Below are 72,089 nucleotides of genomic sequence, written 5' to 3' on the forward strand. Positions count from 1 at the left end.
GAATGAAATTCTATACCCTGAATGGTAACCTGTTTTTGGAAATCTTAATGGCGACACTATTTATAAATCTGGTGGTATACTTTCCGTAATTTCAATTTGCGTTGGTAAATCTCGGAATTCTGGTTGCGGCTGTAAACGCCTTGGCGTTTTGCTGACCTTGCTTTTCACTGAAATGTCCCCCGTCTCATTCAACTCAGGTATCATATTCAAAGGATACGGGGTTGAGAGTGCTATTGGTCTGGGTGCGACTATAGGTATTGGTAATGCCGATTTCTGCGAAGGTCGACTAACTACTGACTCATTCAAATTATTTTGATTGGTATTAGTCTGTCCAGCCTCGCTATTGTCTCCTTGATTTCTCTTAACTTTTTCTAAAAATCTCTCAATTTTGTTATTCAGTTCGTCGTCATCCGTCTCGTCTTTTTCGTCGAGTACCTCACGTATGGTTTTGTCTAATTCTTCACCCTCTGATATATGGCCTGGTAATTCTATTTCATCTGCATCCGAGTTACGGGAGTTGTCTAGAAGACTCCTCTCATGTAAGGTCTTGTCAAAGAGTTCAAATGAATCTTGCAACTCCTTCGGATTCGGATTACTTCTTTCGCGCAAAGATTTATTAAAGAGGTCAAATGATTTCCTTAGTTCTTTAGGATCTATAGATAATTTAGCTTTACGACTCGCTTCTGTTTGCAAAAATACATCATCATCCGAATCGCTATCTCTATCACGCGGTGATTTTAATTTTACTGTTATATTTTCAGGCTCAGAATCAGATTCAACGTCGTCGTCGTCAGTCTGAATGTCTGTTTGTTCAGGTTGTTGTGTTCCCTGGGATGTAGTAGGTTGTTCAAGACCTAGATTCGGTAATACACTTCTTTGCCTCCGGTAGGCCGGCGGTTCGGAAGATTCATCGTCGAATGAGTCTTCAGAAACAGCTTGCCTACTTCCTGCTGTTGTCCTAGATCTCGATCGAGTTCTTGTTGAGATCGCGTTCTCGTCAGGCTCTATGGTAGTCTTTGTTTTTGGACAGAATGTTTCGTCAGCTGATTTTTTTCTTGGGACTGAGTCTGATTTAGCTAATGGCCGCTTTAGTTTTGGAGCAGGTAATTTTGAAATTTTCGAATCGATGGGTAATATCTTCCATTGGTTCGGTTTACTCTTGACCTTCAAGTTTGACCAAGGGTTCATAATAGCAAATATCGTTTGGAGTTTTTGATTTTCTATTAATTTTAAATTTGTACAAGCAAAAATGTTGATTCCCGTTCCTCCAAAAATGAATCGTAACATGGTTCTTACCTTATTCCATGCTAGTTTATCTAGACCGCATCCCATTCTAGGTATTCTAACTGTTTTAACGGAGACATCCTCTAAAATTTTCCGAAAATTGATCAGACTGAGGTACATGTCTTCATATTCTGGTTTGTCCCAAAAGTTTAATTTTGTCGTAATGTAATAAATTTTCTGATCTGGCAGTTCTAATTTAGCTACTGAATGCATATCGGCTTGACTGCGAAGGTGTTCCGGTACCCCATATTTTTTCCTAAAATCGCTTGCTATACCGGAACTCATTTCAAGATCTACAGAAACGGTATGCGCATAATTGTCAAGTTTATCGAAAACGCTTTCATGTACTTCAATAATGTTTGGATTTTCAATATCAGCTGTTCCAATTATTTTCAAATAGTCTGAATACTTTGGAAATGAATCTACAGATTTAATTATTAGGTTGTCACTATCGTTTCCGCTATCAGATGACTCCGACGATTGGTTAATGCCGTCGGTAACAGGGACTGGGTTGCGCGACAATGCATCTGCGTTACTGTTAAGTCGTCCAGCCTTGTGTTTGAATTCATACTCGTAATCTCGTAACTTGAGTCTCCATCGTATTAGTCGCTGCCCGGGATCTTTAGTCGAGTCGATCCAGCGTAATGGCTCATGATCACTAACCAGTGTGAATTTTCGGCCATAAAGGTAAGGTCGAAAATGTAGTACGGCATATAGGGCTGCTAAACACTCTTTTTCAGTTGTAAAATAATTTTGTTCCGCTTTGCTCAGAGCACGAGACACGTAGGCGACGGGCATGTCATAACCGTCCACTTCCTGGCTCAAAACGGCTCCGATTGCATAGTCGGATGCGTCGGTGGTTAACGTGAATTGCTTCTTAAAATTTGGGTACTGCAAAATAGGATATTGGCATAGATATTTCCTTAAAATTTTGAAACTTTTCTTTTGATCTTTTCCCCAAATAAATGGTGATTCCTTCTTTAATAAGTCTGTAAGAGGCCTAGCCTTCCCAGCAAAATCTTTAATAAAACGCCTGTAGTAACCGGCCAGTCCCAGAAATTGTCTAATGTTCTTAGGATTTTTAGGTTGTGGAAAATGTCGAACCGCGGTAATTTTCTTCGGGTCCGGTCTAACTCCTGATCTGCCAATAATATGGCCTAAATAAGCCACTTCTGTTTTTAGGAATTCACATTTATCTGGTTGTAACGTTAATTTAGCGTCCTTTAATTTGTTAAATAACCGGCGGATTTTCTTCCCGTGTTCTTCTAAATTCTTTGCATAAACTACGATGTCGTCTAAATAAACGAAAACTTCGACACCTTGTAGTCCGCGTAATGTTTGATCCATTAATCTTTGAAATGTAGCGGGCGCGTTTTTAAGCCCTTCAGGCATTCTGAGATATTCGTAATGACCGTTTGGTGTTGTGAATGCGGTTTTTGCTCTATCTTGTGGGTCCATTTCAATTTGTTGGAAACCGCTGGCAAGATCGAAAGTTGAAAAATATCGCGCTTCACCGAGATGATCAAGAATGTCTGTAATGTTAGGTAATGGATACGCGTCCCCAAGTGTCTTTTCATTCAATTTCCGAAAATCAATTACCTTGCGCCATCGTTTTCTACCCGCAGAATCTGGTTTTTTGGGTACAATCCACACGGGTGAATTATACGGTGAATTTGAAGGAACTATTATTCCATTGTCAATCTTAATTTTGATTTGGTTTTCAATCTCGGTTTTGTGGATTGGAGGGAACCGGTATTGTCGCGTATTAATCGGTATATCATCCTCGGTTGGTATACGATGCTGAATTCCGGGTGTAGATTTTAATTTATCTCCAGGTAAATGAAACAATTCTGGAAATTCCTCAATGATATCTAATACGTGGTCGCGTTCCTCTATATTTAAATGATCTGAATGCAATTTTGATTGAATTTCTGTAAATCGATCAGTCACTACAGGTTCTAAATTTAAGTCCTCTGAACTTGAATCGTGATATTCATGCTCCTCCGGAAAGTTGTGATATTCAAAAGGTATCACTTCCTGTGGTGGAATCTCTATCTCAATATCTCTATCCAAGGTATTAATTGCAAGAACATGGCATACGCCATCTTGTACCGAGACTGCAGCCTCACCAATGTATACGCCGTCTATGGTTTCTACGCGTGGCAAATATGCTTCTTTTGTGCCACAACTGATTACGTCGATGCCAATGGCTTGCTTTGTGCGCGCACGAATTTTAAACAAACGTTTTTGCGGTTTTGTTTCGGTATAGGAATGTTCTTCGTATCCGATAAATCATATCGGTCTAATCGGGTCAGTTTTCGTTTCCAAGGTGTTATGTGTAAAAGAGATCTCAGCCTTACGCTCGCGCAAATAGTCTTTACCTAATATACCGTAGCAATTTAGCAAAAAGGTTGATCGTACGACGTGAAATTTACTCGGTTCGTTTTGTAAAGTTAAATTTGTTATTCCCAAAGTTTTTACTTTATCGGTTGTTATTCCCGTAATCGTAGAAATTTCGTCTACACTGATTAAAACGTCAGGATGTAAAACATTTGCTTTAATGAGACTGATATCTGCGCCGGTGTCTATTAGAAAAATAGCTGAATGTTCTTTTAATTCAGGAGCTGTCATCCTGATCAGTGGCGATTCTCGATCTGGTCCGCGCGTATCGATCCACCGGCCGGCGGTTCCGCGAAACGGACCGTCGGTTGACGCTCGGGCGTCGCGTACCTCGCCGTTGCGTCCGGACGACGAGTCGCGTTCAAGTTTAAAGATTCAGCTGTTTCGGACGTTCTACGCGGAGATGGTGACCGTGTTCTGACGTTCGAATTATCAAACCTCGCTTGATTAAAACCGGACTGCTGATTCGGGTCGTATGAACGGATGTTTGAATTTGGCGGATTTGATCTGCTCGTATTCAAATTTGCTCCCGGCGATCCCGATCTCTGTGGAATCGATGCAGGATTTATTGTGGGCAGATATCCATAAGGTGGTAAATACGGATATGTCATCGGCGGATAATAATACGGGTGTTGTGGAAAATAAGGCGGATATTGATAACCACGCGGTTGCTGGTACTGAAACTGTGAGTGAGCAGGCATGCCGTATGGGTAATAACCCCTCGGCTCGGGTGATCGTCGATCGGTGACGTTTGCCGTCGGGTGTCTGTACATGGCCGCGTTCGGCGACGGGCTTCTCGCGCGTGTCTCCGCTCCGTCTGAGATGCCATAATTCGAATACAATCGCGGCGTATTATTTTGGTTATGGATCATTGGAGAGTTCGGTCGCGGCATTTGTACTCTCTGCGTTTCTCCGGAAGATATTATTCCCTGGCGCATTCGATTTTCTGTTGTTCGCGCTAACTTAAACGCTTCTTCCAATGTCTTTACACGTCCTTCAACATATCTTTCGATAGCTTCAGGTAGTCCTCGAATATAAGCATCCAACGCGTTCACTTGTAGAACTTTCATTACCGCGTCGACTTCGGTTTTTCCGTACTCGTCTTCTAAAGCTACGCGAGCTGCACTGACCAAGATTTTTAATCGATCGTGGAAATCGCTCACGTTTTCATTACGTTTCATCCGTATATTCGCGATCTCTTGTTGATAATACGGATAAGTCTTTTCAGCTGCAAATCGACTTTTCAGATGTTTTATCAATTCGTTGACCGTATTGAAAGTCTCGCCATATGTACTATCGCGAGCTGCTCCTTGCAATTTTCCTAGAACGCACTTTACATATGCGCCTTCCGAATTCGGCGGAATATACACTGAACCGTTTTGCACGTCTTGTAAGAAATCTTTCAAACGAATGTTTTTCCCGTCAAAATATGGAATATTTAATGTACTATGCTGCAGCGCGAAGCATTCCGCCATTGACGTCATCATCGCATTACTCGCGTCTAGAGCGGATACATTGGTTCGGTCCGCGCTCTGGTTTCCCGTTTCGTTAGGCATTTCAAAATCGAAAAAGGTTGTTCATGCACACAAAATAATTCAGGCCAATTTTCAGGCAAATATTGGGAACACAGCTAATACACAAATGACCAGTGGAAAATTCGGCAATATACGATATCAGGATATTGTAATACATACATACAAACATACCAGTAATAATTCGCACAGTTTCATGCACAATTTGTCGTTAATTATATAATTATTATCTAGAAAGAAAGATACTTGTTTTTTTCATGCGTTTGTTACGGGGTAGATTGCGTAGGCTCCGATGAGCGGTAATCGGAGCTTACTCCACGCCCAGCCAAGGTGTTATTTGGCTATTGTAGGGTCCGTTCACGTCGACTATGCACTCGCGTGCTACTACTCCCAATGCAGGAAAGGAATGGAATAGAAAGAGATCGGTATTAAGGGAAGGTAAACGATTTAAAGTATATGATTGTTTATTAGTGGTCAATGCAACGGAGTCGGTCAAGGGAAAAAGGGTATGGTCTTGGTTTAGAGGGATAGGTGTCTTGCTTGAGTGCTGGGATGGATCTGCCTGCTTCTGCCGGATGTAGCAGGCGAGCTAGCCGCGAGTTACAGGAGAACCTGCTGACTCGCGAACGATAAGGGTAGACTACAGAGCGTAAGGTAACTAAGAGCGTGGGAAAGGAATATGAAGTCTGGAGGACGTAACACGCCCCCCCTTGGGGAAGAACATTCGGTGAGGGTACGAAATCGGATGTTTGGAAGGAAGCGGAATGCCATGAAACGTAGTGACTCACTCACAGAATATTACAAAGAAAGGTCTTAAAATCTAGCGCCTAGATGTTAGTGCGCGTTTAAGTGGGTTAGTGTACATTTGAATAAAAAAAAATTTTATAAATGACATCTTATCGTACGAATCACTTACAGAATATTACAAAGAGGAGCCTTAAAATATAGCGCCTAGATGTTAGTGCGCGTTTAAGTGGGTTAGTATACATTTGAATAAAAAAAATTTATAAATGACATCTTATAAATGTGGTGGTATATATGATAGATATTGTATATATGATAGATATTGTGTATGTTATAAACGAAACTTATGCAACGTGCTGATGATTATATTATGGCTGCAGATTATTATGGGCAGAATAAGGCAATGAAAGAATATAATTGCTAATAGCGGAGGGCTTAGCGCCAAACTTCGAGTGGTTCGGAGCTATCGTTAAGGCTTTGCTCGGGGAGCAATTTACGCGGCTTAAGTATGCCTAGTTCCGTCATTTCAATTTCCGATTGGGTCCGGAGCAGCGACGAAGAGCGAGTAGGCAGGTCATCGGGAAATGGTATTATTTCCAGGTGCGGGTGGTGGATGGCATGGCGCGTAGGAATTTGGGGTTTTGTACGACGCGGGTGAGGGATATGTTTAAGGCTGGAAATAATTTGTTCTGGTGATAGAATTTTAGGCTGGACGATACCTTTTTGGGCTAAGGGGATAGCGTCTACCAAACTGGACAGGTCAAGTTCGTATTCGTTCAAGCGTCGGTCCACGTCAATTAGTCGGTTAAGTGTGCCGATTTCAATTTATTGAAATGGACGATTTTAGTTTTTCGGGGGGTGATCCAAATTTCAGCGTTAATATTGTCAATTATACGTTTAATCGTATACACTCCTTTATAGTGGTCGTCGTATTTGGATCGGGTTTCGTTCAGTAGATAGAACTTTTGACCTGCTTCGAAATTTTGGCTGTTGACGTTACGGTCGTAATACGTCTTGGAACGATGCTTTGCTTGTTGTAGGTTGGACGCGGCGTGTTTTCGTATGCTGGATAGATTAGCGATTAAGTCTAGAAGGAAGGAATCGTAGGAACGAGTATACGCACTGGCAGGGTTCGCGTCTGTTGGGAGTCTGGCTTGAGAGCCAAAAATTAGTTGGTGGGGGATGAAGTTAGTACCTTCGTGCTTCGCGGTGTTATAACAAAAAATTGCAAAGCGGATGTAATCGTTCCAGTCTTTACCAGCATCCGTGTAGTGTTTGATGTGCTCAGTGAGAACAAGGTGACTGCGTTCTAGCGATCCGTTAGACTGTGGGCGGTAAGCTGTGGTTCGTATTTGCTTAATGTTGAAAAGTTTACAACGATGTTTGATGACTGTGCTCATAAAATTCTGTCCTTGGTCTGTGAGTATTGCTCGAGGAGCACCGTAACGTGTAATGTATTCTCTTGCGAATGCTGCGCCTATAGTTTTGGCGGTGGCATCGGGTAAAGGGATGGCGTCCAGGAATTTTGTCAAATTGCATTGTATCGTCAAAAGATATTTGTTGTTCGATTTAGTAAGGGGTAGAGGTCCAACAATATCTAATGCCACTTTGTCGAATGCATCGGCAGGCGTGTCCGTTATCATCATTGGCAATTTGGTTTTTACTCTGACCAATTTTTTTTCTTTGGCAACTCTCGCAAGTTCTTATGGAATCTTGGATTTGTTCTTTCATACGGGGCCAGAAATACTTTTGTCTAATGCGGTTATATATTTTAGTGACACCTTGATGACCTCCGATCAACGATTCGTGGCATTCTCTGATTATTTCTTTTCGTAAACATTCGTCTGGGATGACAGTCGTGTTTCGACAAAGGGTGATTTGAATTTCTAAGTCTGCGAAAATATAGGATAGAAGTTTTCGGATAACGCGAGGGTCGAGAGCGTCTAAACTGTCATCGGTTATCGGGAGGGCAAGAGACTTTATGTTTGAATCGGCTAAAGCCGTTTTCAGTTTGGACAATAGCTTGAAGATATCGTATAGATTGCTTTTATCTGAGCCTTTTGTTTTTAATACTAGGGTGAAAATACGTCGACTATTGTGCTTAGATTCAATGATATCAAATTTTCGCGGACGAGGCCTCATTACTATTTTTGGGTCAACCATATTCTCGCCGGCAAGTTGGGCTGGTATACCTTTGATCCAAGCGCAGTCTGTCGATATGAAGTGCGCATAGTTGGTTTTGAGCATCAAAAGTCCATCATTGGTATCTTTGACATTGTCCGATACTGGTATGTCGTCCAAGTTGTCAATAAAATATGCGAAACCGTAAGGGTCATTAATTTGATCATCGTTAGTGTTGAGAGCACTGTCATTGTTATGGTCAGTAATTTCCATATGGGAGTCAAATTGTAGAGTGCACGTATAGTATTCAGCGTCCGTGAGCAAGTCGGAACTGTCGTCGTTATCAGAGGTGGCCGGGAGCGGCGAGGGGGGAGGGGAACAGGGGTGTAAGGAAGGGTTCGTCGGCCTGGAAGTAGCGGGGGGGGTATCTCCTAGCAGGACGCGGATGCCCGACAGGGGGGGGCTTGATGACGTCAGTGGGTGGGGGTGGAGGTGGAATCGGACGAGGTGCTGCAGGTTTAGCCGGACGTTCCGATTCTTTTCGGAGATGGCGGCGGGGGGGTAATCCAGATGTGGAAGGGACAGGGTCAGGGAGGTTAGTATAAACGGATGGGGGTGTAATGCAGGGGCGCGCGGTGGCAGGAAGCGGAGAGTCGAGGCGGCAAACGGTGATTCTTATTTTCGAATTTTTAAAAACGTAATGGATCATTCTGCGTACCGCGCTCCATTCTAATTTGTCGAGTCCGCAACCTATCAATGGTATCGAGACGGATGTTACGCCATCTTCTTGCAAGGTTTTCCTAAAGTTAACCAAGGTGTCAAAAAAAACGTGGGGCAAAGGTTTGTCGCTGTATTTGGACTTTGTAACTAGGTTATAGATTTTCCGGTTTCCATGTACCACAGAAATAACGTCAGTCACAGTCGGGTCGAATTCTCTAAGTTGTTTGCGGTTCATGAATTTACGTTCTGTCAGTTCTGAAGCGATTCCTTTTGACATTTGGCAGTCAGCCGATCTGCAATGAGCCAAGTTATCCATTTGCTGTAATAGGTCAGCTTTTATTTCTTTGATACGTCTATCACGCATGAGAGGAAAAGTTTCGCTTTCTATGAGGAAATCGCTATAAGAAGGGCCCGGTAAATCGGTGGTTGGACAAAGGTCATCGGTTCCTGATTCAGTTTCTGGGGTCTGTAAGTCATCCGAGCTAAGGGAAGAATCTGAAAAATAGCTCAGGTATGGTCTTTTATGAGGCCCAGGATTTGTTGAAAAATTTGTTTCGCGATGGCGTTTAGGTTGGTGATGTACTGGGATCGGTGCCGGGGTAACGAGGGGGGTTTTGAGCAACGGAGTTTCTTTATCGCTGAACTCATCGTCGAAGAGATCAGAGGAATCAGAGGCATCAGAGGAGTATTTCATCTTACAGGGTTGTGAGATTTTAGGGTGTTTCAGTGGAGCTCGGTTGGTGGACTCGTCTGTGGTCTGTCGAGGGCGTCTGGGGTACTGATGAGTCTTTTTAGTGCGTTTTTTCGGTTTATCGCTAGAGGCTTCAGTCGTTGGACGGGGGCGTTTTGCATCTATGGGAAGAATTTGAGCGGTGTCGGGCGGTGCGTTCCTGGACAGAGCATCAGCGTTGGTATTAGATTTTCCGGACTTGTATTTCGTATCGAAGTCGTACTCTGCTAGTTCTAAGCTCCATCGTAATAAACGGGAATTAGGCTGCTTGACGCTTTTTACCCATTTGAGTGGCTCGTGGTCTGTTATTAAAGTGAACTTCTGACCATAGATGTAGGGGCGGAAGTGATTCATACTCCAGTAGGCGGCTAAGAATTCTTTATCAGGTATCGAGTAGTTTAATTCAGCGGGCTTGAGGGCTCGGGATGCGTATGCTACCGGTAGGTCGGCACCGTCTTTATCTTGACTGAGAACTGCACCTATCGCGAATTTTGACGCGTCTGTAGTGAGCGTGAATGGTTTGTTGAAGTCCGGGTGTTGTAGAATTGGTTCTTTGCATAAACAATCGCGTAAGGTTTCAAAGGCAGACTGGTGTTCGGACGTCCAGATGAAAGGGGTATCCTTCTTCGTTAAATTGTCAAGGCATTTAGCAATTTTTCCAAAATTTGGAACAAATCTTCGGTAATAACCTAAAAGGCCAAGGAACTGTCTAACGTTTTTGGGACTTTTGGGGACAGGATACTCTTTTACAGCTATTAATTTACCAGGGTCAGGTTTTACTCCTGACTCAGTTATGAGGTGTCCGAGGTAAACGACTTCCTTGCGCAAGAATTCGCACTTGTCTGGCTGTAGAGTTAAACCAGCAGCGGTTAGTCGCTTCATTAATTTCCGAAATTTAATTTTAAGTTCTTGCAAGTTTCGAGCGTAAATAATTATGTCATCCGATTATACGAACATCTCGTTGCCTTGTAGGCCTAGAAGGACTTAGTCCATGAGCCTTTGAAACGTGGCGGGGGCGTTCTTTAGTCCGAAGGGCATACGAGAAAATTCATAATGGCCTCTAGGTGTCGAAAATGCAGTTTTCGTGCTGTAATCCGGATGCATGGGAATTTGGTGGAACCCGGAAGCAAGGTCGAATGTGGAAAAGTATTTAGCTGAGCTAAGCTGGTCAAGGGTTTCCGTGATATCGGGCGTGGGGTATGCGTCGCCGACTGTTTTTTCGTTAAGTTTTCTGCAGTCGATTACCATACGCCATCGTTTATTGCCGTCACTATCCGGTTTTTTTGGAACGATCCACACCGGGGAATTATACGGAGATGAGGAATGTTTAATAAGATTTTGTTTGAGTAGTTTATCAACTTGGGATTCGATTTCGTCTTTGTGAATTTTGGGGAAACGGTATTGTTTGGTATGAATAGGCGTATTGTCCATCGTGGGGATAGTGTGATGAGATAAATTGGTGTGGCCTAATTCATCACCTGGGAGGTAAAAGAGATGGTTGAATTCTGTAACGAGGTTAAATATAGATTGTTTTTCGGTCTCATTCAAATGATCAAGATGTAAGCTGTTCTTTATGACGTCCAATCTTTCTGACCTACTGTCAGTCAAGAGCACTGTTGCGGCACCGGGACAGGGTGTACTGTCGTCAGGGATAGGAGGATCGGATTGCAGTTGCGCGAGGTCAGTGGACTGGATGGGGCAGGAGGGGGGATTATTAGTCGGTCGCGATGTACGCTTGGCGGCAGAAGCAATTAATGAGTTGCTGAGGAGAGGGCCTGAGTGCGAAACGAGGGTTTTGGCGCGGGCATCGCTGTGGTAGTTACTCGATGCAGTGGGCGTAGCGTTGGGCATGACTGTACTCAGTGGCTCGTCGATCTCGTCTAGGGTTACTGTTGGGGGTCTTATCTCTACGGCAGATTCGTTACAATTGAACGCGTACGAGTAAGCGATGCCGTTCTGGTGTTCAACTAACGCTTCACCACATAGAACATTGTTGCCTAAATCGATGCGTTCAAGGTAACCTACTTTAGTGTCTGGGTTCGCAACTATTAGTGGGATGGCTTTCACGGTACGGGCCTGTATTGTAATTACGCGCGTTATTTCGGGCGCGGACGAGGGTTCATCGAATTCACTCAAGTGGATTGGCAATGAGGATCCAAGCATCACCGAGTTTGAGTTGAAAGAAATGGTTGCTTTCTCTTTTCGTAAGAAGGGCTGGCCTAAGATGCCGTCGTGCGGAATCGGAAACGAGTCCGGGACCAAGTGAAAGGTATGGGATTTATTATTAAAACGTATTTCTGTTTTTGCGATAGTTTGCGTCTTTTTGTCTGTTATACCAGTCAGCGTCAAACGTTCGTCGGTTGTTCGCCGTACGAGGGGCCTAACGGAACTTTCTTCGACCAAGTTGACGTCTGCACCGGTGTCAATAATAAATGTAGATATTTTTATTAGCTCGGGGGTGTCGATCGAAATTAGTGGAGGGTCAGCTGAAGCTGTTATGAGGATATGACTTGAAGATCGGAACGCTAGTTGTTTGCATTGCTCGCGGGCGCGTTCTCCCCGCGGGCGATGTTCCCGTTTGAATGTTTATTTGAGCCTGCATTGCCTTGGTTATTACGCGGAAAGGATCTACATCGGTCTACTGTGTGGCTTCTGCGGTTACAATTGTCGCAGTGCAGTTCTAGGTTTACGTTGCATTCATTGTGGAAGTGGCCCATTCTGCGACATTTGGTACAATATCTTTTACTTTGCAAACGGTGACATTCCGTGATGGAGTGACCCTGGTGGTTACAAGATTGACAAGTGCTGGGCAGAGCATTAGCGTGGTCAGCAGAACTGGTATTCGGATGGAGCGTTTGGGCGTAGGTTCCGGGTTCGGTACGAGGCGCTGGTTGATAAACGTAACCACGTGTGGGCAATGACATCAGGGGGGGGATAGAGGAGGCCGCGGTGGGCACCTGCGACGGGGGAGCAGTATGGGGGGGTGACGGCAGACACATGGGTGTAGAGAGAGTAAAATAGTGTGCAGAGAATTGCATCTGACGGTTAATTAGCTCGGCTTCTTCACCTTCGGCGATGCTGACGGCAGTTTCGAAGGTTGGTAATGGTCTGATAGTAGCGATTCTCCACTCCAATTCTGGCCGAAGCCCTCTAATAAACGATCTAGAGGTATCCTTCTTTAGATTGTTCAGTAGAAGCGTTGCTAAGTCTGGTGGGTGTTTGGCTATGATCGCTGTGCTTATTTCTTTTGATATTGCTCTTATTCTGCACGAGTAATCTATGATGCGCTTATATGGTTGTTGTGTAATTCTATCTAATTGAGCGGATAACTGGCGTATGGGGATATCCGGGTGGTATGCTCGGCTAAGGGCAGTTATGAGGTCCTCGACGTCATTACAGTTAATGCCTCTTAAATATTGAGATGCGGGGCCTGTAACCTTTGATTGCGCAAATTTGGCAAAAGTCATTTTATCCGAAGCTTTTATAAGAGTCTCTACGTGACGTAATTGTTCTACAAATGAGTCAAAGTGCATGCTGTGGCCGTCGAAAGGGGGGATTGTCGGCAAGACATCTTTTACTGACAAAAATTTGAACCGGTTTCGTTAGTTGGTGCCATGTTGATTTAAGCAGGGTATTGCAAGTACAGGAATAGAAATATCAACTTAATACTCAGACTTAGAATAGACTTACAGGGCGAAGGTAAACGCAAAAACAGAGTACAGCATGGTTCTAGGCAGCTGGACGCAGGTGAAACTTGAAGAGGCGATACACGTCATGCGTCGGCACGAGGAGGGTATAGATGAGGTACTCCGTGGCGTGTTGATAAATAAGTGTGGTAATCCAGGTCTTAGGGCGATGTCACTTTCGGGTCCAGGTTCTCGTCTTAACAGGGTTGCAGGAGTCTGAATGAGCGGGAAGGGTCCATTCAATATTTGTCGGTTCGAAGGGTGATGTGTTCAGATGCGGTGTGCCGCTTAACTTGGCTATCGCTCTGAATTTCCACTCGCTACACAGTTATTCGACGTCGTACGTATCGATGAATTTCAATAGTACCAAAATGTGACGGAGTTATTGAAATTGGGGACTGTTTTCAGAGCCTGTGTCCGTGGCGAGTTGAATAGGTTCTGCATGCCTGTCACAGTACCTCGTGGGCCAAAGTTCGTTCGTAACACGGCTATCACTGATTGATACGGCGTTAGAAATTTTGAGCACTGAACACTTTCGTAGAAAACATGCAGCACCGCACTGACGGGTAGGTCGACGGGCAAAACCGCTGCCACCAGAATGTTACGGGGTAGATTGCGTAGGCTCCGATGAGCGGTAATCGGAGCTTACTCCACGCCCAGCCAAGGTGTTATTTGGCTATTGTAGGGTCCGTTCACGTCGACTAAGCACTCGCGTGCTACTACTCCCAATGCAGGAAAGGAATAGAATAGAAAGGGATCGGTATTCAGGGAAGGTAAACGATTTGAAGTATATGATTGTTCATTGGTGGTCAATGCAACGGAGTCGGTCAAGGGAAGATGGGTATGGTCTTGGTTTAGAGGTATGGGTGTCTTGCTTGAGTGCTGGGATGGATCTGCCTGGTTTTGCCGGATGTAGCAGGCAAGCTAGCCGCGAGTTACAGGAGAACCTGCTGACTCGCGAACGATAAGGGTAGACTACAGAGCGTAAGGTAACTAAGAGCGTGGGAAAGGAATATGAAGTCTGGAGGACGTAACACGTTTGACCAGTTTTTTTTTTTTTTTCAATTTTAACACAAAAATTTAAAATTTTTTTTTTTTTTTTTTATTTTTTCATTCAAACAAATCTCACTTTTAGCAACAAAATCCCACCGCTGCCACCGATTCTTGTGTTACGTGGGGGTGAGGGTGTACTCAGCGGTGGTAGTTAATGATTAATTGAATAATCTAGCTCCCACGTAACGACAATGAATAATAATTAAAACTAAGAAAAAGACTTACCTTTCGATAAGCCGGTAATTTGTGGGATCGTGCTGCTATAGACCTGTACAGGTCTGTGAGGTTTGTTCAAATTGTTGAGGCAATTTTATAATAAAAATAGGAAGAAGGTCGTTCAAAATAAATGATTAATATAATTTGACTGGTAAAAGATGAAGTATATTCTTGTAGGTTTCGAAATCAGAGACTTGGTAATTTCGAGGAAAGGTGGAGAAATTACGACAAGTGAAGTTGCAGTAAAATAACTGTAATTAAAACACACAAAATATAAGTTGACGTTTACAATTAAATAATATTACATTAACTTTAGTACCGCACCTGAATCAACACAATTGTCGGTATCTCGTAGTGATTCTATATTTCTAAGTTTTCTGTACAGGACTATGCCGTATGCCCGCTAGCGAGCGACTCTCTTGCTCCCACTGTGTCCTCCACTCGACGTCTCCTTCAGTCGTGTACATAACAGTTCTGTCATGTACTCGACTGGGAGATTAAGTTTGATAAGGTCAAACTTACATTCCATTTCGATTTGGTTATTGAAATGTTTGGTATCAATCAATGGTGATAAATATATATATATATATATATATATATATATAGGCCGGAAATAACAATTTATGAAGTCTTCAAGTTTATAAAAATCATGTGTTATACTATTCTAGAGGATATTATTATTGGATACCAAGAACATCTACTCTGAACGATAGTTATAACTAGCTGGTCGTGATTATTGTATTGTATCTCTCTTTTTAGATTATCTTAAATCGATTATATATATATTTTTGTTAAGTCTTATTCGTTGATTCTTAGAAACAATAAATACGAATTAATTGGGGGTAGTGAAGCTAGCCACCAATTCTAGACTTGGTTGTTGTGAATTTACTGATGTAGTTTTTGATTATCAAGGTGAAACAAAAATTCGTCTAATTTCGAAGAATAACACTCGGATTGACTTAGCTTTTTGGTGAATCGGTCGATGAGATTGAGAGCCGTCGGATCGTGTCGATCTGCGTCGGTAGAATGCTGGACCAGGGGGCCTCACCTCAAATTTGGAAGAGTTGATGAATCGAATGATGTTGAACGTTGGTCACTTAGTCTTTGTGAATTCAGAATGATATCTTGTTATCGCAAGTTTGAAAGTGTCTGTTTTCTGATTTTGATGATAAGTTAAAATTGATTGGAACGATTTATTTACTGAAAATGATAGTGTAATTATTATTATTTTTACTCAAGATTACCTGATTCGTTTGAATCAGGGCCGAACTCAATTTAATTATGGAAAATGGAATATCATAAAAATGTCTATTCGAAAAATGATGAGATTTAGTAAAGAACAGCAAAGATGGAAATGTAGAAGATAGTGAGTCTCTTGCAATTAACAGAATAACTGAATGCTCAAATTTGACGAATTAGCGCGAGACTTTAGGCCGGTCACAATTAAGATTTTCCAAACGCTACTCTTGCTCGAGAGGGCTAATCCGGGTTTACGTCCACGCACTTCGCGACTTGACAGGCGAAAGACGCGGCTTCTTGGGCCCGAGGGTCCAAGGAGCTGCAGTTGTAATTGGTTACAACGGTAATTAGCCAATGAGGTGCGAGGGCGACCTCCTGGTGCCCAAATCCACATGGTCAGCGTTACTTCTCGCTCTTCGACGGTGTTCCGACGATTCTCAATCCCGTCGGTGACACATTGAAAATATGAACAAAAGATATTTGCATGCAATGTTCACACATTCATTCATACATTCCAATAAGTAATCTATTTTAATTTGGTGGTTCTAAAGGTAGTGGTTTATCCTAGTCATTGATAATAGTTTTAATTAATTTTTCAAATTCACCAGTTGTTCAAATTTACATTTTCTCAACAAAAATTCTCTCGTAGATTAATGATTTGCACACCCGCATCTCATTTATTAGACAGCATTGCTGTCTTACGGGCTTCTCATCGGAAGCGAAGGATTGAAAGGGGTAAACATAAACATCTACACACTACAGTCTCCTTACATCGTGCATGCAGAGAAGAAATTCTTACTCATACAAATCGGGCACATGAAAACAAATTTGAACTCACTGGTTATGAGAGAAATTAAAGACAACAGAGTCAGGGCGGCTAGGTGGTCTAGTGGAGTAAGTCTCCGGTAAAGCATCGCTAGATTCCAGGTTCGATTCCTGGCTCCGTCGTTAATTTTTCAAATTCACCAGTTGTTCAAATTTACATTTTCTCAACAAAAATTCTCTCGTAGATTAATGATTTGCACACCCGCATCTCATTTATTAGACAGCATTGCTGTCTTACGGGCTTCTCATCGGAAGCGAAGGATTGAAGGGGGTAAACATAAACATCTACACACTACAGTCTCCTTACATCGTGCATGCAGAGAAGAAATTCTTACTCATACAAATCGGGCACATGAAAACAAATTTGAACTCACTGGTTATGAGAGAAATTAAAGACAACAGAGTCAGGGCGGCTAGGTGGTCTAGTGGAGTAAGTCTCCGGTAAAGCATCGCTAGATTCCAGGTTCGATTCCTGGCTCCGTCGTTAATTTTTCAAATTCACCAGTTGTTCAAATTTACATTTTCTCGATAATAGTTTTAATTTAAAAAGAGGGATATTTCCAGGCTGAGCGCTACTGATGCTAATTCGGCAGTCTCCTATCTCAGTTCTTAGTACCAGATAAATAGAATAAAGTTGAACCTTATACTACGGATCATCGTTGGTCTCTACGTGACTTTTGCCAGAAGGGGTGGAACTCGCCGTTATTAGGATATGAGATTTTGATGAAATGATATCTGTGCATTGAAGAAATCAAAGCAATGAAATGAAATGGAATTTTGGAAAAGTTACGCCAAGGCGGTACGTCAGGGCGTAACACTGTCGACTCGGACCGAAAGTTTTACAAGTCCCGTCGGTCCGGATCGACTCCGGGACGCCGCGCGTCGCCTCTCTGTCGACTGGGACGGTAATTTTTACAAGTCCCGTCGGCCCGGATCGACTCCGGGACGACGCGCGTCGCCTTTCACTCGACTCGAACCAAAATTTTCACAAGTGTCCCGTCGCGCCGCACGGGGGTTCGTCCGTCCGCCGTCGTCCCATCGGCCCAGGGACGCGGCGCATCGCCTTTCGCTCGACTCGGACCGAAATTTTTACAAGTCCCGTCAGCCCGGATCGACTCCGGTAGGCCGCGCGTCGCCTTTCGCTCGACTCAGACCGAAATTTTCACAAGTCCGGTCGGCCCGTATCGACTCCGGGACGCCGCACGTCGCCTCTGGGTCGACTCGGAGCGAAATTCTCACAAGTGTCCCGTCGCGCCGCATCGGGGGTCGGTCCGTCCGCCGTCGTCCCATCGGCCCCGGGACGCGGCGCATTGCCTTTTGTCGCCTGGGACGAAAAAAATTCCCAAGTCCCTTGGGGATCGAGGACGACGGCCGACGGTCGACGTATCATCAAAAGAATAATTACGGCCTATAATACCGTCGCCGAATCCCGCGACGTACCGAGGGGGTCCACCGGTCCCTCCGGTCGCGCTTGTCGGCCTTGCGTTCGCCGACCGGCGATCCGAGCTGCTGCCTCGGATATATCTCGAGTGGCAAGTGGGTACGGGAAAAAAATTTTCTTTTCTAAGTCCCCGCACTCGCATTGCCATCGCACCCGCTCGGCGAGCAGAGCGCGGCCGCGCCGGTCCGCTCGCGACTCGTCCGACATGGGACGAGCGACGCGTCGCGTGACCGGCGTCGAGCCAGCGCTTTGCAAACACAAACACATTTGGGCCTCGTCCAACCGACAAGACGAATCCCCAAGCCAAGGGCTGAGTCTCAACAGATTGCAGCGTGGTAACTGCTCGACCGAGTACAACACCCCGCCAGGTACCTAAGTCGTCTACAGACGATTCCGAGTCTCGACATCGAACTGGATGACTTATGATCGACCGTTCGAGGCCAGACAGACGAGCGGAAAGATCCCCACGAAGGCCGAAGACCCCGCCCGGCAAACAGAGCTCGTGCGACGACTGGTCCGTGGACCGGCCACCTAGTAAAGTCACATTGTTTTGAGCCTTCCGACCTACGAGACTCCCAGAAATATCGTTGCCCCCTTTGACTAGAGAGGATACGGCCTCAGAGGCGTTCAGGCATAATCCCACGGATTGTAGCTTCGCACCACCGGCCGCTCGACCGAGTGCGTGAACCAAATGTCCGACCCTGCGGTTCCTCTCGTACCGTGCAGGATTACTATCGCAACGACGAGTCATGAGTAGGGTAAAACTAACCCGTCTCAAGACGGTCTAAACCCGGCTCACGTTCCCTATTGGTGGGTGTACAATCCAACGCTTGGCGAATTCTGCTTTGCAATGATAGGAAGAGCCGACATCGAAGGATTAAAAAGCGACGTCGCTGTCAACGCTTGGCCGCCACAAGTCAGTTATCCCTGTGGTAACTTTTCTGACACCTCTTGCTGAAAACTCTTCAAACCAAAAGGATCGATAGGCCGTGCTTCTGCAGTCTCTATGCGTACTGAACATCGAGATCAAGCCAGCTCTTGCCCTTTTGCTCTACGCGAGGTTTCTGTCCTCGCTGAGCTGGCCTTAGGAAACCTGCGTTATTCTTTGACAGATGTACCGCCCCAGTAAAACTCCCCGCCTGGCAGTGTCCTCGAATCGGATCACGCGGGAGTATGATCGACGATCGGCCGAAGCCTCACGCCACTCTTACACGCTTGGCTCTAGAACACCGTGACAGCCGGGACGAAAGTCCTCGACGCACGCGCTCCGCCTAACCGAGTAAGTAAAGAAACGATAAAAGTAGTGGTATTTCACCGGCGATGTTGCCACCTCCCACTAATGCTACACCTCTCGTGTCTCCTCACAGTGCCAGACTAGAGTCAAGTTCAACAGGGTCTTCTTTCCCTGCTAATTTTTCCAAGCCCGTTCCCTTGGCAGTGGTTTCGCTAGATAGTAGATAGGGACAGTGGGAATCTTGTTAATCCATTCATGCGCGTCACTAATTAGATGACGAGGCATTTGGCTATTTTTTTTTTTTTTTCCTCAATAATAAAGTATGCTATTTGCATATTCTATCACATCATGATGTAGCTCAATATCCGAGTGAAGCTCATGCACCTATCCTATTCCTGCCCTTCTTGTTTCTTTCCTTCTATTCATTGTGGTTACGCTGTTAAAGAAGTTCCACTCCGCTAGTCCTCCAATTATCACTCTGCTAGAGATGGTCTTAATGTCATTTTTGCGTAGAATTCCTCCTCTCAGAAGTTCGGTCGCCGAAGTCTCGGACCACAACCCTCTGCAGCTGAGAATCGTTGCAAGGGTGACTACTCGTTCGGAATTGTACCTTGCTTCAACCGCTTCGATGAGACTCTGATTTTGGGCATACTTGTTGACTTTCTCTCGGCAAATTCTTTCACGATCCGTCTTTTCGCTGGTGATGCCTACGTCAATGATGATGGTTGTCCGACCCTTGGACGCGGTTATATCGGGTTTTCTCAGGCCCTCCAAGGTGTTAAAGCGCGGTTCCTCTTTAACCTCGAATTCCGCTCTCTTTAGATTTTTTGCGATATATTTCACGATTGCGTCGTGTCTTTCAATTCGCATGGGGTGTAATCGCCCGCAGAATTGCAATATGTGGTTGAGAGTCTCTGCATTGCCGCAACCGGCTCTACATCTTTTATCTTCGACTTGACCGCGCGCTGTCCTAGATTTAGTCGGAAGTGCATTGACTCTCAATTTACAAGAGTATATAAAATCTCTGCCCCTGAGGAACCTTGTATTGTCGCCAATCCAAGAGTGTTGACCGGTTACACGATGAGAATCTCTCAGAGCTGTCCCATCGACCCTCCTGTATAGCAGACTCGCCCACCATCTATTTATCTTCTCATTGGAGTCCAGGATATTATTAGATTCGTCTTTGAGTCTTAGGTCGGTTTCCTTGACCCCATTCTGTAAGTATGACGATGCAACCTGGCCAGCAACAAAATCAGACTTACACAATTTCATTAGCCCACGCCGCCTGTCGAAGGTCACTTTCCTCCGAATTGGTGGAATCCCTGAACCTCCGTCTAAGATGGTCGAATGAATATAAGCGTTCGGGCTATCGTGCGGCAGATGGAGCCACATTCTCGCAAATCTGCGAGTCAGTCTGTCTAACTTCCGCAGGTATCCGACTTGAACTTTTCCTAGCGAGAGTTGATACATTATTGAAGGAATCACCAGAGCTCTGAGTGCCCATAGCCTTTGTTGTGGTTTTAGCGGAGCTGACGTCAGGCGTTTTAATTTTTTCGTGGAACAAAGCAGACACATTGGATGACATTCTTCCTTCTGGTGTGAATTTAATTCCCAGGTATTTCCATTCCTTGACTCGATTCAGAGATGGTATAAGGGCTCCGCGTATTTCAAAGCAGCAATTTTTATCGACGTAGGTCTTTTTCTCCTTAGGCACGGTTCTAATCGCTATAAAAAAGCATTTCCCGGGATTGGTTTCGAGACCACATTGGTAGAGAAATTCGGCTGTTTGGTTTATCAGCCTCTGTAAGCCGGCCTTTGTCTGTGCAATCAATATTAGATCGTCGGCAAATGCTATTATGTTGGCTTTCAGCCCGTCCATAGACACACCAACTTCAGGAGGTGTAAGCTTGATCATTTCATCCATTACAAAGTTAGATAGGACTTCCGTTTCCGTTTGAATGTGAGTGACAGGTGTGCGAAAGAGTGCGAGAGAAAAGGCGAGAATTTAGCAGGATAGCAAAGGTGAGGAGAAAAGGAAATAGGGCAGAGAAGGAGCGGGAAAGACATAGACGGGAGGTCGGGTGAAGGAAATAGGGAGGCAGGGATAGAAGGAAAGGGCGGGTGGAAAGGAAAGAAGGGGGAGAGTTTTGAGGTTAGGCAGAAAGAGCTGGCGGACGGCAACGATTCGGATAAGATAGGAAGAGGCAGTGACACCTAGGGAGTAAGAAGGGGGATAGAGTAGACAGGTAGGCGGCGGATAGATAAGGTAGGGAGCGGTGAAGGAGAGAAAGAGTATGAGTAACGCGGGTGGCCAAAAAGAAGGGGCGAACAGCGAAGAGGAGAGGAAAAAGAAAGGTAGGCCGGGGGCAGTAGCAGCGTTAGGGAGGGATAGGAGGCATAGCCTGGGATCGGCGACGGTGCTAGACTTATGGAAGAGAAAGCGGGAGGAGGAAGGGGAAAAAGGGGAGGAGGAGGTAGACGGGTTGCAGGAAAGAGAAAGAGTATTTGGGAAAAGCAGGAAAGTGCACCGGTCGCCGGAGGGTAAGACAGGGGAGAAAGGGAAGGCAGAGGGAGGGGGTATACAAGATATGCTAAGTTTGATTAGGGAAGAGCTAAAGATAGGTCTAGAGGAGGTCAAAGGGCAGGGAAGGGGGATCAGGGAAGAAATGGAAAAGATTAAAGGCGAAATGACTAGAAGGGAAGAGCAGTGGGAAGTAGAGAGGGGGGAGATGAAGGAAATGATAAGGGATCTAGGTAAAAGACTAGAAGAGGTAGAAGAGCGAAGAGGGGGGGAGATGGAAAGGGTAAAGGAGAGGCTGTTAGAATTAGAAAAGAAGAGTGCAGAAAGAGGGGGAGAAAGGCAGGTACAGGGGAATGCGGAAGTGGCGCAGGTAGCAATAGATAGATTAAAAGAGATGGAGTGGGCCATAGAGAGGAAAGAAAGGTAAGAAAGAAGGGGAAATATAGTAGTGAGAGGAGCGAGACTTGAGAAGGGAAGAGAAAAGGAAGAGTTGAAAAAGATTTTGCAGCTGATAGGGGTAGAGGTCGAGGTAAAGGATATGTGGGAGGTAGGCGCGAAAAAGGGGGAAGAAAAGGGGATATGGATAGCAAGATTAGGAAATAGGGAGCAAAAGAAGCAGGTAATGGGAAGAAAAAGCCTACTCAAAGGGAGGGAGGAGAGAATAGACGAGGATCTCACCTGGGCAGAGAGAAGAATGAAATGGAAGTTGAGGGAGATAGCAGCTAGTGAGGAGAGAAGGGGAAACAGAGTGAGAATAGGGTATGCAAGGATCTGGATAGAAGGGAAAATGTGGAAGTGGGATGAGATAGGAGAGGTGCTTAGAGATGGTACAGGGAGAGCGAGGGAAGGGGGGCAAAGGGAGGGGAGGGGAAAAGTAGGGGAAAGCGATAGGGAAAGGTCAGCAAGCGAGGAAAGACAAGAGGGAAGTACAGAAGCACAGGGAAGGGTACGTAGTGAAAGGCAGTCGGGGGAATGGGTAGTGGGGGGGGGGACAGAGGCAGGTGGGGAGGGAGATAAGGAGGAGAGAGAGGGGAGTAGGCGAGACAGTAAGGGAGGGGTGGAAAGTAGCTTTTTGGAATGTGGCGGGGCTCGCGAGAAAGGATGAAGATTTCTGGAGGGGGCTAGGGGAGTGGGATGTAATATTTCTAATGGAGACATGGATAGAAAAGAAGGGGTGGGAAAGGATTAGAAATAAGTTGCCAGTAGGGTATAAATGGGAAGTGCAGTATGCGGTGCGAAAAAATAGGATGGGAAGAGCAATAGGCGGAATGCTGTCAGGGGTAAGAAGGGAGATAGTGAGTGGGGCGGGAGGGAGGGGAGAGGTAAAAGAGGGCATGATAGCAAGGAAAATAAGTGTAGGGGGGGAAAAATGGGTAGTAGTAGGAATGTACATAAATGGGGACCTAAAAGAGAAGATAGGGGAATTGAAGGAGCGGGCAGAAGAGATAGAGGGAGGGGTAAAAGTGTTAGTGGGGGGTGATTTTAATGCCAGGACAGGGCAGGAGGGGGGAGGATGCTGGGGAGAAGGAGAGGAGGAGAGTAGGAGTAGGAAATCAAAGGACAGGAAAATAAACTCGGAAGGTAGGCAGCTGGTGCAATTTTTAGAGGAGACAGGATGGGCAATAATGAACGGGAACATAGAGGGGGATGAGGAGGGGAAATTTACGTATGTAGGAGGGGCAGGGGTGACAGTGATAGACTACGCTATAGGAGACATCGAGGTGAGGGATAGGGTCAAAAGGATAGAGATTGGGGATAGGGTTGACTCGGATCATCACCCGGTAATAGTGTGGTTGAGGGGGGCAGTGGCTAGGACAAGGAAGGGAAAAAGAGTAGGGGGAACTAGTAGAGGAGACTGGACGGAGGAGGGTAGGATGAGGTTTAAAACAGAAGTCAAATGGGAGGGGATAGGAGAAGTGGATGTAGGGAAAGAGATAGAGAAAAGAATAAGGGAGTTTAGACGAGCCTTAGATGTAGGAGGGAGGGGGAGGGAAGCGAAAAAGGGATGGTGGGATGAGGAATGTAGGCGAAAAAAAGCGGAAGTTGGGCAGAGTCTAAGGAAATGGAGAAAGGGGGAGGGAGAAGGGGACGCGTACAGAAAGGGAAGAAGGGAATATAATAGGCTATGCGAGGAGAGAAAAAAGAAAGAAAATGAGGGATTCATAAAAGGAGCAGCGGAAGCAAAGACAGAAAGCAAGGTATGGGAGATAGTTAATAGGGAAAGAAAGAAGTGGAAGAGGGTGAATGAAGAAATAGGAGATCAGGAGTGGAGGGAGTATTTCATGGGATTATTAGGCGGGGTAGAAAGCAAGGTAACAGAAGGCGGGGAGTCGGTAAATAGGAAGGGGGACGGGGAAGGGGAGCTGCAGAGGGAAGAGATTAGAAAGGTGATAGGAAAGCTGAGGGATGGAAAGGCACCAGGGGGGGATGGAATAGTTAGCGAAGTATGGAGGTATGGGGGGAAAGAAATGGAGCAGTGGATATGGAAAACATGTAACAGAGTTTGGGTGGGGGAGGGCTGGCCAGAGGATTGGAGGGAGGGATTGATAGCGCCGATAGTTAAGAAGGGGGAGGGGAAAAGGGTAGAAGAGTATAGGGGGGTGACTTTGATGCCAACTCTATACAAGGTGTATGCGATGGCATTAGCGGATAGGTTAGAAAGAGAGGTAGAAGAAAAGGGCTTGATACCACAAAACCAAACGGGTTTCAGAAAAGGCATGGGCACCATTGACAATATATACGTACTTAATTATTTAATCAATAGGCAGGTGGGAAAGGATAAGGGAAAGATGGTGGCGTTTCTTGTGGACCTGAAAGCTGCTTTTGATTCAGTGAACAGGAAGGTGCTGTGGGAGACTATGGAAAGGAGAGGGGTGAGGGAAGGGCTAAGGGTAAGGATAGAGGAAATTCACAAGGAAACAAAGAGTCGAGTAAGGAGCGGGGGAAAGCTAGGAGAGGCGTTTTGGACAGCGAGAGGGGTAAGGCAGGGATGTCCGCTCAGTCCGATTGTGTTCAACCTGCTGCTGGCGGACTTAGAAGAGGAAATGGGGAGAGGGAGAAGGGTTGGGGGGGTGGAGTTAGCCGGCGGCAGGGTATGCACTTTAGCCTATGCAGATGACATAGTGTTACTAGCGGAAAGTGAAGAGGAAATGGAGGTAATGATTAGGAAGATAGAAAGGTATATGGATAGGAAAAGGCTGACGGTAAATGTAGGGAAATCAAAGATTATGAGATTTAGGAAAGGAGGCGGTAGAAGGAAAAACATAGATTGGAGATGGAAAGGGAAAAGGATAGAGGAGGTGAAAGAGTTTAGCTATTTAGGGTATAGAGTAAAGTGCAATGGGGGACAGAAAGCACAGGTGAAAGAGAGAGTACGGAAGGCAGGGGTAGTAATGAGGCAGGTATGGGGAATAGGAAAAAGAAGGTTTGGGAGGGATTGGGAAAAAAGGATTTGGTTATTTGACAGGCTAGTATGGACGGTAATAGAGTATGCATCGGAGATATGGGGGTGGGGGGAGTGGAGGGCGGTCGAGGCGGTACAGGATAGATTTTTGAGATGGACATTAGGAGTGGATGGGAGAACACCGGGATATCTAGTAAGGGAGGAACTGCAGAGGGAGAAACTAAGGATTAGGGCAGGGAGAAGGGAATGGAATTTTGAAAGGAAGCTGGAGCGAGGGGAGGGTAGCGAGTTAGCTAGGAGATGCTGGGAAGAGATAAGGGACAAGGCAGAAGCTGGGAGGCAGGGATCGAGGTGGGAAAGAGAAAGGGAAAGTTTCTTTGCGGAAAGGGGAGTAGAGAGTAGAGAGGTAGTCGCGAGAAGGGAGAGGGGCGAGATGGAGTTCAGGGAAATAGAGGAGAGAGAGAGGGAAGAACAGAGAAAAGAGAGGTGGGAGAAAATAAGGGAATCGAGGTACAACAGATGGTACAGGCTAGTGAAAGGAGAAGGGATACCAGGATATCTGGGAAAGGGATGGGGAGAAAGCAGGTGGATAAGGGTGGCAAGATTTAGGTTAGGAAGCGAGATGAAGGAGGCAAGGTACTGGGAAGAAGAGGAAAAGAGAAGGTGTAGGGTGTGCGGGGGGGAGGAGGAAACATGGGAGCACGTATGGGAAAGGTGCGTAGGCTGGGATAGAAGGGAGGAAAGCTGGCAGGAGGTGGTGAGGGAGATGTTAGGTGAGGAGGGGGTGGGAGAAGTCTGGATGAGAGAATTGGAAAGGATCAGGGATGTACAAGATAATGAAAGAGTGAGAGATGAATGGGAAATGGAAGTCGATTAGGATAAGGACGAATTAGGGAATAGAATAAGGTAAAATAGGATAAGGTTAAGTAAAGATAAGGATAAAAAGTAAGAAAAGGATAAGAGGGAAAGTAAGGGAATGGCAAGGCAATGGCACAGGACACAGGCAATTAGAAATTAAGTAAATTAAGTAAGGATAAGGTAGGAAGTAAGAATTAGGGTAAGAATAGGTTAAGAAAACATGTAAAAAAGAAATATTGTAAAGGAAGAGGAAAAGGGAAGTCCTTGTAACCCCAAGGGGAACAATAAAGATTACTACTACAAAGTTAGATAGGTGAGGAGACGGAGGATCACCTTGCTTAACACCACAAGTTGGGTGTATGGGTTTTGACTCCCAGCCGGCATGCTGAAGGATTGTTTGGTTCATTTCATAGCCGTTCATGATGTATTTTACCATTGGCGCTGGTAGTCCTTTGGTCTTCTGGATAACTTGCAGGGCCTCGAAGGTTACCGAATCAAAGGCCTTCTTCATGTCCAAAGAGGCTAAAAATATGCTCTTGTGCTTCTCGTGATGGTAACGAAGCGCAAGATCCAGTAGCACTGTATTATCCGCACATCCGTCCGCGTCGGTAAAACCTCTTTGTCGTGGATCTAGCTTAACCGTTTCAAGCCTATCAGCGAGCACTTTGTGGAAGGTTCTTAATATGACGGAGGATACCGTTATTGGTATCGAAAATCACTAGGATCTTGTGAGCCCTTCTTTTTTGATATCAGGACTGTTCTTGACACATTAGGATGTTCTGAAACCTTACCACAATACATAAATAAATTGAATAATCTAGATAGTTCCGCCAATGGAACCTTCCTGAGGGTGCTCGCTGATACGCCGTCCGGACCTACGGCTGTCTTCATCGGGGAAAAAGCCGCTTTGACCTCTCGTGGGAGAATTGAGTCCCATAGCTCCTCAATCAATTGAGCAGCTTCTGGCATAGGGTTCGGTGCTAGGCCGGTATTTTTGGTCATAACCGCTATCCAGTAAGGTTTCATACGCTCCTGAGGTAAGCCCTCTTCGTGACCCAGCTGATCTTCTAGAATCCTCTTCGCACACCTACTGGGGTTCCTTTTCCAAAGGTCCTGCACTCGAGCATATTCAGCTCTCCTTGCCCTCTTTTTACTAGTTGGCTCTTCAACGCCCCGGGTTTCAGTCATTTGGCGCTGTTTGTGACGTACTTGCCTGGCAAAGTTACCTTTCAGATAGAGTCCCAGTTCCACTATTATTTCTTTACGGGATCTTGTCGCAGTGGCCATACACAAGTTGTCAATTATGTGTGCGTTGAAATCCGTGCCGGTAACTGGAGTCAGAAAGTCAAAGTAATTCTTCCTACGATTGCTTATAGTAGGCGCTAGATATTCGGCAGTGCTGAGGTTTTCAGAGTCGCTGCTGGTACTGCTTTGATGGGCTTCTCTTTCCGACCGCAGAGTGGTGATATATTTGTTGACCCTCCGTTTATAGCTGGCTCTTCGACGATGACTTTTTATGGCGTCCAGGGACCGGTCTTTCTCAGGGTCGTCTGCAAGGTTGCTGAAGAACGTATGAAGTTCTTGATTCATGTAGGGCTTCTTACCTTCCAACTCGTACCAAAGCATAATTTCAGCCTCCTTTCTAGCCATCATCTCTTTCTCTTCTTCGGTCCAGCAAGGTCTGTTGCCTGTTACTTTACGAGCTTGCTGTTCATCGTACCAAGCCTTGTGCATGCGTTGTTCGTGTACGCCCCGCCGTGTTTTTTTCGCGAACGTCATACCACAATCTAGAAAACTACACGTAAGCGGGTTTCCATCACGATCACCATCATTCTCAGGATGCGCAGATGCACTCGCCTCTTGAGCTGGCTCAGCAACGTCAGCGGACGTGCTGGCTTTTAACGCCTTCCGCGTTTGTCTAGTTTCGATTGGACCAGCTGTTTCTCAGGCAAATGGGCAGGTAACCCCAGAGCCCGTTTCGCTTCGGTCGGATTTGGCCGCCTCCAAAAAGGCGTTGATGGCGGGAACCACGAAGAGAAATTTGAAAGCAGACAATAAATTATAAAATCGTGTCTTCGACATCACCGCACGAAAACGATCTGGAGCCGAACCGTCAGTTGCCCATAGTTCTTTTAAATTTAGTCTTGATGCTTTGTGTGATCCTATCAGACATAATAAACCAATCATAGCTCGTATTTCATCGACTGAAGTGGGGTGAGTTTCTGTTTGAGATTTTTTTGATGAACGTACAACTTCCAAAAAAATATTAGTATTATCAACAATTTTCCCAATTGTTTCTTAAAGAAAAAATGAATTCCAGCAATCCAGAGGTGTTTTTGCATCCTTTGCGCAATTCTTAACTCCGGGTAGACGGAGAACAATATTCGGTCGTTTTGTACGGACTCTCGGATTGGGTGGATCATGGAACCATTTTGTAGTTTTATCTTTCCCCAACAAAAATTTTTTATTCTTAACTTCCTTCTCCAGTGGACTGTTGTTATTGTCGTCTGTGTCACCTCCATCATCTGAATCATCTTCTGATTGCTCAGTGTTGGAGTCATGGTTACTAAATTCTGATTCAGCGTCAGACAACTCGTCAAAATCTGAGACACCAGTATCACTTTCGTCTCCTAAGTCAGTTGGTTGGTCCATGTCGTGTAACCTGGTAATATGCAATGGAAATTTGTTATTGAATGTATAAACTGTATCCACTGATACGTGAAAAAAAAAAATTAAAATTTTTGAGTGTATGTTTACAAAGAGCCAAGAAGTGATAAGTGACAAATTATTATAATTTGTGAAAAGTTTCTTATTTAAGTTATTAAAATTTTCAAGAACAAAATATTTGAGATAATTAAACAATTATATTTTGCATAATTTATGAATCTTGATAAACAATCACACTCAAGTTGAAACATATTTTTAGGTTACATATGTGTTTATAACAGAAAAACATTAATACATAATGTGTCGATTCTACTTACTTTGTTTATACACTGAATAAATAATGACACTTATGAACTAGCATACAACTAAGAATAATTATTTATAAATTATTACATTTATAGTTTTTGATAAACAATACTGGTACACTTGTACACAAGCTTTAGAATACTGTGCATTTGTATATTTGTTTACATTTAGAATGGCGGCTAGGAACTACGGAGACAGCCGTAACTAAAGGAAGTCATACGAATAGCAATTTTTTATGTGTCTGACTTTACTTACGTGATGAGAGAAACTCTCACAGTTGATAAATAAATAATTTTTTTTCTTTATTTTTCAAGTTTGAAAAATTTTTATTTTTCATATCATTTAGAGCATTAAATTTTAGGAAGGTGAAAAAATTTTTAGAGGGTCATTCCATTTGAATTTTGAAAGAAAAAAAAGTTGTGAAAAAAGTGTGAGAGAATCTCGCTACACGATAGTTCCGAAGGGTTAATATGACCACAAGACCGATGGCGAACAAGTACCGTGGGGAAAAGTTGAAAAGAACTTTGGAGAGAGAGTTCAAGAGTACGTGAAACCGTTCAGGGGTAAACCTGATAAACCCGAAAGATCGAACAGGGAGATTCATCGTCAGCGACGCAGGCTTCGCCGCGGCTCGTGATGTCGCGACATCGCGTCCACGGCACTCGGTCGCGGTGCAATGTCCGGCGGCGCCGGCGTGCACTTCTCCCCTAGTAGGACGTCACGACCCGTTGGGTGTCGGTCTAAGGCCCGGTCGGCTGCCTGTCTCGGCGTTGTCGTCGGGGCAGACCCCCGGTTGCCCGTCCGGCTGCCTGGCGGTACCCGCACGGTATAGAGCCGCATTAAACTGCGTCGGGCCCGCCGCAAGCGCGGTCAGTGATTTCCGGTGGTCGGACCTAGCGCCGTCCCCGGGCCTGGCCAGCTGTTGGCTGGCGGTGTCCTCTGGCTGGCTCGTTCGAATTATCAAATACCGGTCAGCGACGCTATTGCTTTGGGTACTTTCAGGACCCGTCTTGAAACACGGACCAAGGAGTCTAACATGTGCATAAGTCATCGGGACGAGCAAACCTGAAGGCGAAATGGAAGTAAAGGTCAGCTAAGCGCTGACCGAGGGAGGATGGGCCGCGTCACGATGCGGCCTCGCACTCCCGTGGCGTCTTGTTCTTACTGCAAAAAGAGGCGCACCCAGAGCGTACACGTTGGGACCCGAAAGATGGTGAACTCTGCCTGGTCGGGACAAAGTCAGGAAAAACCCTGATGGAGGTCCGTAGCGATTCTAACGTGCAAATCGCTCGTCGGAACTGGGTATAGGGGCGAAAGACTAATCGAACCACCTAGTAGCTGGTTCCCTCCAAAGTTTTCCTTAGGATAGCTGGCACTCGCGTACAAAACTTACACGAGTCTCATCCGGTAGAGCGGATGATTAGAGGCCTTGGGGCCGAAACGACCTCAGCCTATTCTCAAACTTCAAATGGGTGAGATCTCTGACTTGCTTGAACTATGAAGCCACGAGATCTCGGATCAGAGTGCCAAGTGGGCCACTTTTGGTAAGTAGAACTGGCGCTGTGGGATGAACCAAACGCCGAGTCAAGGCGCCAAAGTCGACGCTTATGGGATACCATGAAAGGCGTTGGTTGCTCAAGACAGCAGGACGGTGGCCACGAAAGTCGGAATACGCTGAGGAGTGTGTCACAATTTACCTGCCAAAGTAACTAGCCCTGAAAATGGATGGCGCTGAAGCGTCGCGCCGATACTCGGCCGTCAGCGGCAAACGAGGCGGCCTAGGCCGTTATGAAGCCCTGACGAGTAGGAGGGTCGCAGAAGTATGCGCAGAAGGGTCTGGGCGTGAGCCTGCCTGGAGCCGCCGTCGGTGCAGATCTTGGTGGTGGTAGCAAATACTCCAGCGGGGCCCTGGACGACTGACGTGGAGAAGGGTTTCGTGTGAACAGCCGTTGCACACGAGTCAGTCAATCCTAAGCCCTAGGAGAAATCCGATGACGATGTTGGTGTATTTCTATGCCTGACACGCGCGTCGTGACGCCGGTGATTGTGCAAACGTCGGGCCTCGCTCGGCGTTCCCCCCGGCGTGGGCGCGCGCGGTTTGAAATGTGACACACCCGTCGGGCAAAAGGGTATCCGGTTCCTATTTCGGAACCCGGCAGCGAAACCATTTACGAGTCGGGCCCTCGCAAGAGAATTCGTCGGGGTAACCCAAAAAGGCCTGGAGACGCCATTGGGAGATTCGGAAAGAGTTTTCTTTTCTGTATGAACGTTCGAGTTCCCTGGAATCCTCTAACAGGAAGATAGGGTTTGGAACGCGAAGAGCACCGCAGTTGCGGCGGTGTCCCGATCTTCCCCTGGGACCTTGAAAATCCAGGAAAGGGCCACGTGGAGGTTTCGCGCCGGTTCGTACCCATATCCGCAGCAGGTCTCCAAGGTGAAGAGCCTCTAGTCGATAGACTAATATAGGTCAAGGAAGTCGGCAAATTGGATCCGTAACTTCGGAATAAGGATTGGCTCTGAGGATCAGGGCGTGTCGGGCTTGGTCGGGAAGCGGGTTTGGCTGACGTGCCGGGCCTGGGTAAGGTGATGGTAATAACCGAATCCGAGCTCGGTCCCGTGCCTTGGCCTCCCGCGGATCTTCCTTGCTGCGAGGCTTCGGCGGCGGTTCGCCGTTGCCGTCGTCCTCTTCGGCCGCCATTCAACGGTCAGCTCAGAACTGGCACGGACTAGGGGAATCCGACTGTCTAATTGAATCAAAGCATTGCCATGGACCTAGCGGGTGTTGACGCAATGTGATTTCTGCCCAGTGCTCTGAAGGTCAACGTGAAGAAATTCGAGCAAGCGCGGGTAAACGGCCGGAGTAACTATGACTTTGACTCTCTTAAGTGGGTTGTGGCTGGGTGTCGGAGCGGTGGTAGAGTGCTCGCGACGTCCTAGCTGCAACACACATGTGCCAACCGTCACCTCCTCGTGGTGAGAGTCGGGCAATGGGTGCGGGTATGACAACCCGCATCTAGCTAACGACGGTTGGCTGTCGGCCGCCCAAAGACGGCTCCCCTTGGGGAGCCGTCACGTGCCCACCGACCGGCCACTGGCGGGCGGCCGATAAACGGCGGGGGCTTAAGGGTGGGGGGGAGGGGGGGGGGTTGCCAGCCCTCCCCACTAACTTTCAGCAGCCCCGCAAAAGAAAAGAATTATAAGCAGAACCCGCCGCGTGCCTCAGCCCGGCGGGCCTGCTGAAACAAGCACCCGAAGGAAGCTAGCCGATTCCCCGGAGGTGGCTGTGGGGGTAGTGGACGACCCCACGCCAGTCCCTGAAGACGAACCGCACCCTATCGACCCAGACCCAGCACCCGAGCGGTATGCCTGCGGTAACTGCGAGCAGGACTTCGCTACAAAGCGAGGGCTTGGAGTTCACCGCAGGATACGGCACCCTGTGGATGTAAATGCAGCTATCGAGCTGCCCGGCGCCGAGCTCAGGTGGAGGGTAAAAAAAATTGCGTATGATGGCACGCGAGGAGGCTCAGGCCACCGAGCGAGGAGTGAGGTTCATGAACCCACACCTTCTCGCTCTGGTCCCCGGTAGGACCCAGGAGGCGATTAAAGGGGTCCGGCGCAGGCCGGACTACTGAAGAATGGTTGAGGCAGCCCAGCACCAACTGGAGGCTGCCCACTCGCCCCCTGGAACTTCTACTGGACTACCGGGACAAAGAAGCCGTTCGCTGCCGTCACCGCATGAGCGCTCTCCCTTCGCCGATCCAGCAAGGGTAACACCACCCACCCCAGCGGCACCTGCTCCCGCTACAACTTGTGGGCAGGACCTTGCTGGAGCTATACGTCGCTTGATCGTGATAGCCCTGCAGGAGGAGCATCATCGTGCCAACGAGTTGGCCGACATCGCTGATGATGCTCTTGATGGGGGAAATACAGACGTCGCCATAATCGAGTGGTTAGGCAGAGTATTTCCCCCTGCAGCCGCGGCAGCTGGATCCAGGCGCCATGAGCCGGCCGCAAACTCAATCCGCCAGAGGTATGGAAAGCTGCCGTCAAGGAGGACACTGCGTCGTCGTGAGTACGCCAGAGTCCAGACCAGGTAGAAAAACCATCGACGTCACGTAGCTCGGGAGATCCCAGAAGGAGGCCCCAGTTCGACCAACCACACCGTGGACGAATTAGTCACGCACTGGGGCCGACTCCTTGGACATCCGTCTAAGGACTACGCAGGACCTTCTAGGATCCCGCCCGAAAGACCCAAGCTACGGTACACGTGGGACCCAATCTCCGCTCAGGAGATTGACGACATCAAGGTCCCCGTGTCGTCATCACCCTGTCAAGACATGGTTACGGCGAGGCAGTGGCGCGCAGTATCACCATCTACCCGCGCGCTCCTCTACAATGTCGTCATGCTCAAGGGGTGGTTCCCAAGACAACTCCTTCAGAGCCGGACTATCTTCATTTCGAAGAAAAAGGTACCGGAAAATCCTGGGGACTACCGACCAATTTCGATTGGCTCGGTAGTGGTTCGCCAACTCCACCGCATTCTTGCTGTCCGCCTTAGATCCGTCAACCTTACCGACGATCGCCGACGTGCGTTTATTGCGGCCGACGGAACGGCCGAAAATACGACCGTCCTCGACGTCATCTTATGGACGGCCCGCACGCTGTGTCGCGAGCTCCACGTGGCTACCCTTGATGTCGCAAAGGCATTTGACACGGTAAGCCACGGGGCGCTCGCAACGATCGTCGGACAGCTCGGCCAACCCACCGGCTTGGTGTCCTATGTGGCCGAGCTGTACAAAGGCGCTACCACCAGGCTGGCGGCGGACAGGAGAATGTCCCCTCCGGTACCAGTCCGGCGCGGAGTTTGTCATGGAGACCCCCTCTCGCCGATTCTTTTCAACCTGGTCGCAAACAAAATCCTTGCGGCCGGGCCCTCTGAGGTCGGGTTCATCCTCGAAGGCAAGAGGATTGCCTGTCTCGCGTTCGCGGATAACCTGACCCTAATAACATCCTCTAAGTGGGAAATGCAGAGGGCACTCGCTAAGGTTGAAGAGACGGCAGCTGGCATGGGGCTGATGCTTGACCCGTCCAAGTGTACCGCTTCATCTTTGGTGCCCGCCGGTAAGGTAAAGAAGGTCAAAACCGTAGTCGAACCGCTGTTTCGACTACGGGACGGCCCTCTGACCCAAACCGGCGTGCTCCAGAAGTGGAGTTAATTGGGAGGCGAGTTCAGCCCCGGGGGGCTTACGACTGTCGAGGCCGAGCTTGGAGCGGAGCTCAATAACATCACCAGAGCTCCGCTTGAGCCGCAGCAACGACTAACCATGCTGCGGCTCTTCCTGCCACCCAGGGTCTATCACTTACTGGCCCTGGGTAGGACTATGGCAGAAAGGCTCAAGTCGCTCGACAAACAAGTCAGGCGCGCGGTACGCTCCTGGCTTAGGCTTCCCGACGACACGGCGGTTGGCTACTTCCACGCCTCAGCTATCCATAACGGATTCAGTATTCCCTCCCTCACCACCCTTATCCCGGCGATGATCATCAGTCGCCTCGGCCGATTAAACCAAAGCGATTTTCCGGCAGCCCGGGCAGCGCATGCAAATCGAAGGGTCCAGCGTAAACTTGGCTGGGCCCAGTGTACGCTGCGCAAAGCCGGGCTGCTGGGCGATGACCCATCAGCCAAGGCACGCCGGCAGCTATGGGCAATGGTACTGCACGAGTCGGTGGACAGACAGGAGCTCCGGGAATCTTTCGCGAGCGCCCTGTCCAGTAACTGGGTCCACCTCAGAACCAATGCTATCCCGGCCCGTGATTACGTGCAGTATAACCACGTCCGCGTCAACTGCCTCCCCACACTAGTGCGTACCTCACGAGGGCAGCGGCGCACCAGCCGGCGTACCACCTGCCGTGCTGGATGCGACTTTACGGGGACCGCTGCCCACGTCATCCAACAGTGTTGGAGGACGCACGGAGGCAGGATCAAGCGTCAAGACGCGGTCTGTGTCACAATAGCTGCTGGCCTCAGGGATAAGGGCTAGAACATCCAGAGGGAGAGGGTGTTCGAGACCTCCGAGGGAAACCGAAAGCCCGACATAATCGCGAGCAAGGAGGGGCGCGGGGCTATCATCGATGCCCAGGTCGTCTCAGGCGTAACCCCGCTCTTGACAAGTCACGTCAGAAAGCGGGGTTACAACGCCGACAACCGAGACCTACTGGAGGGCGTAGCTGCGCACCTACAGGTCCCGGTCCCGAACATCGAGACGACCACGTAAACCCTCACATGGAGGGGGGTTTGGTGCGAACAATGGCACCTAAGCCTCCGCTCGTTCGGGCTATCAGAAAGGCTCCTCGGAGGTATCACGACTCGGGTGCTACAAGGGTCACACACCAACTGGGTTCGGTTCAACCAGATGACTGGTCTTAGGCGTCGTCCACATCGTCCTCAGCCCCGACAGGGCATCGACTAACTCCTGTCGCTGAGGTAGGGGCCCGCGGTCCCCAGTGTGTCAAGTGTTCGTGTTATCCACGTATTTGTCTTGTCCACGTCTGTCATTCAACCGCCAATGCATTCTCAAATAGCCAAATGCCTCGTCATCTAATAAGTGACGCGCATAAATGGATTAACGAGATTCCTACTGTCCTTATCTACTATATAGCAAAACCACTGCCAAGGGAACGGGCTTGGAAGAATTAGCGGGGAAAGAAGACCCTGTTGAACTTGACTCTAGTCTGGCACTGTAAGGAGACATAAGAGGTGTAGCATAAGTGGGAGGTGGCAACATCGCCGGTGAAATACCACTACTTTCATCGTTTCTATACTTACTTGGTTAGGCGGAGCGCGTGCGTCGAGGACTTTCGTCCCGGCTGTCACGGTGTTCTAGAGCCAAGCGTGTAAGAGTGGCGTACGGCTTCGGCCGATCGTCGATCATATTCCCGCGTGATCCGATTCGAGGACACTGCTGGGCCGGAAGTTTGACTGGGGCGGTACATCTGTCAAAGAATAACGCAGGTGTCCCAAGGCCAGCTCAGCGAGGACAGAAACCTCGCGTAGAGCGAAAGAGCAAGAGCTAGCTCGATCTCGATGTTCAGTACGCATAGAGACTGCGAAAGCACGGCCTATCGATCCTTTTGGTTTAAAGAGTTTTCAGCAGGAGGTGTCAGAAAAGTTACCACAGGAATAACTGACTTGTGGCGGCCAAGCGTTTTTAGCGACGTCGGTTTTTGATCCTTCGATGTCGGCTCTTCCTATTATTGCGAAGCAGAATTCGCCAAGCGTTTGATTGTTTACCCACCAATAGGGAACGTGAGCTAAGTCCAGACCGTCGTGAGACAGGTGAGTTTCACCCTACTGATGACGCGTCGTTGCGATAGTAATCCTGCCCAGTACAAGAGGAACCGCAGGTTTGGACATTTGGTTCACGCACTCGGTCGAGCGGCCGGTGGTGCGAAGCTACCATCCGTGGGATTATGCCCAAACGCCTCTAAGGCCGTATCCTCTCAAGTCAAAGGGGGCAACGATATTTCTAGGAGTCTTGTGCGTCGAAAGGCTCGAAACAATGTGATTTCACTAGGTGGCCGGTCCACGGACCGGTCGTCGCACGAGCCCTGTTTGCCGGGCGGGGTCTTCGGCCTTCGTCGGGATCTTCCCGCTCGTCGGTCTGGCCTCGAACGGTCGATTATGGGTCATCCAGTTCGATGTCGAGACTCGGAATCGTCTGTGGACGACTTAGGTACCTGGCGGGGTGTTGTACTCGGTAGAGCAGTTACCACGCTGCGATCTGTTGAGACTCAGCCCTTGGCTTGATGATTCGTCTTGTCGGATAGACGAGGCCCCAATGTGTTTGTGTTTGCAGAGCGCTGGCTCGACGCCGGTCACGCGACGCGTTGCTCGCCCCATGTCGGACGAATCGCAGGCGGACCGGCGCGGCCGTGCTCTGCTCGTCGAGCGGGTGCGGGGACTCAGAAAACAGAAATTTTTTCCCGTACCCGTTGCCCCTCGAGATATATCCAAAGCAGCAGCTCGGATCGCCGGTCGTCGAACACACGACCGACAAGCGCGACCGGAGGGACCAGTGGACCCCCTCGATACGTCGCGGGATTTAGCGACGGTATGATAGGCGGCAATTATTCTTCCGATGATACGTCGACCGTCGGCCGTCGTCCTCGATCCCCATGGGACTTGGGAATTTTTTATGTCCCAGGCGACGAAAAGGCAATGCGCCGCGTCCCGTGATATTCGGCGCTGGACCCGTAAACCGACCGCGGCACGGCGGGAGTTGTGAAAATTTTCGTCTGGGTCGACCGAAAGGCAATGCGCCTCGTCCCGGGGCCGATGGGACGACGGCGGTCGGACGGACCCCCGATGCGGCGCGACGGGACACTTGTGAAAATTTCGGTCCGAGTCGACCGTAAGGCGATGCGCGGCGTCCCGAAGTCGATACGGGTCGACCGGACTTGTAAAAATTTCGGCCCGAGTCGACCGAGGGGCGATGCGCGGCGTCCCGAAGTCGATACGAGCCGACCGGACTTGTGAAAATTACGGTCCAAATCGAGCGAAAGGCGACGCGCGGCATCCCGGAGTCGACCCGGACCGACGGGACCTGTAAAAATTTCGATCCGAGACGAGCGAGAGGCGATGCGCGGCGTCCCGGAGTCGATACGGGCCGACGGGACCTGTTGAAGCTGCGGTCCGATTCGAGCGAAAGGCAACGCGCGGCGTCCCGGAGTCGATGCGGAACGACGGGACTTGTAAAACTTTTGGTCCGAGACGAGCGAAAGGCGGTGCGCGGCGTCCCGAAGTCGATACAGGCCGACGGGACTCGATGAAGTTTCGTTCCGAGTCGAGCAAAGGGCAATGCGCGGCCTCCCGGAGTCGATCCGGGCCGACGGGACTTGTGAAAATTTTGGTCTGAGACGAGCGAGAGGCGATGCGCGGCGTACCGGAGTTGATTCAGGCCGACGGGACTTGTAAAAATTTCGGTCCGAGTCGAGCGAAAGGCGATGCGCCGCGTCCCGGGGCCGATGGGACGACGGCGGACGGACGAACCCCCGATGCGGCGCGACGTGACACTTTCGAAAATTTCGGTTCGAGTCGACCGAGAGGCGACGCGCGGCGTTCCGAAGTCGACACGGGCTAACGGGACTCGATGAAGTTGCGGTCCGAGTCGAGCGAAGGGCGATGCGTGGCGTCCCGGAGTCGATCCGGGCCGACGGGACTTGTAAAAATTAAGGTCCGAGACGAGCGAAAGGCGATGCGCGGCGTCCCGGAGTCGATACGGGCCGACGGGACCTGTAAAAATTAAGGTCCGAGACGAGCGAAAGGCGATGCGCGGCGTCCCGGAGTCGATACGGGCCGACGGGACCTGTTGAAGCTGCGGTCCGAGTCGAGCGAAAGGCGACGCGCGGCGTCCCGGAGTCGATCCGGGCCGGGAGCCTGTCGGAACATCGTCAAATGAGCCTCGGTTAATTTCGACAGTTCCCGGAGTTCAAAATTTTGTCGATAGCCCGCAGAGGTTTCGCCCCGTAAGCCGACCGTGCTACCGTCGTACCGGCGCCGACGTCCTAGCGGCCAGGCTCCTACTAGTAAGAGAAGCGAGTCGGTCGGGCCGGTCTCCCGTCGTCCGACTGCTACGCCGTACCGGTACGTGCTCGAGCACGCTACGTACGTCGGCGTGGACCAGGAGCGGGCGTTCGCCGACCGTTCCGTGCCTCGTGCCAAAGAAACTACTCGACTCGCGTTGTTTCATCTATCGTCACTGCATTACCGCGGGTCGGTGTCTCAGGCCAAATGGCCCTTGACGCGGTACCAAGAAGTTCGGCCCTTCGTGAAACACGGAAGGCTGAACGCTCCAACGCACGCGTCAACCTGCTTTCTTTCTGAGCGTACACTCAAAGACCAGAGATGTTATAACAAAGTATCCCAGACGCTTTTAATCTAGCCGTAGGGTACGGGAGATTGTTCGAACGCTCATAAGCCGAGTGTCGAGGTGGCGGCACACGGAACCGGGGCTGTCTGCGTGCAGTACCGAAACACACACAGTAGACGCGCGGCCAACCGGGCTACGATACCCGGTCGGCGATGGGTGGCGCACGTCCGAGCCGAGATTTTGTATGGAAGCTTCCTGGTTGATCCTGCCAGTAGTCATATGCTTGTCTCAAAGATTAAGCCATGCATGTCTCAGTGCAGGCCAAATTAAGGTGAAATCGCTAATGGCTTATAAAATCAGTTAGGGTTTCTTAGATCGTACAAACATTTACTTGGATAACTGTAGTAATTCTGGAGCCAATACATGCAAACAGAGTTCCGACCAGAGATGGAAGGAATGCTTACATTAGATCAAAACCAATCAGCGGCGTGTACGTCCCGTCCGCCGTTCACCTTGGTGACTCTGAATAACTCTGGGCTGATCGCACGGTCTTGTACCGGCGACGCTCCTTCCAAATGTCTGCCTTATCAACTGTCAATGGTAGGCTCTGCGCCTAGCATGGTTGTAACGGGTCACGGGGAATTAGGGTTCGATTCCGGAGAGGGAGCCTGAGAAACGGCTTCCACATCCAAGGAAGGCAGCAGGCGTGCAAATCTTCCGATCCCGAATCCGCGAGGAGGTCACGAAAAATAACGATACGTGCTCATCCGAGGCACCGCAATCGGAATGAGTACACTTTGAATCCTTTCACCAGGATCCACCGGAGGGCAAGTCTGGTGCCAGCAGCCGCGGTGATTTTACCTCCGATAGCGTTCACTGAAGCTGTTGCGGTTGAAAAGCTCGAAGGTGAATCTGTGTCCCACGCCGTCGGTTTACCACTCGCGTTATCGAACTGGCATGATTGTGGGACATACGACCACTGGGCTTAGCCCTTTGTGGCGGCCCAACCAATATCCTATCGCGATACTCTTTACTGAGCGTCGAGGTGGGTAGCTACGTTCACTCTTAACAAATCAGAGTGCTCAAAGCAGGCTATTTTTGCGTATATACTGTATGCATGGAATGATGGAATAGGACCTTGTTGCTATTTTCTTGATTTTCGGAACCCCGAGGTTGTGATTGATAGGGACATATATCGGCATTTATAATGCGACGTCAGATTCGAAATTCATGGATCGTCACATGACGGACAGAAGCCAAAGCAGTTGCCAAAAATGTTTTTTTTCAGTGAAGAACAAAAGTTAGATTTCCAAAGGCGATCAGATACCTACCCAGTCCTAACCATAGACGATGCCAGCTGACGATTCGCTGAAGTTTCTCCGATGACTCGGCGAGCAGTTTTAGGGAAACCAAAGCCTTTGGGATTCTTGGGAGAGTATGGTTGCAAAGCAGAAACCTAGAGGAATTGACGAAAGGGCACCACCAGGAGTGAAGCCTGCGGCTTAATTTGACTCAACATGGGAAACATCACCAGGTCCGGACACCGGAAATATGGACAGATTGAGAGCTCTCTTTTGATTCGGTGGGCAGTGGCGCATGGCCGTTCTTACCTGGTGGATTGATTTTTCTGGATGATTATGACAACTGACGAGACTTTAGCCTGCTGAACAGGCGTAATTTCCGGCATATCCAAGGCCCCCGGCCTCGATTGAGCGGTTTTCACTACCTGCGTACAAATGAATCTTCTTGAAGGGAAAGGCGGCTTCTACCGCACGAGATTGCGCAATAACAGATATGTGATGCCCTCAGATGTTCTGGGACGCACGCGCACTACACTGAAGGAATTAGCATGTCTTCCCTGGCTGAAAGGCCTGGGTGACCCGGTGAACCTCCTTCGTGCTAGGGATCCGAGCTTGCAATGATTTCCCAGGAACAAGGAATTTTCAGTAAGCCTGAGTCAGTAACTCACGTTCATTAGGTCCCTGCCCTTTGTACACACTTTCTGTCGCCACTACGGATCTGTAAAATGATGAGGGCTGATGTAGCAAAAAAAAGATAAATTAAAATGCTGGAAATTAGGGTAGCTTAATTTTAGCTGAATAAAACAACTTTTGTTTATTTATAACTACTTAAATTAATTAATCACAGTAAATCGTTGATTTTATCACAGTTTACATTTAATTTGATTTGATAAGCAAGCGAGATTAAGCAAGGCATGCCGGATTGCAGGTTAAGGTTAAGGTTAAGCACATGCGGTGCGATTATCTGACCACAGAAGCACAGAGGAGTGAGATATTTCGAAACTGTAAACAGAATCAAGCAATTAATTACATGATATAAATTATTAGTAAGATATCAGCACGATATTGCGAGAGATTAGAGAGATATTAGCAGATTTGGTTGAAGCGTGATGCGATAGCAACAGGTTACAGTATGCGAGCGAGCGGAAGCGAGACGTGGCGAGGCGGGAGAGCTGGCTCCGTGGTCCCAGCTCTAGGCCCGGCGCGCGTTGAGCGCCGAGAAGATAGTTTTGGGAACGCAGTACTGGCTAGCCATGCGTGAGCGTGATCAACGGTAGGGAGCAAGAGAGGGAGATTTCAACACGATCATATGATTTGAGGAGGTCTTCAAACCGGTACGCGGCAATGTCTCGGCATTGCCAATGTTGCCGGGAAGATGTCCAAAGTTCATCATTTAGAGGAGGTGAAAGTCGTAACAAGGTTTCCGTAGGTGAACCTGCGAACGGATCTTTTAGGCATAACTACAGACCGAACGGCTCCAAAAGTTAATCCACTTGCTGTATTTTTCAATAATTGCAATGCAAAAATAAAATCAGTCGTAGGGTCTCAATTGATTCAATCTTATGTATTAATGCATATATGTTTATTATAAATGACTGATCTGCTATTCAAGGACGAGAAAAGTGATGTTCTGCATACGCGATTTCCCGAATCTAGCGTCACCTTTTGGTCTAGTACAGTTCACTTACACTCGCCCATGACTACATCGATAGGCGCACACAATGAACAACGCGCGGAGACCGATCGTGGCAACACCGCAGCGTCGGCCGCCACGGACTCGCTAGTACCGTGTGTATACCAGAGACCGTTGTGCTCACTGTGATTTTTCTACGAAACAAAAGTGTGGTTTTGTTGAAAGTGAATACAGAAAATTTGGTACGGTAGAAAGGAAAACGGAAAAAACAGTCAGTGGTTGCTGGTAGATTGAAGCTCATTGAGCGGAATAAAGAAAAGCCAGATGTGGCACGTATCGAGAAGCCAACGACCATCCTCCGTGGCATGCGATTGATCGATCCTAATGAAGTCAACAAAAACATAATATGCAGCAATTGTAAAAAACAATTGGCATTTAATCATATCGTGGAAGAAAAAACAACGGGCTTTCACTACATTTGGACTATGAAATGCGATACTTGCTCCACGCTGACGAAATGCCACTCAAGCAAGTCACACTTCAACGACGGTCATCGTTATTATGACACCAACACTGCAGCTGTACTTGGTATGTTATTATGCAACTATTATGTGCTCTTCGATATTTTCTCCTCTTAACTAATCGATTATGCAAACATAAAGTCTTCAATTTTGTCATTGGAAATGAGAATCTCATCTCAAAACCTAACCTCAAACTGCAAATTCACAGGTGCCGTTCACTCCGGAGCAGGATACAATGTACTGAGGAAAATTGCAATGTGCATAGATATGCCGGTCTTGAGTCAGGAAACATACAAGCGCTATCAACGTGAAATCGGTCCACTCATCGAAGAAGCTGCAAAGGACAGTTGCCAAGGTGCAGCAGCGGAGGAACAAAATTTAGTCATAGAGCATATCGATACGCTGCGTGATAAATTGTAAGCTTTCTGTCATTTTGACGAAACATTTCATTCTTTTGAATGGCATAACTAAGATTGTTTTTATGAGAAAGATATTGGTGGAATTATTGCACAACAAACAAGGATACTGCTGTATTATCATAAAATAATAGTTCCGTATAAAATTTTCGTTTTATCGTACCTGAATTCGTACTATTCATGTCAAGAATCTATTAATAATTTTTCTTACTCAATTGTATGTAAGCCAACAAGTTTGGCATTAAATTTATAAGTGGTTGTAAGCATCTCGCAGCATGAATTGTACGTACAAATATACTGTTAGATTTCAATGATTGATTCCGAACCATGGTGAAGTTTCCACCGTTGGAATGCAACGGAATTCTGTTTTTTCTCGAGCCGTGCTCGAGATTCTCATTCAATATTTGGCCAGGACAATGAAACGATTTGTTTTCAAGATCCAAAAAAAATCGGTAGGAGAATTCTCATGGTTTTTGAAATTGAACGAGCGATTCAAAAAAAAACCTATTTTCCGTTGGACCTTAACTTTTCAAGCTTAAGTGTCATAATTCCAACAATATCGTATTCGTGAATGAATACATTAGTTTAGTGATTTGAAACAGAGATCTGTATGAAGAAAATTTTGTTCACACACCAAAGGTTATAATAGACTAATGAAAATAATATTGAATAATTATATGAATAAAAAAATATACAGCCATTACACCAAACCTCGAACCCCTCAATCTCTAATATAGTATGAAATGTACAAGACCGATACAAAAATAAACAAATATAACACAAACAGAATAAAAAAACTCGAAAGGTGGAAAATGCATTGTGATTGGTTTTTTTTGTTATTCAAAATTTTTAGGCCTCAGAAAATATCGGACAAAATTTACCCCCCCGCAGACTTCATGCGGCCTAGGACCGACGATACCGATAGACTAGATTTTGATAACGCCCTGAGTCATGTCATAAATATAATTGTATCGTATGACATGGGATGGAGTAAGCGTGGCAACGGCCGCAGGTACGATAGTCTGAACGGGTACGGCGGAATAATCGGGCTTCTTAGCAATAAAATATTAGATTTCGCAACGCGCAATCGTAAATGCAAAAAATGCGATCTAGGATATCCAAAAGAAGATCATGACTGTCGGCAAAATTATGATGGCAGCGCCAAGGCCATGAAAGCGTCTGTTGGAGCTCAATTAGTCAATCGCAACAGTATTCTCAAGGAGTCAGGGCTCGACATTCGAGTTGTCATCGAGGATGAAGACTGTTCAACGATAGCAGCAATACGCCGAGAGAGATCTCAGCACATTTTCAAGCTGGCCGATTCCAATCATCTGACGACAAATTTCTCTAACGAGTTATATGCACTGCGTTCCCGTTTCTCTGAACTCGGAGAAAAAAATGTCATTAAGCATATAAAAACTTGTTTTGCGTATTGTTGCGCGCAGTACGAAGGGAACACCGCCGATCTTGCAGCTGCATTGCGTAAATTGACTGATCATTTTTTTGGTAACCACGAAAATTGTGGAATATGGTGCCCACGTAGTTCCGAAAAAAATGGCGAACATCGAGTGCAATTGAAAAATAGTCAATTATATGAGCAATTGATGAAACTGCTGAATAAATGTGCAGATAATTCTTCGAAATTTGCAGCACGCGCGTCCAGCCAAACTAAAGAGAGTGTGAACTCAATGATAGCTTGAAAAGCACGTAAGTGCAACTGTTTCTCTTTGAGCGAATCGTGTCATTATCTCTATGCAGCTTGTGTTTGTTCTCTGAATGAAGGTAAAAAATATGTGTGTGATGTGAGAAAAAAGGCACAAATGACACCGGGTGTCTTCACAACAGAATTGGCGAAAAGAAGCGATGCGATACGAAAAGCTATATCAACCTGAGAGAAATTGCCCGCTGCAAAAGCTAGACGGAAGCAATTGCGCGTAGACAGGTAAAATTCACGAAAAAAACGTGAAACAGCAGAAGGAGTGCAATATCAGTCAGGTTGTGGTTCAGAGTTTGACACAGACATCCCTTGTACAAATTACTCTGATCCGTCCGAAAACAAACTTTTAAAATTAATTCCCGACATTACGAAGTAATATATTTTGACCTCGAAACTTCTGGATTGTCTCACTCTTCAGACATACTGCAAATTGCAGCTAAGTCTCAGAGTCTCAGATTTTGCTCATATGTAAATCCAACGCAAGTAGTAGACGCGAGAGCATCTGCAATTACTGGATTGAACAATGTGGCAAGAGAATTGCATTTACATGGTCAAAAAGTTGATTCAATTTAGTGTTGCCCAAATGCAAGAACAAGACGAGACTTAGCCAGTCTTGGTCTTGGTCTTGCGCCAATACACCTGGTCTTGGTCTTGGTCTTGGTCTTGCGCTCCCAGTCTTGGTCTTGGTCTTGGTCTTGCAGCAAGAGTCTTGCAAGTCTTGCAATTACCTATTAGTCTATTACTATTTATTAAAGTTTACTTTAAATCTTAAAAAAACGTATTAGAATTGGAACATTGTGAGCTTGAATTAACATAGCCATAGTAAAGATCAAGCAGATTAACAAATAACTGAAGATTTAATAAGAAATTCGAAAAATTAACTGACCTATATGTCGTTTTCCATGGAAGTAACTGTTTCTTAATAAACATTTATGATTTATAAGCTTACATTTGCTAAAACATGTAAAAAAACAAATTAATTACAATAACTTGACTGTATTTTAAAGAACAATACTTATCTGTCTAAAAAGAGATTGAACCCTCAACTTATAAGAAATTTAATAAAAGAGTTTCACGATTTATCATTTATTTGAACGAAAAATAAAATACAACACTAATCAACAGCTTTATCATTAGGTTATGATACTTTATATCAATTTTTTTGACCAACAATTAATACAAAGTAACCATCTGGCTGACTCATCATTTAACCTATTTCTATGTTTTCTAATTACTAATGATGCTTTAGAAAATAACCTCTCAGCAGGTACTGAAGTTGCAGGTATTGAGAGAAAATCACGGGCCATTTTCGATAAAATCGGATACTCTGTCTCATGCGTCCTCCACCAATCTAAAATGTCTTCCGAGCTGGCAGTTCTTGGTTTTCTCAGGTACTCCTCCAACTCGTCTATCACTAAGCCTTGAAGACAAGATCCAGATGACGTCGAGGGACATTCATAGAGTTTATCAAAGTCTATTACGTCTTCATCTTCATCACATACTTTATTTTCTTTTTCTGGTAATTCCAGAGATTTGTTCAGTGAGTGTAGATTTTTATATTCTTCATAAAGTTCATTGAACTTGCGCAGACTTTCTGTTTTAAGTTGCTTCCCCCACATTGTCAGGTCAAAAGTCTGAGCCTTATGCCTTGGGTCTAAAATTAAAGAAGTACAATAAATCCAGTTGCTCTTTTTGTAATGTTTAAGCATTTTGTCTCGAGCTGCTTGGAAAGCTAGAATGAGCCTTTCATCCACTTCAGATCGATTAGGTTTCTCATCTAACTGTTTTACCATAGATTCAATTTTATCTAGCAAAAGATTGAATGATACAATGACTAGCGGTAATGTAACATATTTGTCTCCACCAAGTTTTGTACTTAAAAGTTTAAAGTTTATTAGAAATTTATGTAATTTTTCGAGTACCTGCCATTCATTAGCTGTGATTTGAAAATCATTTAATTCGGTGACAGAACTGCACAATATGTCAATGCCCGCTCTCACTTTTAAACCAAATCCAATCATATCATGTGTGGAATTCCATCTCGTTGGACAGTCAAGAATGGCATTTAGATTTGATGGCACGCCAGCTGCTTCACAAGCAGACTGAAACTTCTTCTTCACTATCTCACTTCTTTTTATTTTACTGGAAACACTGCGTAACTTTGTTACAGATGTACGCGAGTCAGCAATATTTGGTGCAGATTCTTCATCTTCCTCATCCTCAGTTTCGTCTGCATAGTCTTCGTACTGCTGATCTTGCGCGTTAGTGTCAGACTCACAGTGTAATGCTAAGGTCTTTAATAAATCTTGTACACCAAGGTTTAAAATGTGAGCAAAGCACCGGAAATGTTGATTGTCTGAATCAAAGTGTGGCGGCAGCTGTTTGCCCAGTTCATACATAAATTTGGTATTTGCAGTTGCGTTGTCGACCGTGATACCTTGTATTTTATCAATTATGCCATATTCCAATAAACATTCATGGAAAATCGTTGCAATATCTTCCCCAGTATGTCGACCGCGTGATGGTATAAAATCAAGAACTACAGATTGATACTTCCATTCGTTGTCTATATAATGAATAGTAACCCCGTAGTAACTCCTACCAGCAATTGACGTCCACCCATCAATGGTAAAAGACATTTTAGATGATAATTGTTGAAGTCGTTCCTTGAGATTCAATTGGAGCTCTTCAAATCGCTCTTTGACTTTCCTTCTAAGTGTAGACCTTTTAGGAAACACCATATTAGGGCAAATACGTCGAAAATATACTTGTGTAGCTTCGTCATCGAAAAATGAGAAGGGAAGATATTTTTTCACCACCCAATCAACTGTAGCTGTCGTGATGTTGTCACTGCTGTTTTCCGACTGAAACAAAACAATAAATCTTGTGTTATTATTTAAAACATACAAGGTTTGAGCATATAAGAGGAGGAGGTATGTTGTTGTTAAATCGAGAAAATCGTTAAATTGATATTTGTTATATTAAGGTTGCACTGTACTGTAATTTACCAAAATAAAGTACTTAGTTGTTACTGGCCGATTAAATGAAAATATGGGTGTTTATAAAAAATATTTAAGACGATAATTACATACTTAATATGTCGCACCCCTAGATGAAAACACCACTAACTCAAAAATACTTACGTAAGTTAATGGCGTTTTTGAAAGTATCGCATGAATAGCTATGCAGAGTTAAAAAAATATTCTTACCTGTCCACTTCTTCCAGCGGTTACTAAAAAGCTTGTGATATCTCCACTTAATTTTGGTTTAACAGGAAGAAATATTTCTGATTCCTTTTTGTGGAAAGATATTAGATGTTTCCTTAAGCCTGAAGTGTTTCTGTTTTTCATTTTTATTTCAATCTTTTTATGTTGGCACAATTTACAGAAGGCAGTTTGGGATGCATGAATTATTTCGAAAAACTCTTCAAATTTGCTTTTGGGTCTTTTAGATCTGTGACTCAAACTCTCGTTACTCGGACTCGAATAATTTGAATCTTCGTCACTCATATTAAATTGTACACGTGATACGTTTTTAGAAAACAACAAGAATTAGTAAAAACAATTATTAAGTTAGACTCGAAGCACAGCTCAATTGGAAATGACGAATTAAAATAATTCCTTTATTTATAGTACGTTTCCTTGCTTTCTACCGCGCCGCCTCGCCACGTGCCGGCTCTATGAAAAGGATGCCGCCGCAAATCAAATAATGCCGCGTGCGGCGTACAAACACACACTAAATATTACCTACTTGTACAGACGCGACGCGTGAATAAAATATATATAAAGAATTAGTGAAAATCACTATTCTTTACATATAAGTGAATGTTTTGGCGTACATCTATACTAATATTATAAAGCTGAAGAGTTCGTTTGTATGTTTGATGACAGAAGTTTTAAAATAAATAAATAAGTCCTGAACGTCACTATACCTCCAAAGTTACTATTCCTCGTGGACGAAGTCGCGGGCACAGCTAGTAAATACTTACTCTCATCATCTCTCTCAGAGATATTCGGGCTGGTAAGTAATACAAAACTCTTATCGCAGGCTTTTTATTTTATTAGTAGGTAAGTACCTACGCTTTTTATATTATTTTATTAGTTTTGTAGAATTTTTTTACACGTTTCAAGTATATTTAAAAGTGGCTACAATATTTATTAAACGGGTGCGGGGTGATATGAACACTTTTTTGCTATTTTTTCTTGTAAAAACTTAAGAAATATAATGACTAAATGTACAATAATAGTACCTAAGTAATTAGTTTAAAACCATATAAGTAATCAATATTATAATATATACTTACTAGAATGAATTAATTTGACATCTACTACCTATCCTTACCATTTTATCCCAATCATAATAGTACTTGCGTGATCAGTATAATGTATTCATTTTCATTCTAAGCACTCTGAAACTTATTTATTCTTTGGAACACCTGTAGGTACTCTTAAAATTCGAAATTATTTTGCACGAGTATACCTACGCCTACGCCCTATGGCGGCAATCAAATAGTGTCAAATGTTATGATTTCGGCGTGGCGGCAACGATTGTTTTAGATTTCAAAAGAAGCCGCCGGCGCGTGTATCGTAACCATGTACTTCCGAAAAGCGGCAAATTTCTTTGAGAAGTAAGTACAAAACCTTTGAAGCCGCATTATCAAAGTGCCGATGGTTAAAACATAACTATGCATGCACTCAGTTTGATTTTAATAGATAGGTCCAGTTTTTCATACCTATTCTTTGATACAGTTTTTTGCGTCTCATAGAATTTCTAAGCGTACCTACCTATACACCGAACTGTTACACCTAACTACTCAGTGAAATAGCGCTAAGTCCTAGCTGCAAGACGCAAGAGTCTTGCAGGCTATGTCTTGTTCTTGCTCAAGTCTTGCACGGTCAGTCTTGGTCTTGGTCTTGCTAAAAATACGCGGTCTTGTTCTTGGTCTTGGTCTTGCAAAAACGCAAGAACAAGACCAAGACTGCAAGACCAAGACTGAATTTGGGCAACACTAATTCAATTCCCATTGAAGATGCGCAGGTTGCTTTTTATGAATTCTAAAAACTATTTAGAAAACCTTTTCTACTTGTTGCTCACAATGCCACATTTTATGCAACACGTTTAGTCCTTGCTGGCAACGGTCATTCGATGACTGAAGACTTCCAATTAGTTGTCGTTGGCTTTACAGATACGTTGCCATTATTGAAAAAAATTTATCTTGAGCAAAAGGGACTACGAATGTTTAAGCTAAAGAAATTAGCTGAAGATATTCTAAATTTAAAGACCAACTCACGTTTTCACGATGCATTATATGACGTAGAAATACTGGAAAAACTCAGCGTTGTTGCTATTGACATTGCCAGTTTCTTCACAAGATGTGTTTCGGCAAGGTATCGAATAGTTGAATGTGTGTCTCGCGACACTCAAAATCGTCCTCGCACATGTATGTACGCACACTCGCGTGCAATGTTTACTTGCCGTCTCTGCGTCAAATCTCGCCGCTTGCCCGTGTCGCGACGCAAAACCCATCAGCTGTATCTCATGTATTGTCTACTATCTCGAAATCATGTATGTGTATAATCTATGTGTTCTCTCGCTCTGTAAAATCTTCACTCTCTGTAACGTTCTCTTGCGATACGGTCTGTATCGCCGCATCAAAACGAATAAAAGTTCTCGGTTACTATTAATCATCATCTCTCTCCATCTCTACATCATTTCGTTTCATTCACACTCGTTCTTATCACTAATTCGCGGATCCCACGTCAATGATCCATATCTTTTTGCCATCTCTCTAAACAAGATGTAAACGATTTATTGAAGGATCAAATAATTGCATACATAACATGAAAGTTGCGATGGCATCGCCTTATTTGGAGCCGTTAGAAAATGTTATATCGGCGGGAATGCTCAAAAAAATGGCCAGCGCTGGCATCACGTACGACAGACTGAAAGAAGTTCAAAAAACTAGTGGAAAAAATTGAGTCGTTAATTTATTATCAGAACGAATAATCAATAAGAAGCCTCTAGTCACCGATGGTAAAAAAATATTACTGGCTCTTACTGATTTTCTTGCAAAGAACGTTAGTTAGCGTAAATTGATTTACGCGAACGAGTGATAAGCTGTCATATGCTTGTGATAGTTTGTTACATTTGTAAGACAAAAGATCTATGCCGTTATATGGATTTTCTTCAGTTTTGGATTTTGTTATTCACTGCGTAATTTACTCTTCTACTCTACGTTGAATATAAATCTGTGTAACAAAACATGATGTCAAATAAAAATGACTGAGAATAAGAGCATGTGATTAATTATTTCTCTTAGTGAAAATTTGTCCGTTTTTATGTATATTGTCACCGAATCTAATTGGTGAATATATATAGTAGGGTACATATGGATACATTGGGGATAGCAGTGGGCAAAGTCTCAGAATAGATGTAGTAGTGTACATGTATACACACCGCGCGCAGTCGCAGAGTGGATACGAAAGTGTACACGTATGTACACCCGACACAGTCTCACTGCAACGTTGCCGCGACGCTCCTCTTTCGACTGTCGTGCCAGAAATTTTGTGATAAATGTTGAACTTTGTGTGCGTTTATCAAAAAGTCCTATGAGTGAAAAAGTTTGAAACCAAGACAAAAAAAATTCTAATTTTTTTCTCTGTCAAATGTTAGTTTTTCATCAGATTAGCGCGGCTCAGTTAGTTGTGACAAGAAAAATCGTGTGCGTTTTATTGGCCTGGAATGGGGAAGACGTGTTACCAGTACTGACTTTAACCGTGATTTTCTCGTTAATCTATGAGACAATCGTGTTGAAAATTTGTAGAGATATTAACCACTACTCGAATCAGAAGTAGAAGAAATTTTAGCTCGCTTACGCGGGATCAAGTTTACCGTAGTAATACCTCAAAGGAATGCTCTCTCTAATCATCGGAGACCCAAGACTTATAACCCTATACTCGACAGCTTTGAAGGAGCCTGTTTCCGTTGACGTTGGTTTGATCCTGTCTCTAACGGGACTGACTTCGCTCGCTCGTCCCGCACTCCTTGGAGCGTCGAGCAGCGAGCGAGGTTTTTGCTGAATTCACAATTTTGAAACAAAGGCTTGCCTCGCGGCGTTCATTCCTGAAGCGCGTGATCCCCCGCTCGCCTCAACCCGGTGTTGATTACCACGAGATCTGGCGGGTGCGGAGATGCTAACGTTGCTGACAGTAAATTACGCTATTGCGCTTTGATCGTGCCATGAAACGTTTTGTAGCATGAATATATTATATGAATTTAGAGCTACACTTCCTCGTCTCTTCTGAAAGCGGTATTAATCATTATTGACATTGGTATACATACGTGCGGCGTTCGTGATACAAATACCCCTAGAAAATCTCGTTTAATTGCGATCATCGCGGCTACTTTGTTTGGATCTTGCCCCCCTTTTCGTGATCTTCGGTTACGTGGTGAAACGTCGGCGGCCACATTTTCAAATTCGACATCCAGTTTCGGCCAATAATCGGCGGACCTTCGTTTCGCACGACATAAAATATTTGATTCGATTCCACGCTCTTTCGCTCAATTGTTACATCGATATATCCAACCGCCGCAATCGGTTTTTTGTCATCTTCGCGAAGTTCTCTTTTGGCGGTGTTTAACCTAACACTAGAAATTTTTTTTCGTATATTCCGACCAAGATCGCGAAGATCGGCGCATTCGAATCAACTTCCATTTTCAACAATTCTTTATTCACTTTAATCGTTTCTATATGCGGTGCGGTCCTATTTCGTTCGTTGTTGCTTTCTCTTTCATCATATACATGTATATACCCATACCATCCTCGACCTCGGGACCATGATCGCTCGTGAAACGCTGTTCTTCGTTTGACGTTTCGTCCGCAGTCATCTGTTCGCTGTCTATAAAGTTTTGGTTTGCCGCAGGTAGTCGATATCTGTTTCTTTCACACGTCTTGTAAATATAAACTTGTTTACCACACTCGCTACAATATTTATTTGGTAGGCTACACTGGTAACTTCGGTGTCTCTTTCCCCCACGACAGTAACACTCTTCGCTTGCTGGGTTCGACGCTGCTTGCGCGTTGCTGCTCGGTGCCCGCTGTTGGAGATTTCCTCTTCCTCTCGTCGTTCCTCGTCCTTGGCCGAAGCCGCTTGCTCCACGTCCACGATGCCACGGTGTGTTGTAGCCTCTCTGTTGTCGCCTCTTGTTGACATGCCATATAGCGTTCACACTTGGAGCCTCGGTCGCCTCTTGTTTTGAAGTTTGCGGTGATAACAATGGCTCCGCTTTCGCGTCGGCCAGTTTGACGGTTTTTGCTAACTGGACCGACCGTTTCCACTCCAAATCTGGCGATTGTAATAATTTATAACGCACGGTTCTCAACCTGATCCAGATATCAGTCGATCTTTTAATTGATTCTTTAACTCCACCGCTGAGAAATTACATTTTTGTACTAACATTTGAAGTGCTTTCACAAATTCATCGATAGACTCATCCTCCTTCTGCCTTCTTCCGCGGAACGTAAACCTTGCGAGACGTATGTTTTCTTTGGGTGCGTACAACTCTTCCAATTTTGTCTTCAGGGTCTCGTAGGGCATCGTTAAAGGTTTCGCAGGGGTTACCGCTGCCTTGAGTACTCCGTAGACCTTCGCAGTAAATCGTGTTATCAGACTTTTTCACTTCGGTAACATCGTTTAAGATGATCAAAGCCTTCAATTGGTCCTCGAATGTTTTCCATTTTGCCCCCTTTTTGAATGGTTCTGTAGTCTTGGCGTTGAATTGAGCCATCCTCGGTTCTTCTCGCACCGCCTCGTCCGTCCTCGTTTTACCGGTCCTCTCCTTCCGCGACTACGCATTGCTTCTACTAAGAGTTTCCGCACAGAGTCTAATTTCGCTCCCGTTGGCAACTCGACCTCGAATCGTGAAAAAATTACAAATAGTTCGTCTTTGGAGTACGTTTGAATCCAGGCGGCTTGCCCCGATTTGATTTTTTTTCTTTTCCAATCTCTGCCCACTTCGTGAGCTCTTTATCAGCGTTTATATCGTCTCCGAATCTTCCAACTCCCCCCACCATTTCTTTAATTTATTTGAATGTTCAATTTGTTTGAATCCCATCCTCGTCGCCACTACTGAGAGCCCATTGATTAAGGGAACTGGCGAGGTAGCACTGAATACACGGAACACTTTTGAGGAGCCCACTGTTTATTTTCGTGTCGGCGGTACAAGCTCACAAGCTGGACCCCTCACCTCGACACCCGAATAACTCGGGTACCCTGTACCTTGCAGTGGGGATACTTTCAACAATTGTTTTGAAAATATTGTCGCAAGAATTATAGAGTGACTTTTTGAGATGTAGTTCACTCTGTTTGAAATATTTCAGAAATATTTTTATTGAATGTTTTATGAAACGTTTCAGATATATTTGAAAAAAAGATTGATGCAAGTTGAAAAGTCTACGTCAAGAACTTGCAAAAGATTTCTTGAAATGTTTTGAAAATATTTATAATTTTTTCTTATAAAATTTGAAATGAAACATCTCAAAAAATGTTTTGAAAATAATGTAGCAAGGATTCTACACCATTGTTCAAAATCATGTGATCTTCCTGAAAATTTCCAGAAAGGTTTCTCAAAATTGAGTTTGTTAAAACTTTCGAAATGACTTGAAGAAGTTACAGAATAAGTAAATAATTCATACAAAAATTTATTATACCTTAATAAACGCTTTCATTACAACAATATTATATTTTCAAATTCACATTTCACATTCTTCTGATTTTCTTTTCAATTAACTTTCCAATCAATCTTGCACATAACTCAGGAACATTTGGTATTTATTACTAAAAATTTTCAAAATTTTTCGATCAGGTTTAAGTAGTCCAATATTTGTACTCGTTAATTAAGTTATAGCATCATAAATAAACATCATTCTTTCGCATAACATTTGAAGAACTGTTAACTACGTTTCAAATATAATTTACGAAGTAATAAAAGAAAAACTTTTTTTGTCATTCTAACGTACAGACAGGTACGCGCTGAAAATCCTCAAGTAGTTATCACAAACATTTTTATTTACGTCTAACGATCAGGCTTGATTGTCAAGTTTATTTTCAGAATTAGTTATGCTAGAATACCAAAATACCGAAGGACGATTTTTTCACATTTTTCTTATAATTTACCACAGCTAATATTCTATTAACAGTGTCCACTGGGTTATAAAAAAATAACAATAAAATAATTCACGATGAAATGTGAAGAAGAAAGAAATTATTAATGATCGGCTCAATGCGCCAGTAGTATATGGTCCAAAAAATTGTAATTTTGTAAAAAAAAATGATCGAAATCAGCTCGAAAATTACGCCACATCACTAGAGAACATGCATAATCATAATAATCAATAATCTTCGCTCTCTTTTATTGAAACTAATTCTTACTTTGAATTCAAATTGAATTATCTGAATGTTGTATTATAATAATGGAACAAACCTATTCATTATTATAGTGTAATGATAAACTATTAAAAATATGTGAATCAATATTTTGATCAGTCACTTTGGGTTAAATGGACGGCAATCAGTATACCGGGACAATCTCTGGAAACTATACAGTCAAAGCGCATGCCACTCCGAGTTTCAACCGTCAAATTCCGTTTCTGGCGGCGACGTAGTTCATACAAATTTTTAAGGTTATAATCTCGAACAGTCGAGGTAGTGACTCGGAAAGTTGATTCTTCAAATAACGGTCGAAACTTGATGCTAATGCTCTTTGAAAATTGGTTTTATTCGACTGAAATGAGAAATCTGTTCAATTGTTGGGTGCTTAGAAGAAATGCAGTAGGTAGGTGGGAACACTTTATTTGATCGCTTTTATTATTTTTTACGTTAAAAATAACAATGAAATTTTTTTCTCTCAACAGGTGATACGGCCAAAATAATTACATCTCTAATATTCACGGTTATCTGCCTATTAAATCTATCACACGTACAAAGATCATCGCCACTTTCAAGCAACTAAGCAACTTTCTCACTCTCTTCTTATTACAGGCGGTAATATTGAATTTTGTCATTTTCGAAAATGAGACATCAAACCGAGAGTTCAAGAAATTTAAATATCTCACTATCTGTAACAAAACTGTGAATCTTTTTTTCTCGAAAATAGTTCAACAACCTTTACAAATAGTCGAAAGTCAATGTATTTTTTCCGATCAATAAATTATTGCTACTACTATTAAAAATTTTCCAATGATTATCAGAGCTCATTCCGCAAATTTTCAATGATGTTCGACTAAATAAATAAAGGGATGAATAAGAATTCTCGACCTCGTGTGTAATCTATTATAGAATCTTAGTGATCGGTCAATTGAGTAAACGTATTTTTAGTTAACGTTTCGACCCGGATATGGGCCCTCCTCAGAACGATTTATTTTTTTCACTGTCAAGAACAACAAAAAGATTTTTTATAAAATAAATCATAGTACTAGAAGTAATCAGACTTAGATATTGTAGATGTAATACTCTTAGAGCTATTATATATTATTGATTAGCAAGAACCTTTTGATTAATTGAAATAAGAATGTCTTCAAGTGTTATTTACCTTTTTTCTGAATTAAGTAAGTGGACTAAGATGTAGTCGAATTCACAATTACAATTGGTGGAGACAGTGTTTTTTTGATTGACGGTAGTCAATGTCAATCTTCAAGTTATTATACATGTGGAAGTTTGGAGGGGAATCCTCGGGCGCACTTGTCCGAGGACCAGTACGGGTTTCGGGAAGGGCGATCCACGAACGATGCTCTGCTAAGGGTGCGACGATTCGTGGAAAACGCCACGGAGAATGGGGGCTACGCGGTGGCTGTGTCTCTGGACATCGCTAACGCATTCAATAGTTTGCCATGGCCATCCATAAGGGACGCACTTAAGGACAAAGCGGCTCCGGAGTATCTTCGACGGGTCCTGGATTCCTACCTGTGGGACAGGCACGTGGAATACACAAACGGAGATGGAGAACTGAGGAGTCTGGCAGTGACGGCCGGGGTCCCACAGGGCTCGGTTCTCGGCCCCCTGCTATGGAACTTGACTTTCGACGAGGTTTTGCGGGGGGAGGGGGTTGCAGACTGTGTTATTGTCTGCTACGCGGATGACACGCTGGTTTTGAGTTCCGCTGGGGATCCATCCACAGCGGTAGCTCAGGCAAATGCGATGGTAGCCAGGGTAGTCCGGCGAATTTCGGGCCTAGGCCTCACGGTGGCGGCGAGCAAGACGGAAGCTGTCCTATTCTGGCGCTTGAAAAGGGGGGAAGCACCAAACACCCCAGACGTCAGAGTTGGCGCGGAGAGGGTGCTACTGTCGGGGTCCATGAAGTACCTGGGGGTGCGACTGGATCCCGGCCTGTCGTTCAAAGCGCACTTCGCGTCCATGGAGACTAGGCTAGGGGGTGTCACGAGGACACTAGCGAGGCTGATGCCAAACCTGAGGGGGCCATCCGAATCCAGGCGTAGGCTTTATGCGCAAACTCTATTTGCGGTGATAATGTACGGCGCTCCGGTGTGGGGGGATGTGGCGAGGTCCTCAAAGTACATCCAGCAGGTAATTACGAGGTGTCAGAAAGGGATATGCGCAAGAGTAGTTGCGGCATATCGCACGGCCTCCTTCGTGGCCGTTTCGATGCTGGCCAGGACCCCGCCACTATATCTAGTGGCTGATGCGTACGAGCGCACATTCCACATAGTGCGTGAACTGCAGTCGACCAGGACGTGGTCCCAGAGCATGGCCAAAGCGATTAGGGAAGAGGAACTGCGCGTAGCCCGCGAGCAATGGAGGGTGGACCTCGGAAGTACGGGGCTCCCCAGCGAGAGGTTGAGGTTAGCTATCCTAGCGAACTGGACGGGATGGTTCGACAGGGCACACGGAAGTATGACTTTCCGTGTGACCCAAGTCCTGACAGGCCACGGGTATTTCGCGGATTTCTTATATAGAATAGGGAAAACGGAGAGGCCGACCTGCTGGTACTGCCGGCTGGAGGAAGACACGGTGAGCCACACGGTGGAGGCGTGCCCCGCGTGGAGAGACGAGAGGGATGCCCTAAAGCGCGTCGTAGGGGAGGATCTGACACCGCCTGGCCTGATCAGGGCTATGGTAGGGTCTAGAGAGGGATGGGTGGCGGTGGCTAGCTTCGCGGAGCGGGTCATGACGGCCAAGGAACAGCAGGAGCGGTTACGACAGCGAACGCGGCGCAGCGTGCACCGCGCGACCCGCTTGAGCGGGAGAAATGGGGGTGGTTCGCGTGTAAGCGCGGGCATGACGTAGACTCGGACCTACACGGGCAGGGGTCCAAACGGATTTGCGGGACGGGACACCGGTCAACCTCAGCCCGGTCCTTTGGGTCGGGGCCGTGGTTCGGCGGTGGAGGGGAGAGGAGGGGTGCAGGGCAACTTGGAATCTGGTGCCAGGATAGGTGAGACGCTAGGCGATAGGGTGACGTTAGGGTCGTTCCGGCCATGCCCCCCTCTTCTTCTTCTTCTTTTGCCTCTCTCTCTTCGTCCCCCGGCCTGGGGACGGCGGATGTGACGGTCGCGCCGGATCCATCTTCCCCCGGATCCGCAAGGGCAGGGCGCTCATTATCGCGAACATCGAGCACCGAGTGGGGGTCTCCATTCGCTTGACAGCTCCGTTAAGCGGAGTTCTCGTCGTAGCAGCAACAGAAGACGTCCCACCAGCGGGCAGGGTCGTCCTTCGCGAGAGGACGCTGAGCATAGGATGTAGCGGGAGGGAGCCGGGAGGCGCAACTCCCGGATAGGCGTTAAAGTAAGGTCCGCGCGTAACCGCGAAGGTGCCGGGGGGGATCCCTGAGGTTATGCCTCGCGCGGTTCCGGGGAGTCCCCCCTACTCGTACCAGAGTGGCCGCTAGTTTTTTAGTGGGTGCGAGTCCCACACTACCCTGAAGCTTCTTGCGCAAAGCTCCAGGGTGTGCATAAGGCATTTTTACCAGCGTTATCAAAAAAAAAAAAATATATGTGGAAGTTAATAGTTGGAAGTCATTAATTAGGAAGATTAAAGAACTATGTTTCTTCACAGTCAGTATGTCATTGTGTTGAAAGGTTTTTAAAAAAGGTCTTTTTAGCAATAAAATTAATTCGCAAGTGTCAAAGAAGTGGAGGTAGGCTCTTTATAATTAAGTTCCACATGTCTAACGAAAAATTGTTGGTTGAACCGATTGAGTCAACAGGTGAATAACGACTGATGGAAGAAAACAAGTATAATCCAGAGTGAAGGTGAACCTATTATAAACAATTACTAGGGGCTTCGCCCCTGCGCGCTTCGCGCGCCAACCCCATCTCGGCGCTACGCGCCTCGTTGTTCGGCGCTTCGCGCCTCACTATTTCCTTACGTATTGTTTAGTCGGTTGTTTCCGATCAACCCGACATTGCTATTGGCTCCCTATGTAGGTCTGCTCAGATTATTTTCGTAAACGAATCCACTCACATGTACAAAACTCCCGATGCCATGCAACCCCAATTGCATCCGGCGACTTATTTTGCTATAGTTATTATTTTCAGATTTTTTTACGTATATCTACGTATAGAGATATAGAATCTACTGCGTCTGGTTTATAAGTACAAATAATTGATATCAATTCTTTGTTTTTTTAAATAAATTTATTTAACATTTTTCACTTTAAATTTAGTTCGAAGTTGACTTCGAATTTCATTGATTGATGAAAAATTTCGATATTCGCTTTCGCTCGTCTGAGCTCAGAGTAGATTCAATTGTTTATTTGCGAGTTTCCCCAGAAACTATTTTCGCCCGAGTCAGTTCCCGTTTTCGTGAAGAAGAATCGAACATTTCTTTAGAGCTCCTCAGAGCTATTCATGAGGTTCGTGAGGATTGGTTGATAAAACAAACATTTTTTTCTTTATCAGCTCCGATCTTGGTTATTAATGCAGAAGCTACGGCTGATCAAGTTTTTAGAGATCTTTGTACTTTCTTGACATGCGTAGGTTAACCTATACTTACTTTATGAAGGAATAAAGCTACTTAAATGAAAGACAAAAAAAAAAGTAAAATAGATTTTCTATATTGAAATAACACAAAGATTACATGAAATTGTGTTTCAAAAATTGCTTTCTTGCAATTATTATTTCGTACAGCTGGTCTCCATTTTGTTGGTTCGATGCGGGGTAACGCTTCATTAGTTGAAATCGGGTTTCGGTCAGTTTGATTTTCTGCGTTGTACCTAATGCTTAGTTGGAATCGGGTTTCGGTCAACTTGATCTTCTGTGTTGTACCTAACAATCGCCCCGAGCGTTGCCCTATAATTAAAATTGAATGATTTTTAAGATAGGCTTGATTTTTTACGGAATTATAATTGAATTATTTTTCATTAATTAACAAACTTTTCAACGAGCTTACATTCGTTGTCATCAAGGCGAAGCAAGATGCGGGCACAGTTCCTTGAACCGTTAAGATCCCATTGCGCGGACCGATGTTGAGCCGTGAATATGTACTTTCTTCGGTCCGTGCAATGGGATCTTAACGGTCTAAGGAGCTTCGCCTATCTTGCTTCGCCTTCATGGTAACGAATGTAAGCTCTGAAAAGTTTATTAATTAATAAGAAATAATTCAATTCTATTTCGAAAGATCCGTAAAAGAACAAGCCTATCTTAAAAATCATTCTCTTTTAATTATAGGGCAACGCTCGGGGCGATTGTTAGGTACAACGCAGAAGATCAAGTTGACCGAAACCCGATTCCAACGAAGCATCAGGTACAACGTAGAAAATCAAACTGACCGAAACCCGATTTCAACTAATAAAGCGTTACCCCGCATCGAACCTTCAAAATGGAGACCAGCTGTACAAAATAATGATTGCAAGAAAGCAATTTTTGAAACACAATTTCATGTAATCTTTGTGTTTTTTTTAGCAAGCAAATTTTGAAACACAATCTCTTCTTCTTTTACGGGTCTTTCAAAATAGAATTGAATTATTTCTCAATAGTTAATAAACTTTTTAAAGAGATTACATTCGTTGCCATCAAGGCGGAGCAAGATGAGCGCAGCTCCTTGGAACGTTGAGATCCCATTGTGCGGATCGATGTTGAGCCGTGAATGTGGAGCCCTGGTCACATATTTTCTTCGGGCTCTCGGTCGGTTACCGTTTTTCTTCAAACGGCGTAGGCTTGTTCTTTTATGGATCTTTCAAAATAGAATTGAATTATTTTTCATTAATTAACAAACTTCTCAAAGAGCTTACATTCGTTGCCATCAAGGCGGAGCAAGATGCGGGCGCAGCTCCTTGGACCGTTGAGATCCCATTGCGCGGACTGATGTTGAGCTGTAAATACGGAGTCCTGGTCATGTACCTCCTTCGGGCTCTCAGTCGATTATCATTTTTCTTTGAACGATGTCGAGTTGTTGCACACATTATTGACCAATATTTAGAAGATCTCTTGAGGGAATTGAAGAGTTGTGCAATTGCGTAATTGATTAGTCGAGGAGTTGAGGAGTTGGGGAGTATAGGATAGGCCCCGGCCGGCGTGCGTGCCGGCCGGAGAACAACAACGAACTGATGTTTTCAATAATTGAAGTTGTTTGTTTTGTATTGGTCTTTTGTTTTTCCATGAGTTTTGTTTCTTTCTAGAAACTTCTTCTTTTGAATCGAGTTTTGTGTTGGATAGGCTTTACATATAGATATACTGTGTCTGGTTTATAATGTACAAATAATTGATATCAATCCTTTTTTCTTTTCAAATAAATTTATTTTACATTTTTTACTTGAAATTTAGTTCGAAGTTGACCTCTTTCGTTTTTGGGACTTCGGGATGTTTTTGCTGTGGAATGATGAATTTTTTATCATTTTCTTTACATTTCCTTGTATAATTTTCATTTACCATACATAGACGGACCACTCTTCGTTGTCCGTCTCAAGCAACAGCTCCTCCTCTGCTGCTTCTGCTGCTGCGCACAGCAGATCATCTAATCCGTCATCTTGTTTTGGTAAAATAGGCGTTAAATTATTTGCTTAGGGACTCATACGTGTTTGACTGTATTTTCAAATGTCGATATTTTTTTCTTTTTTTGACAAATGATTGTATATAAGTAATTATTTTTCCATTTTTAATGGCTAGCTGTAGAATTCACTGGTAATGATTCTCAAAAAGTGTCCGGCTCTTTGGTCTGCCGAGTTGAATTTGGATTTACATACTATTATATTATATCGATATGCTTCACCTGGTATTTTCTCGCTCGACCGCTGCAAAACCTCGTCGCTGTCCTGTTTCGAGAAATTTTCATTAATTTTATCATACTGCTTACTTTGCTATTTATTCATTCATATTTCCAATGATATACTTACTTTGTTCGGCATGTTTGATTTAATTTATCTGTTTACAAAACAAAATATCACTAAACTGGGTAGCGCTCACCTATTCTTATTTTTTTGCTTCTTTTTATTAGCTACGGTGTTTCATTTGAACTGTCAAATGTCGGAATATAATTATTTGTAATTAATTTTGTTGTTGCATGTATAGGTATAATAGATATGTACTTATATATTTCTTTTATTTATCTAGAAATTCAATATGGTATGAATATCGTAGAAATATTTGCAATTTTACATCAACAAATTTGTACTTTTATCATTTTTTTATTTCTGATAATTTACATTTTTTTCTCACCTTCAACTCATTCAATACATCTTTATATCTTTTTTCTAATCTTACTATTTGTTTCCTAATTTCATAGGCTAACTTTTATTTTTTCACAAGTTTCTATTTCATTGTATGCGTTTCGGCTTTTTCACCAAATGACCGACACGTGTGAATTTACATCTGAATAATCACAAAATAAGAAAATACTCAGTGGAAATGATTTATGTATTTGAACATCCAATTACAAATCGCGATTGTTTAAATTTCCATACGTTGTGCTTTATTTCCTCTTTATCGTTTTATGCTGCTACCTATTTTTGCATCTTCTTGCTCCTCCTGGCTTTTCTTTCTCTTTTCTCTGTTGTCCATTTTTTCAGTGATTTTTATATTCTTGTTGGTTTTCCTTTCGTTGCTGATTCTGTATTCCTTTCATTTGTATTCTCTTCTCCTTTTTCTTCCACTTTTGCTTCTTTTCTCCTCTATATGTACTTTTTTTTCCTTCTTCGTATGAGGTCCCGGTGGAGTTAGTAGAGGGGGTCAACCCCTCGGCCTCTCGAACTCCTATCACCTCCTGTGCATTTCTCTTTTAAGTTCATCCATGTTTATTTGTTCGTTTGTGGCCTTGATGAATATACATTATGCAGTATTTATTCAATAATTTCCTTGTACACAATGTTCTTTATTGCATTTTCATTTTTTTTCAGTTGAATTTTTATACCTTTCTTCGACCTGCATCGTGACAATGCAACGTAGAGTTGACCATGTCCAAAGATTGGTCGGTCAATGAATATTCCCACGTGGTCAAAACTTTGTCCTTGTGATTTATTTATAGTTATTGCAAATGCCAACCTGACTGGAAACTGTCGCCTATGGAGGATAAATGGCATATCTGTGTCTCCCCGCGTATCTAATTTAATTCTTGGTATTTCTACTATTTGCCCTTTTCGCTCTCCGATTAGAAGTTCACCAATCAAAATTCTAGAGTGCATTTCTCTTACAACTAACCGTGTTCCATTGCATAAACCATCTGATATTGATAAATTTCGCAATGACATCACAATTGCTCCGACTTTCAGCTGTAGATTGTGTGGTGGTAAACCTGATGGCGTTAATCCATTTAAATACTCTATTGGATATCGCAGAGTAGCTTCTTCGTCAAGTGCTGCATCTGCAGTATCAATTCCTTGTAATGTTGCGTAATCTATGCTTTTTGATTCGAATATATTGCCATCCATTCTGCGTAGTATCTCTGTATTTAACTGATTAACTTCGACATTCAATGGAGCTAAGATGGCTCTGTTTGTTAATTCATCAAGTGGCAAATTTCTTGGATATAAATCGTCTATTAAATTGTTGCTTTGTATTTCTTTCTCTGGTACAAACAACTCCACTTCTCCATCACCTATATTGAGTAACCATTCTGAAAACTTTGCGGCATCCTCCTTTGCTCGCATATTTTTTTTCAAGCTTAATTTTTCAAATATACTCCAAAGTGTAGAGTATTTAATTGTTTCCTCTATTATTTGTTGTTTACCTCCTCGTTTCACAATGGGTAAAACTTGTCTGAAGTCTCCACCTAGTATTATAGTCTTCCCACCAAACGGTGATGCGTCTTCCATTATATCTTTTAACGTTCTGTCGATCAATTCTAAAGCAATTTTCGGTATCATCGAACATTCATCCCATATAAATACATCTATACTTTGTATTTTTTTCTTCATCGTTGCATTTGTGAAAATTGTTCCTTCCTTTTGCAGTGTCAATGGTCATCCAAATGTTTTGTGCGCGGTTGTGCCATATGGTAGTAAGATGGCTGCTATACCTGTCCAAGCAACACATGCAACATTTTTTTTTTCAGATTTCAACATGTAGTACAATGCGTTGTATAAAAATGTTTTTCCTGTTCCTCCTGATCCATCGATGTAAAAGCATTTTTCTTGCTTTCTATCAGTACTTTTGTTATCCATAATATTATCAAAAATTTGTGTATAAATTATTTTCTGATCGTTGTTTAATTGCTTCACCAGTTCATTGCCTTTCTTTGCAAAGGTTTCTATATTTTCCACTGTTATTTCTTCCGCTTCATTTTCGAAAATTATCTCCGGTATTGGTAAGTAAAAATCTGCACATGATCTTGCCTCAGCTCTGAGAAGATGCTCAATTGCACATAGTGCTCTATTTTCATGCTGATCCACGAAGTCTTCAGATAATGCTTTCTTGTAAGTATTCCATAAATCTATCGCGTTCGATGGCATTTCACCGATTAAATACCACACAAAAAAATGACGTAACCGTTTCGGCATAAGTATTGAAACAGCTTCGTCGAATATTTTGAAAGCTTCGTCATTTGTCGCAGTTAAACCCATATCCACTGCAGCCTCTCTAAATGTATTCCATTCCTTCCCGTTTACAGTGCGTAAATCTATAAAACTCCTTGCATTTGTCGCATGTCCAAGGATTAGTTTGAGGTGAAATCTTTCGGAATCCCTTGGTGAAACATTTGTCATTCTACTAACTACTTTACATGCATATTTTCTTTTTTTCCACGTTTTTGTTGTTTCTTGAAACGAATAGTAATCTGGCGCGTTCGCGTAAGTTATATTTCTTGCCATTTCATCTATGCTGTTCAATTCAAACCATGCAATAAGATGGGTTCTCCACTTTTTTTCATTTGTAGCGGCTTCGACTTCTCTACCTTCCTCAAACGTTGCGTATTGCTGCCCCGGTAGGTGTACAGGTAAGCGTGTGACGGCATGACTTCGTCCATGCATTGGCAGTTCTAGTATACGCCAAGCTGCTTCCATCGGTCCTACGTAACGCGAATCTACATAATCCTGTATTTCGTTGATTATTGGCTGACCATCACTCTCGCTGTTTGAATCAGTTATCTGTACTCTTGCACGATCATGTCCCTTGTGGATGTACTTGAAGACATATTTAATAGCCATTATTGACGCACAATATTCTACGTTCATGTGGCAGTCGTACTTTGCAAGTAGGTATGGATTGTGAGGCACAACCATGCTGTTGTCTACTTGGATATTTCTTCCTTCCACGCGGTTGCGGTAATAGTTTATGTCTGTATTTTTTCGTCCGCGATACTTTGGAAGACCGCCACCGCTTATATCAGTATTTTCCACTAAGTCTTTCGGAAATTTCTTTGAGCATGACTTCGTTACCGAATTCCAGCATGGTATTTTGGATGTGTGAGGGCCGTGTAGCATGTGTGATGTGACAGATTGATATAGTTGTTGATGTATTCGTTTGTCTGGTATTTCTGCAGATATGAAACTGTCAATTGCTTCTGGAGTCAAAAGTTTGTCATTGTTATTTAAGATAAATAGTATGTGAGCATGCGGTAAGCCTCTTTTCTGAAATTCAACTGTGTATACGTATCCTTCAATCTTTCCAAATACTGAACCGCTTTCGATTTCCTTTAGTGCCTGTTGTAGCCGCATGTTGAATATTCGACAAGCTATTGTTGGAATGTCATTTACAGTGGTACCTGTAGGAAAATCTTTCAATACCGTACATATTTCCGGCCACTTAGGATTACATGTCATTGTAATAAATAAATCCGGTCGTCCAACTTTCCTTGTTATTGCCATTGCATCTTGGTACTGCTGTTGCATATGTCGCATGCTGCCGGAAAATGATAATGGTAAAATCATTTGGTTCCCAAGTCTTGTTCGATCCGACGTATTCGCTTCACTATTTGATATGTGATCAGTCATTCCTTTGTAACATTCTACACGCAATTGCTTCTGATTATTTCTTAAAAACAATAAACGCTGCGATTCAATTGTGAGATATGCGTGAATCACATAGTGTTGTGTCAATCGTCCGCTCCGCAACAACTGATTCTGTGCTTCGCCTCGACGTAAGGCCAATCGATGTCCATAATATTGAACAGGAGAGATTTTCTTGTTTGTTCCTACGTGTTTCATATTATAGCTCCATCCTAAATCACCGCTCGGAAATAGTAATGGAAAAGTCATTGGATCAACGTGATGCGAATATCTCGGCACATATCCAACTGCACGGTCTTGTTTTGGAAATACTTGTACTTCTATATTTTCAGATACTGCCCCGTCATCTGAAACGATCAGAGCTGCTAGCTCACCACAAGTTGGCGCATTGTACCGCCGTCTATCGTCTTCCTTGAGTGCTATGAAGTTTAATCTCAGGCTTTCTCCCTTAACAAATCGCTCGTACGTTGTTTTAAAATTTGCTGCATAAGGATTGATATCTATTATCAGTCTACCAATAATTTCTAACAGATTTGCTCTTCTTGCATCATTTTCTCTCAGTGCTAGCTGAGTTTGTACGTCGTAGATGTAAATTTGTCCATATCTCGGTCGGTTATTGTTTGCGGTCTCTAAACTCGTAGATATTTTGTAACTCACATCCCCGATTATTTTCATCACATATGGTCCTGAATTCCCCATATCTGCCACGGTACAATTAAATGATGCAAACGCAAACGCGTCATTATATGATCATATATGTTGTCTGAAGTGTCTTGATACTTCGTCATTCCCTTCTCGCAGACGTTGAAGTACATCAGGATATTCCGTTAATGGTGGTAATGTTATTTTTCCTCCATGACAGCAATTATTTGCCACCCTTCCTGTTTCATATTTGAACCTTTCTGCATTGCAATGTTTACATTTTACGTTTATTTCACCCATGTGTAGTTGTTCTACAGTTTTAAAAGTGCCTTTTTCAATATCCCCGTTGTAACGATGCTCAGCAATGATTGATTCACTGTTCATTGCTTCCACTCGTTCTCTGTTTCTGTTTAATTCCAACCTGTCTCTGTTATCTTCTATTGTTTGGCTGAATACACACAGTTCCTTCTCCATCGATTTCAACGTATCACTGTCACTTAATATTTCATCACAAACATGAATTTCCGATACGTTATTCTTGCTTATAAGTCGTCGACACACGTTTTCGTCTGTCGTTTTATCTCGTTTTCTCTTGCTATCCACTTCAATTCCTTATATGCTTGCTTTTCTTTTTTTCATCAATCTAAGCTTCCATTCGTTGGTTGAAAATTGGTGTTCCTTCTCTATTGATATCGATCTATCTCCTTGACTTGCTGAATTATTTTTGCTACCGCTCTGCCCGTTATTCTCCAAAATCACCATCTTTATATTATTTTTTTCTCTATATTCGCGTTGCTGTTCATTCCGCAAAACACGTCTTTCTTTTGTGGTTAACATAGATCCTGGTCGTCCTCTTGCCTGGTTATAGAAATATTTGTTTATTATTCTTCTCTGGCTTATTGGGTTATTCGCACTGACAATTTTATTTTCCTTTTTCTTTTGTGATACGTCCGACCATCCACCGTCTCCATCGCCTTGTCTGCTGGTTGAAACTGCTCCTTTCTGTTCGTTGGTTGAAAAGCCAGTATGATATTTTTTATTCGCTTCCCTATATTTTCGCTGCTGTTCTCGTCGTCTAATTTTTCGCTCTTCTATGTCCATCACATTGGTTGGTCGTCCTCTTGATTTATTTTCCAAATCAATCATCACAATCGATTCTTCCAATTCTTCTACACACTTCGTTGAATTATTTTTACTACCGCTCTGCCGGTTATTCTCCAAAATCACCTTCTTTATATTATTTTTTTCTCTATATTTGCGTTGCTGTTCATTCCGCAAAACACCTCCTTCTTTTGTGGTCAATATCGATCCTGGTTGTCCTCTTACCTAGTTATACGAATATTTGATGGATATTATTCTATGGCTTATTTGGTTCTTCGCACTTACAATTTTATTTTCCTCTTTCTTTTGTGATACTTCCGACCATCTACCATCTTCATCGCCTTGTCTGCTGCTTGAAACTCCCCCTTTCTCCATTGTCATCGTAAATCCGGGCTGTCCTTTTGACTGTTTGGTGATATATTTAGATTTACTATTATTTGATTGTTACTTTTCATACTTATTACTCACTATCTGAATTTTATTTTGGTTCTGCAAGACATCAAAGTGTCCACTGTCTCCGTCGCCGGTAAAGAGTAGTGAAAATTGTATTTCATTTTGTGATCCGATCCGGTGCGGATGAATTTGTTCTTCGCGATACACGATTAAACATATTTTAAAAATGTCCGCAGCTGCAGCTAATTCTGCTTCTCCCCCATATATTCCATTTTTCTTCATGTGTGATTTGTAATCACCAGGTGACCTAATCACAGCACCGTTTGACTCATTACCTGTAATAAAACCCGCAAATGTAGACCAATTATCCACTATATTTGAAACGATACTCAGTCTCACCTCTGCGTGTCGATCTTGAGTCCCGTATACACAATACGCCAACGCGCGAAAAAGACAATTCCCGTCGGGAATCATCTTGATAATTTTCATTTGCATTGTCATTTTTTGCGCGTCAGAAACAGATACCTATGAAGATATTTGTCATAAACAGCCGATGACAGCTGTCAAAGGGTTTCCTAGATGCTTTTTGTTTTGTTTTCGGGATCTCGGCCCACCGCCAACTTCATGCGTATACTATTGTTATTATAATCTTTTTTTTACTATTGTTATTATATTCTTTTTCTACGTTCATTTGTTTGAAACTTTTTTATTAGATAGAGAGATACAGAAAAACAATAAATATTTTGTGAGAAAAGTTATGTAGAAAGGACGGAGTAATGGGGACAAAAAAATTATTTTTGTATGTAGTTAAGATTAAACAATATTTGTTGTGTGGGCGGAGATTAGAGGTTTGTAAATATTACTTACATGTTCAACATCTTGTCTAAGAATAACAGAATTGGTGTGACCTACAATGTTGCACATTTCTAGTAACAGTCTTCTATAATAATTGTGTTCTTCACGAAGGATGTTTGTGTTGTCGTAATTGAAAGTGTGTTGTTTATCGATACTATGTTTCGTTAGAGCTGTGTGACGTTCTTCAATCTCATGTACATTGCGTTGGTGTTCCTTAATTCTGGTGTTGAGATGTCGACCAGTTTGACCTATGTAAACTTGATTGCAATCATTGCATGGTATTTTATACACAACATTAGATCGTTTGCCCATGGGGATCTTGTCTTTTCCTGTATCAAAAACTAGTTGTAAATCTTTTGAATTTTTTCCAACAAACTCGACATTATGTTTGACGAATAGGCGGTTAAGTGACTCAAAGAGACCAGATTCATATGGGATGGGGATATATGTAGTAGCAGGTCTATTGTTATCTTCAGCGGGAGCAGAGTCAATATTATTGTCAGGTAAGTTGTTGATGTAGGTGAGTCTCTTATTAATATGTTGGTGTAATAGGCCATGAGGGTAATCATTCCATCTTAGTGTATTGTATATGAGCGACAGGTTTTTTTCCTGGAACTCTGTTCTAGCAAGTTTGATAGCTCGGTCAACTAGGTTAATGATGGTGCCTATTTTGTAGGACAAAGGATGGTGAGAATTAAAATTCAGGTATCTTTGTGACCAGGTTTTTTTGTGAAACCAATCTGTTTTGATATTATTATTGTTGTGTATCAACAATACATCTAAGAAACTGATGGCGTTATTTTCTTCTGTTTCGATAGTAAATTGTAATCTTGGATGGTATCGGTTAAAAGTATTAAGAGTGTGATCTATTTTTTCTTTTGGAACGGCAGTAAGAATATCATCCACGTATCGAAAGTAGAACGGTAAATCAAAACCAAGATTGTTAATGCAAGACGTTTCCAAGTCTTCCATGACCAGGTCTGACAGGATTGGGGAGAGAGGAGATCCCATGGGCAAACCAAATTGTTGTGCATAAGTATCGTTATTAAATTTGAATATTGCGGAGTCACAACATATTTTTAAAGCTTTATCAAGTTCAATAAGGGAAATTGGGATCTTATTTTCAAGAGAAGCCCAACGGTTGTTTACTGCACGCAATGCGAGATCTGTAGGAACGTTGGTGAAGAGTGATATTACATCTAGCGATATTAACGTATAATTGTCCGGGATAATCAATGTTTCTATTGTATCAACTAAGAAGAAGCTATCTTCAACTCTCGAGGTGAGAGGTGTGATATTGGTGGTAAGCCATGAATTAATTGTCTTGGCTAAGGTATAGGTCGGGCTATTGACAAATGATACGATGATTCTTAATGGGACATCCTCTTTGTGAATTTTAGGTGGCCCAACGTTAACTAAAAATACGTTTACTTAATTGACCGATCACCAAGATTCTATAATAGATGAATAAAGGGAACCTAATACTCAAATTGAAAATTCATGTAATATTATATTTATTAAAATGATTTCTGTATTTTATGTCAGTGCGGTTCGAAACGTAGAAAATCTAATCCGGAGCGTAGATATCCGGAACGTAGATCATATCCTGTGACACAAGTTGAAAATCAACTTTCTCAAAATGCGCCTTAACGTCACAAATAGCTTCAAGGACAATCATGTTTTATAGTAATGTCAGTACATTATTACGAGGATATTGACTTATCAGATTCAAGATTGTATCCCTTGTTCCATCACAATAAATAAATATCTGATTTTCAACGAAGTTGTTTAGAGAGATGGCAAGAAGATATGGATCATTGACGTAGGATCTGCGAACTAGTGATTGAGGACGAGTGTAAATGAAACGAAATGATTTTGAGATGGAGAGGGATAATGATTAACAATAACCGAGGTTTTTATTGATCTTGATGCGGCGATACAGACCGTATCGCACGAAAACGTTATACAGAGTAATGGTTTACAGAGCGAGAGAACACATAGATTACACACGTACATGATTTTGAGACAGTAGACCATACATGAGATACAGCTGATGGGTTTTGAGTCGCGACACGGGCAAGCGGCGAGGTTTGACGTAGATACAGCAAGTAAATATTGCGCGCGAGTGTACGTCCATGCGTGAGGAGGATTTTGACTGTCGCGAGACACACATTTAACTAATTCGATACCTTGCCGAAATAGAAGTTCATGAAGATCGTTTTCCAAATAATATAATCCGATGAAAAATCTAGTTCATAGTCCTCCGAACATCACATTGTAACAAGGATATTTGGAAAGAGTCCCTGTGTTGCAGAAACCATTATAAAATTCTTGGTTTTCAATTCGTGCCACTGAATGACTTTTGCGTTTCAGGTTCCATTTCCGATCTCAGGATGAGGTTTTTTTTTTGTTCCAGACAATGCTAACATGAAATAGAGACATAATTGCGATAAATGGAGATTCACAAGCTTTCAGTCTTAGCATGGGACCCCGTAAAGAGTGTAAAATTGGATTTGATTTCAAGCTATCGATAAATTGCATTGTCATAAAAAAGTGAGCAAGTAAGTGAATCCTATAGCAGACCAAGTGATTATTTGCAAAGCAACGTGCACTAGTAAGTGAATACATACTTTACACTTGACTCGGGTTCCACGAGACCGAAGCACGGGTGATAACTGCAACTAGCTAGCCAGATGACACCGTCAACTGAGATTAAGTTTAAATATATTTTTAATTGAAGTTATTTAACATTTCTAGATTTGGATTGGTTCAGTTTGCCTCACAAAATTCAACCCTAAAATCTAATGGAGGACTTAAAGAACTATTTATCTGAATTTATTGCCAAAGAGAGTGAAAGTAAGCGTCAAAGTAAGATACCAAATTGAATGGTATAAACTTTGAAAAACAATTCTGGTCAATAATAATGCTTGAATTACAATGTTGCACAGAATGATTCCTCGGTAGAATAAATTGGCAGCAACGGTTAAGTAACAAACTTATCGCTATTGGCTCGATCAAAGCAAAATGATGAGATATTCAGCCAGTATGATCTGTAGTGTATCCCGTTCTTTAATTTTGCCTCAACTGATGTTGAAAAGGTGGCGATGGACTGATGAAATTTACTCTGGCACCTGATGTCTGACGGAACAACCAGGTTTCATTGTTGTAATGATTACACCGCTTCAGAAACCACGATCCTTGCCACCGAAACGTTTTGACCATCAGGTAAGCCATATTTTTTCTCGTGTTAATCAAAGTTCAAACTTTGAGCCTG

General features: G+C 44.2%; 2 protein-coding genes and 1 pseudogene across 2 annotated transcripts; 1 reads left to right on the plus strand and 2 right to left on the minus strand.

Annotated features, from left to right (window-relative positions):
- The first annotated feature begins 29,221 nt into the window (after window positions 1-29,221).
- LOC124181846 lies at window positions 29,222-36,792 on the plus strand (annotated as a pseudogene).
- A 25,930-nt stretch (window positions 36,793-62,722) lies between these two features.
- LOC124179920 (ATP-dependent DNA helicase PIF1-like) lies at window positions 62,723-63,796 on the minus strand. The gene has a single exon (XM_046564795.1). It carries the CDS (start codon window positions 63,794-63,796, stop codon window positions 62,723-62,725), a length of 1,074 nt encoding a protein of 357 aa, XP_046420751.1.
- A 45-nt stretch (window positions 63,797-63,841) lies between these two features.
- On the minus strand, window positions 63,842-66,523 carry LOC124179921. The gene has a single exon (XM_046564796.1). The coding sequence runs from the start codon at window positions 66,521-66,523 to the stop codon at window positions 63,842-63,844; it is 2,682 nt and encodes an 893-aa protein (XP_046420752.1).
- Between the last annotated feature and the right edge of the window lie 5,566 nt (window positions 66,524-72,089).

This window comes from Neodiprion fabricii, chromosome 4, assembly GCF_021155785.1.
Source record: "Neodiprion fabricii isolate iyNeoFabr1 chromosome 4, iyNeoFabr1.1, whole genome shotgun sequence".
Lineage (NCBI taxonomy): Eukaryota > Metazoa > Arthropoda > Insecta > Hymenoptera > Diprionidae > Neodiprion > Neodiprion fabricii.

What these genes read in the sequence shown, in the direction of transcription:
- LOC124179920 (XM_046564795.1), bottom strand. Translation starts at nt 63,796, where the DNA reads ATGAAGAAAAAAATACAAAGTATAGATGTATTTATATGGGATGAATGT.
- LOC124179921 (XM_046564796.1), bottom strand. Translation starts at nt 66,523, where the DNA reads ATGGGGAATTCAGGACCATATGTGATGAAAATAATCGGGGATGTGAGT.